The sequence below is a fragment of the Ostrinia nubilalis genome, chromosome 25 (genome assembly GCF_963855985.1).
Source record: "Ostrinia nubilalis chromosome 25, ilOstNubi1.1, whole genome shotgun sequence".
In the NCBI taxonomy this organism is placed as follows: Eukaryota; Metazoa; Arthropoda; class Insecta; order Lepidoptera; family Crambidae; genus Ostrinia; species Ostrinia nubilalis.
This window is the reverse complement of record NC_087112.1, coordinates 10,314,123-10,375,070: the sequence shown is the minus strand read 5'-3', so window position 1 is coordinate 10,375,070 and position 60,948 is coordinate 10,314,123. Positions and strand designations below refer to the sequence as shown.

At 36.6% G+C, this 60,948-nt stretch overlaps 3 protein-coding genes across 4 annotated transcripts; 2 read left to right on the top strand and 1 right to left on the bottom strand.

Moving 5' to 3' along the window:
- Positions 1 to 6,751: 6,751 nt before the first annotated feature.
- LOC135084266 (facilitated trehalose transporter Tret1-like) lies at positions 6,752 to 39,726 on the top strand. 2 transcript variants are annotated; one of them, XM_063979049.1, is made up of 4 exons: positions 6,752 to 7,013; positions 35,101 to 35,145; positions 37,006 to 37,138; positions 37,970 to 39,726. In XM_063979049.1, exons 2-4 carry the CDS (start codon positions 35,125 to 35,127, stop codon positions 39,304 to 39,306), a joined length of 1,491 nt encoding a protein of 496 aa, XP_063835119.1. In that variant the 5' UTR covers positions 6,752 to 7,013; positions 35,101 to 35,124; the 3' UTR covers positions 39,307 to 39,726. The 2 variants fall into 2 exon arrangements, with proteins under 2 accessions (XP_063835119.1, XP_063835118.1); XM_063979048.1 differs by lacking the exon at positions 6,752 to 7,013 and adding an exon at positions 14,747 to 14,851.
- Positions 39,317 to 41,347, bottom strand: LOC135084267 (beta-1,3-galactosyltransferase 5-like). The gene is made up of 2 exons (XM_063979050.1): positions 40,469 to 41,347; positions 39,317 to 40,343 (listed from the first exon to the last, which is right to left on the bottom strand). The coding sequence occupies exons 1-2, from the start codon at positions 41,202 to 41,204 to the stop codon at positions 40,069 to 40,071; spliced, it is 1,011 nt and encodes a 336-aa protein (XP_063835120.1). The 5' UTR covers positions 41,205 to 41,347; the 3' UTR covers positions 39,317 to 40,068.
- A 2,659-nt stretch (positions 41,348 to 44,006) lies between these two features.
- Positions 44,007 to 58,757, top strand: LOC135084139 (glycine receptor subunit alpha-2-like). Its single transcript, XM_063978882.1, has 10 exons — positions 44,007 to 44,408; positions 46,163 to 46,310; positions 46,996 to 47,078; positions 49,799 to 49,916; positions 50,530 to 50,638; positions 55,826 to 55,960; positions 57,153 to 57,253; positions 57,730 to 57,890; positions 58,378 to 58,447; positions 58,625 to 58,757. The coding sequence occupies exons 1-10, from the start codon at positions 44,329 to 44,331 to the stop codon at positions 58,751 to 58,753; spliced, it is 1,134 nt and encodes a 377-aa protein (XP_063834952.1). The 5' UTR covers positions 44,007 to 44,328; the 3' UTR covers positions 58,754 to 58,757.
- Positions 58,758 to 60,948: the final 2,191 nt, after the last annotated feature.

Below are 60,948 nucleotides of genomic sequence, written 5' to 3'. Positions count from 1 at the left end.
AACGGTTTATTATTGTTTTGGTCTTATTACATAATCATTTATGCGTTATCAATGTCTATAACCACTACAACAACATCACCAAATTTCTATTTTTTCCTCTTTTTAAACGTAGGTAAGTACAACAACGTGCCCAGGTGCCCACCTTTTTGCGATGTCATTTTGCGATTTCTTCATTCCTTTATAAACAACATTTTTTGCAACTTACCAACAGGGGCAATAGTTGCCCTTGATCTTGATATTGAACTACGGAGACACAGCAGGCTTTGCAATGTAGTTTTTTGTTTACCTATTTGCTTGTTTCTTGTCAAATCAGATTAAGCGACATGGGATGCCTGCGTGTTACAGTCTACGACGGATCTCGACCGAAGATAATCATGATTAATTGTTCCACTAAGTAATACAACAATCACCTAACGTAGTGGCACCAATGACCGACAAGAACCAATGACCGACACTTTATTTTTTGATTCAATAAAATAAGAGTATAAAATCGATTTCTTAATATGTCAACACTGTACCATAGAAAGCACACTTTTGACTGCCTCCCATTGACATTTAAGCAAAATCCGCCGATTTATTTTGAAAATGGCAGTATAAAACTGATTGCGGCTGGAGTACCGGTGAAAATAACAACATTTCTTAGTAAAATCCTTAGGGAAGTGAGCACATTTTTTGTTAATTACACGACTGTATTGTAACTTATTTGAATTTTATCTTTTTCACGGGTTACTTTAAGAACTATAGAATCCATTTTTGATATAACGAATTTAAAATGTTATTTTGATATTAGTAAAATGTTGGTGTCGATCACTGGTTTTCACAAACTGACTTTTCCAATAATCGACACGTGTCGATAGTAATTTTTTGGAACACTTTTCATTTGACAACCGAATATAGTTCTTATTACTTTGCGCATTTAGTAGATGTTTGAAGTAAACTATTCATAGTCGAGCTACCAGTAATCGACAAGTGTCGATTATTGGGGAATAATATATGTCGATGATTGGTTCGAGAAAAAAATATTCTCCCGAGCAGTTAGAAAAAGCTGTAGAAGCTGTTAAAATTGCGAAAAGATTGCAGTTGCTGCTGAACGTTTCGGAGTACCTAGGTAGGATTACGCTCCATGATAAAATTTCGGGAAAAACAACAATGGGTTACACTTTATTATACAGGGTGGAAACGATAAGTGATCTCACTCCATTATTTCTTAACTATACAAGATATCCAAAAACTGATTACTGATCCTGAAAGTGCTTCACGAGCTCTATCCGACGGTACCAATAATAGGTTACAAATTAAACTTGATCTATCCGAAAATTCAATGTTACCAGCTTCCATACATTTAGTACTGCCACAGTCATGGCACTCATGTCTTGATAATTTTATAGTAAGTAAAGCCTAAAACCAATGTTTTCTAAATAAGAATGCAATTTGGAGTTCAATTTAAGTGTTTATTATTGAATAAAAAAAATTAACACTTCTAATATTGTGTGGCTTGCATACATTTAGGTTGAAGCCTGAAAACATTGAATTTTCGGATAGATCCAGTTAATTCTGTAACCTATTACTGATACCGTTTGAAAGAGCTCGTGAAGCACTTTCAGGATCAATAATCAGTTTTTCGATATCTTGTATAGATAGTTTAGAAATAATCGAGTGAGATCACTTTTCGTTTCCAGTTTTAACTAAAATCGGGACTATTCCCAACTCTCGTTCCCACCACTGCAACTCCTGTGTAGCCAGGATCTACGGCTTGACCGCCACAAAACCCCAACCAATGAAGGTCAAGTTTGTCCCGGGGGAAAGTTAAACTGTCATTGGACCCGCAACGAAATTATTCAGAAGAACATAGGAGGAGTTCGAAATTAAGGTTCGACTTCCCTCCATTGCAAAGCGGATGACAGGTGACAAACAAAGGTTTAAAACCTTTAAGAAAAGACTATGCACCACGGACAATAAATATCAATTAAGGGGGCTTATCTTATGAGCAATTAGCAACTACCTGCCAATAATATTTTTCACAAAATCGCTTAAAAGCACGGAAATTTTTCCTTGTCGCGACAAGATCGGTGTAATAAATTGCGGAAACAGATGTAGGTATGTTGTATTGAATTAAGCATTAAATTACGTTCATGTTTCCAAAGATCACACTCCCACAAGATAATAATTATGATGGGCAGACTGCTCATGACTGAATTCATTAGTGGAACACGCAAAAAGGAGACGGAACTAAGTAGTTTGAATTAGTGAAGTTTATGTTTAAAGTTTCCACAAAGACCGGTCCTGCGCCGCTTGCATCCAGGTACTTCCCGCGACCTTTACCAGATCGTCGGTCCACCTAGTGGGAGTAGGTCTTTGTGGAAATCCTTGGGGGAGGCCTTTGTCCAGCAGTGGACGTCTTTCGGCTGAAACGAACGAACGAACGATGTTTAAAGTTGCCATTCCCCGTGAGGAACTGCGACGAGCAATGGTCGATTTCTAACCATCGCCTAGTTAGACGTTCGCGTACATTCGGGAAGAAATTACATATTATATAAGTGACGCCCTTTGACTGACGTATTCCATCTTTTTTACCATTCATTAAGTAATTCCTCTTCAACGACTTCTCGGGAATCAAATAAGTAATCGGCTTATTTTAGAACGATCGCGGCTATTTAAGAAATCGGAGGTTAGGTATATTTTCCCTTGATGCGAAGTAGGGGAACCTGTTGTACTTAGGCCAGTTTTTCGAATTTTGATTTTTTGAAAAATAATGGTGATAGTTAAACTTGTCTAGTGCTGTTATATTTAAAGATCATTTAATTAGCTACATAATTCATTCATAAAATTGTGTATAATTTTAAAAATTTGGGCATACTAGCTGCTAGAAAAAAAAAGGGAAAACTGTCCTAGGTACAACAAACCAGATGTACCTTGGACCGTGTACGTTGTACCTATTTAAATTTAAATAAATGCTTATATTCGCTTCAATTTGTTAATTTTCTGTTAAATTATTATTTGAAATACCAATTATTACAGTTATTAGCAACAATATCTAGGTAAAAGTATTTTTTAAAAAAGATCCTCATCCATATTTTTGTACTAATTATTTTTCACAATTTTTTGGCAACAAATCACTTAAGTTTAAGCCGGCTCTCCAGTCCATGTTTAGCCTTACACAATCAACAAAAATATGACAATATTCAAAATTTTTTCTAGAAAATTTTGGTGAATGTTGATATGTTATATCGTGTAGGACAAAATACGCGCTAGAGTGGTTTTAACTTGCAATCTAGTTTTTTTTATTTCTTATCATTTAACATAAATTCTAGCAAAATATCCATTAAAACCGCTTTATCAACAAAAATAATGTTAAAAAAGTCATATGAAGATACATTAAACGTTAAAAAACATTAGAAATTAAAAATATGTATATCAAAAACAGACTTTAAATTGCTATTTTGAGGTCTTCGGGGCATTGTTTCTATAACAGTATAATATGTTTTTTTTATTACAATAAAATTCTCATTAAAACAATGAAAATCAGTGACCAAGGTACATCGCTAGTTGGGTGGTCAAGGTACAACATTACGACTACTTCACTTAATAAGCATAATAAACCCACTTCCATTTGAGCTTAGGATCTGAAACTCATATCGTCTAGTAGCTAGATATATAAAGATTATGTTCGAACTATAACCGTTTTGTCAAACATGCAACATTTTTCATAAATTGACATGAAGTAATCCTCCAAAATCTCACTGCGTCAGTGTAAAATATTAAATTACCATTTTTTCTTGTACTTGCACGGCGTCGGCGAATCATAGCTAACTTCACGTTAACGTTGACAAATGACGTATGTAATACCCTAGACAACTTTTCATAAAACCGCATAATTTAAAAAATATATACAATTGTTTTAGGTACAACTCTGTCCAAGGTTCAACAGGTTCCCCTACATAGCCGCACGCTTCTGTACCTCTAAGTCGACCGGCAGTACACCAGCCAGGACTGGCAGAGCTTCCGTCCTAAACCTGGTCGAGTACTTGCCAAAAAAGGAGATCGTCGATAACTGGGTGTCGGTAAGTGGCAGCTGTCGATGACTGGGTGTTGACTACTGGAGATTCGGTGTCGATGATTGGAGATTTATATGCTTTTTCATTTTTTGGGATTTTTTTCTAGTCCGTGTATAGTTAATAAAAATAATACATCCTATTCTTATCTCAAGAATATACCTTATCATGCTCAATCGTTACTTTTGGTTTAAATATGACTAAATGACCTTTAATCTTAATAAGAAGCCCAATATCTCCTTAAAGTGTCGATCATTGGTGCCACTACGCTAGCTAGACCCAAATGGGTCAAAAAGGCGACTCGGTAAAAGAAAACCAGGATTCAGGGTGAAGATCGCATCCATCTTCGTTCTGATCATCATTTTCGATCAGGTGACATGGATGGAGCTTACGTTTTGGATAAAAAACCCTCTCTTACTTTTAAGCAAAATTGTTATGATTCGATTATTTCGGTGGGTCTATAATCGTGAAATACTTACAGAACTTCTTACTGTAGGACTTTGAAAGTTTAACAGTTCCGAGGTCGTGAAAAACATACAAAGTGAGTAGGTAAGTAAGTGGGTAATTCCTTAACAACATGCATTATTTTTCTCACTGCAATATACAGGGTGTCCCAAAAAGTAGTGTCAAGCCGAAGCCCAGAGGTAGAGCAACAGTAGCTACCCGAATCACCCCCATTTTGGTCCGCAATTTTTGATAGTTTTCGAGTTATAATTGTTTTAAATTTCTGTGCTTAGGCACTTTTTTGGTCACTGTGGCGCGAATAGTCAAGTTACATGTCTGATTTTTTTATTATTATTGGATGAATACTAGGCCTAGCTGATGCATAAGTATTTACATCCATATGTGACACGAATGCAAACTAAAAACGTTAAAAGTTCTGTATGTTGTAAAAGAAAATCATAACTCGAAAACTAACAAAAGTCGCGGTGATTCGGATAGCCCTGGTGGTAGTGAATCTGATGCTCTACCTCTGGCTGGGCTTCGGCTTGACACTAGTTTTTGGGACACCCTGTATACAGGTTGGAAGCCAAAAAAAACTATAACTTATCAAGCTTAACCAATTTTACAATTAAATACTGCTTGAGTGCAACGTCTAAAAAAACAGCAAAGTGATCGAGGAAATTACTATTCAAGTTTCCGAAGTATAAATTAATTATTATAGGTACGAGGCACTAAGTAAGCTACTCATTTATTTGTACACAAAAGGAAAAAGAGATAGGTATTAAGGTATGTCTGTTTCCCGTGAGAAATAATTTATGCCAGCTTACGATTCGTCTTATTTATTTATTTTTTCTTATCTAAGTACGCCTTTTTATTTATTATTTGTAAATTTTTTTTCCATTTTGGAAACCATACAATTTTTTTTTGTTTAGGTTCAAAAGTTCTCTGATTAAAACAGCATTAAACGATAAATGAGGTGCACTGATATTTAATACATATCTACAATCTACAAGTATTGCATAGTAGAGTAAAAAAGTAAAAAGTAAAAGTAAAAAAGTATTTATTACTAAAAGATGTCACATTGTACAAATTATTCTGGCGGTCTCTGCACTAAGCAGGAAAGCTTATAATCGCAGAATATTATCGTATTATGGCATCGATGGGTTAACCATGATCTTTTTGCAATGCGGTTCATCATTTTGTCTACCCTTTCCGGTAAACTAGGGCCAAATACCTAGAGTTAGCATAGCAGTTTAAATGGGACAAGTTAAAAACTTTCGTTCGTTTCAGCCGAATGACGCCCACTGTTATTGTACAAAGGCCTCCCCCAGGGATTTCCACAAAGACTGATCCTGCGCCGCCCGCATCCAGGCATCTCCCGCGACCTTCACCAGATCGTCGGTCCACCTAGTGGGAGGCCTGCCGGCTCGTGCATGGTCGACACTCGAGAACTTTTCTGCCCCAGCGGCCATCAGCTCTGTGCGAGCTGTGTGCCTATGTGTAAATAAATGTCATGATTTTTTATGGGACAAAGTCCCATCACCACACCATAGCTTATTGACCATAGTGTGGACAGTCATTATTATGTCAGAGGCTCTTGTGCAAAAATATGACGTACGAGTTGCACAAACGTCTCGATGATTGCGGACAAAAACCAGCGCGTGCGCGCCCTGAGGTAGTGAGGGGACATCGATGCAGTCGACGAAGTTATCGAGATATCGATGATCGGTGACAATGGTTAAAAATAATTTATTCAGTTGGTATGTCGTTTTAGCAAGCACTGATTGCGTATCTATGCCCAAAAGTTCTTACTTACCGAAGCAACGATACCAGCATACTCGTCTGCCAGTAGTACTTCCTATGTTGTTGAACAGATAGATAATCGTGTTTTTATTCTAACTTTGTAAATTATGTACTCGCCTTAGATTATGTGTATTTTATCACCTTGCGCTTATGTGCCTAATTAACCAAGTCGTTAACCTGATCTACTCTACGTATTCTGTACTAACTGCTCTAATCTCCTGCAATAAGCATTGTTTCCGGAATTATCTTCTGAAGTAGATCTTCCTTTCTTTAGATACTTTTTGTCCTAAACCCTTTTTATACGTGCGGTTCTTTAGCCATTCTTATTGATGCCAACAATTTTCCATCTTTCATGTCATGGACAAACTCGTTGAAAAATAACGTAATACCATCACTACAGCAATTTCGCAACCTCACTCGATGCATCACAGCAGTCAAACGGTCGCCCGAGAGAAAACGAACGTTCGACTCGAGGCACTTTCCCCGCACTAGCCGCGTTTAAATTTTAATTTTTCATAAATAGAACTGAACTTTATGGTGCAATTCAAAATAATAGCGCACTTCCGCATCAATTTAGTGTTTTATTGATTTCTGTTTTTGTGTTGTCGATCAGTTATTAAAACCTGTTAGTTTATAAAATGTGATCGATTTTTTTAAACAGTATTGTGTAATCGTTAACACAATGTGAAAGTGAAATCCGTGGTTTTAAGAAAGGTAGGTGCTTAACGTGTTAGCCAGTCAGTACCTACTTAGTACATGGTAGTTAGTACTGAGTACTTCTCCCACATGCCACATTTTAAAAAACGTGCATGTGCATTATCCAGTCGTTTGTCAATAAAGGCTCGGTTTGTTTGACCCAAACTGGAATCGAACTAGTGTCTACACGTAAGGTGGCGCCGCGCCGCGCCGTTTCCGCGAACTTTCTTTATGTGTGCATTTACTAAGAACATACATTACTTCATGTTAACATCATCCTTGAGGGAGGCCTTTGTCCAGCAGTGGACATCATTTGGCTGAAACGAACGAACGAATAGGTGTAAGCTCCTGGAGCCTGGAGCTTTTCGGTCTGGCACGCATAATTCGTTCATATTTCCATGATAAAAAATGATTTTTCAAGTTACTCCTTAACACATATTATAGCCAGGATACAGAAAGTCCCACCAACATCGGTACAGCCGTTTCTGATTACGAACATAAACACGGAGAAAATAGAGATAAATAGTATTTTCTTACAGAACTCCAGTAAACATGTTCCCACTATGCTCTCCACCAGTTTATAGCTTTTTTAGTAAAATTAATGCAATGCAATCCATTTCAATTACTAGTCGTCCAAAAAAGGACATCTTACTTACTTAGAAATCAGCAATCTAGAGTTTCCGTAACACTGCATTCCATAATTAATTAAATTGGATTCAAATACGTAAATATTAAGGAGAAATGGGACATTTATTGCCTTCTTTAGAAACTCTTGCGTGTAAAACTATTCGGACCATCCTGTACCTACTTGCACATAAAGGCACATAATATTATTATATCTTCAATTGATTTTGAGGCTTATACTGCTATGTCAAAAGGTTCAAAAGACATTGGTGAATACCACAATGGAGAATGTTCACTAATTTTGTTTTTTAGCTTTCTGTATTCTCTGTTAAAAATAAAAAATACACGTGAAAGAATTATTTCGATACGTCAATTAGTTTCCAAGATATTGAATTTTAAAAGTGCGGGCGGCGGCCGGCCCGCCATTTTATGCGCGTGACGTCATATTACAACGACTGGCTCATATTTGTATGGGTGGAATCTTGCAAACTGAATTAAGACCCACTTCCAGGCAACCGATTAAGCTGAAATTTCGCAAACACATGTGATTTGGATGACCATGCAATATTATGATGACATGGAGCTGATCTGATGATGGAGCTGGAAGGTGGCCATAGGAACTCTATAATAAAACGACTTAAATGCATCGAGTTTGGGCTCGTTCGTTTTGTATTGATGAGTATTTTAATTCTATATAGTAATCGGGGTCTAATGATGGAGCTGGAAGGTAATTCGCAATAAAACGACACAATCGCATCAAGTTTGGGTTTGGTTCAATTTTAATTTCTGTGATGGGTCTAGGTGTTAATATGTATAATAAGTTTGTATTTACAAAAAAAAAATATTTAAGTATGTTTATATCCGTTTTCTAGTGAGCGGACGCTGTGAATGTACGTCACACGGGGTCACGTGACCGTCGGCGGGACTCAATATTTAAGCGAACTTTGAATGCCTATAAAATCATAACTACTGGGTATTTTTGAATGAAATAAAAACTAATGTATTTGTAAATGTAAAAGCTTAACTGTAACATAGGTTTCAAGTGATTTTGCATACCTAGTAACATTCTCAATTATGTGACAGTTGACCTGCAGCCGACAGTAACATACTTAGGTACTTGTAACTCCATTCCTTATCGCAATCACTAAACTGTTTTTGAGTAAGTTTAAAGTAACTTTTAATAACTTAAAGCTTTGTGATAACGTTATTTGTTTTAATTCAGCTATCGCAGACTGGCCAAATACCTAACCTATGCATTTTTGGTCTGTAAATAATTGAAAATCCAGTTCAACAGTTAATTAAAATTCAATAGTTATTCTGCCTGAAGTAAGTAGTTACCTACTAACACATTAAGTACATAAACTAAGTTTTTTTTTATAATAAAAGGAGACCGGTTTTATAAATAGTATAACTATAATAGAGTGATAATTAGGTTTTTGCTCGAATTATACAGGTTGAATGCATTTTGGAATGTTAAAAATATACATTTTAAATCGTTATTATTTGCATTACACATTTAAGGTGTAGTAATTAACTGGATAATTAACTACCGGAGATTTAATTGTGCATATAAAATGCAGAATTAACAAAATAAATATACCTAATAAGCGACGATAGCCGAACGGTGAAGGTGTCGGACTAGCCGACTCGTGATCCGAGGAACCCGGGTTCGATCACGCCGCTCGACTATTGTGGTAAACCTACTTATTAGAAGCACAAACATATTTGGTCTATTCCGCTTTGACAAGCTAAGTAAGTTGTAGAAGCAATAAAGAACTTCATTTATTTATTTGATCATCTGGATTTGATCACCCGGGTGATCAAAGTGGACTTTGATCGCTTGAGTGATCAAATCCAGGTGATCAAAGTGGAATAGACCGCATATTTACTCGTAGCATACCACGAAGGGTTAACGGGACTATTAGGAATTTGTGCTACAAATTCTTAAAAAAAATTAAGATAACAGATCCCAGTAAAATTTTTAGAAAAGGAAACAAGCAAAAGATGCAGTAAGCAATCTTGTAAAGTAATTTATTTGTCAGCGATTTGTAATTTGCATACAATTTGTTCATCACCTTGCCCCGTGCCTTCGGGCGGATCTATTGTTTTATCATTTTTACTACATTAATAACCGTGTAATTAACTAATTACATGATTGCAAATACCTAGAAATGGCTTGCTTTATTGCAATCATCTTAGTAGGTACTTGTTGTGAACGCCGATTTTCAGTGTCTACTTCTTTCACAAACAAAAAAGCATTTTTTTGCGTTGATATGAAATTAAACAACCATATCAAGGAACAAATTCCATGAAAACTCTTCATTTTAAACCTGAAAATCTTAGATTGGGTATTAATCAGTTGAAAACCCGATTAATATTCAGTTAATAACAGTAGAATTGAATTAGTTTAATTTTTGAAATAAAATACACCGTAAAAGTTCCTATCAGTCATGATAAGTAAGTCATTTGAATATTTTTTGAGTACTCAGTTGTTAACGTAAATTAAATATTGAAATAAAAATTTACCGTTTGTCCAACAATGGAACTCGTTGTTAATGTAGGAGTTACTTAGCGGTTTTTCTACTCTTCAAAGCGTGTTTGCTGTCAAATAAAAAAAGAATTACTACAAAGCCGCCATTGGCCAGTTATAAAATCTATCTACCTATCTATCTTCTATAAATAAAAATGAATTGATGTTCGTTAGTCTGATTAAAACTCGAGAACTGATTTTGGTTTTAAAATGTTTGTCGTAGTCCAGGGTAGGTCTAAACGGTGAGCAAATACGCGCGCGATATTGTTTTTCTGTGACAGACAAAATTCCACGCGGGCGAAGCCGCGGCGCACAGTAGTTTGATTTTAAAAAAAGGTGGACATACGATGGAAAGTCATAATTTCACCAAAACAAAAATTGTTTTGGATAGCATTTTGAATGCTGATCAACATTTGTCATTATGCATTTTTCGATAAAACGAGCCTTTCATGCTTAAAAAAAATATGACAAGAAAATTTGTATGGAGAAAAATCTTTTTTATTTTTTTTCTGGCTACTGTTGCAAACTGTAGCGGTCAAACCTTATGTAGTCGTAAGTACCTATGGTGCCTAACATTACTACATAAATACTTTTTGCGGGCACGCGCGGCCAAGCGAGTAATGGACATGCAAAATTTTAAATATTTTTATTTATTCATTATTGATTTTAATGCACTTAAAGCAATTATTAATAGATAAATATACTTAGTCTAACTTACTACAGCCCCCTATTACCTCATTTCACGCTAAAACCTTTCAAACTAGAACCTAAGTTTGTAGGTACTAGGTAGTCTAAGTTGTTTTTATTGTCATTATAATATTCACTACTGGTCTACTGGTTATCGTGTAAGATAGATTAGGTAGATATCAACCCTTTACCTAGGTATATACCTACTTCTTGGCACTTATAATATGTACCGACATACTGATTAAAAAAAGTCTTCCAGCAAGAACCCTTGACTTCAATGGTTATGAAAGATTTTTTAACTTTCTAGAGTAGTCCTGAATAGATCCTTAAATCATTTTGACTGTCATAATCGATTATAGTAGGTAGTGGGTTCAGTAAGGGTTGCAACCCATATAGTAAACAATACATTTTTATGGCTCTCCATTCAGTTAGTCAAATAATTCCATCATAAATGGAAATATCCGTAACCCTCTTCTACACATTATTCATTATTCATCATCCATCATCATTTCAACTATAGAACGTCCACTGCTGAACATAGGCCTCCCCCAATGATTTCCACAATGGCCGCTTGGTGGTGCCCTGCATCCAGCGCCTTCCTGCTACCTTTATGAGGTCGTCGGTCCACCTTGTGGGTGGACGTCCTACGCTGCGCTTTCCGGTACGTGGCCTCCATTCCAGAACCTTGCTGCCCCATCGGCCATTAGTTCTGCGTACTATGTGCCCTGCCCATTGTCACTTTAGCTTGCTAGTCCGTTGGGCTATGTCAACGACTTTGGTTCGTTTACGGATCTCCTCCTCATTTCTGATTCGATCTTGTAAAGAAACACCGAGCATAGCCCTCTCCATAGCACGTTGTGCAATTTTGAGCTTATACAGTGTGTCCGGGCATGTAGTGATCAAACTTTAAGGGCGTAATCTATAGACAATTTTATCGATGAAAATACTTCAAATTTGGGTCTTGACCCATTTCTCGCAAAATTACAAGGATTTAAGTTTTTAATTTTTAGTTTTCACCTCTTCCTTCAAAAACGATTGAAAACGTGGGTAACTTAACATTAATAATCAAATATTTTATATCATGCGATAGCCAATAAAATTATCTACTAGTAGAAGTAGAAAACAGACACAAGTTTCATACATTTTAAGGGAGTAAGAATGGATTTAATTAGAAAAAAACATGACTTTTTTCACTTCATTTTCAGTTATTTTCCAACACAAGAAAAACCAGGTCGTTAAGGTATGTTTTATTTGCATTGTATTATTAGTATTTGAGCCATTCTACAAAACGAATGTAAATTTATTAGTCTACGTCTATTAGTTTCGACGTAATTGTTGAACAAAGATACCCATTCCCAGCGGTTTCCATAGTAATCGGAATAGGTTGTGTGATTCTTTCAGGCAGTGCATTTTTGCATGTCGCGTGCGCTATGGAAACCGCTGGGAAGGGGTATCTTTGTTCAACAATTACGTCGAAACTAATAGACGTAGACTAATAAATTTACATTCGTTTTGTAGAATAGCTCAAATACTAATAATACAATGCAAATAAAACATACCTTAAGGACCTGGTTTTTCTTGTGTTGGGAAATAAATGAAAAAGATGTGAAAAAAATCATGTTTATTTCTAATTAAATCCATTCTTACACCCTTAAAATGTATGAAACTTGTATCTGTTTTCTACTTCTACTAATAGATAATTTTATTGGCTATCGCATGATATAAAATTTTTGCTTATTAATGTTAAGCTACCCACGCTATCACTTGTTTTTGAAGGAAGAGGTGAAAACTAAAAATTAAAAACTTAAATCCTTGTAAATATCGAGAAATGGGTCAAGCCCCAAATGTAAAGTATTTTCACCGATAAAATTGTCCATTGATCACGCCCTTAAAGTTTGATCACTACATGCCCGGACACACTGTATTTTATAAGGCCTATATTGAGAGGCCACGTTTCTGAGCCGTATTGCACACATTACAATACACACATTATTGCAGATCCATTATGTACGCCTCTACCTATAGTTTTATATGCCAGCTAACGTACACAAAAACTGCTGATACATGGTGCAGATAATGTGATAACATTTTGGTGTACCTACCTACTGCAAACCTGCCTATTGGATTCTTTCGGAAAAAGTAAGTATGTGAGTGACTTTGATTATTTTGGACACTGATCAAGATAAATGAATAGGCTAAAATATCTTTTTTTGATTGTTTTTTGAACGAAGATAATAATTGAAGACATGAATGGAAGAAGGTGATAAATGTCGAATTTCAGATTTTTCTCAGTTCGATGATTGGGTAAAGGTATGCTTTATGTTTGAGGCTACTTATAAAGGTGTTATGTACGTTATCTTTTTAGACGAAGGGTAAGAAACTTACACCTCTTTAAAGGAGCCAAAAAAAAGAATATTTTTGCGAAAGTATAAAACTATTCAACAGAAGAACTGGAAATTACAGTTCTATCAAAATTGAAACTATCCCACTACCTACTGTAATCGATTATGACAGTCAAAATGATTTAAGGATCTATTCAGGACTACTCTAGAAAGTTAAAAAATCTTTCATAACCATTGAAGTCAAGGGTTCTTGCTGGAAGACTTTTTTTAATCAGTATGTCGGTACATATTATAAGTGCCAAGAAGTAGGTATATACCTAGGTAAAGGGTTGATATCTACCTAATCTATCTTACACGATAACCAGTAGACCAGTAGTGAATATTATGATGACAATAAAAACAACTTAGACTACCTAGTACCTACAAACTTAGGTTCTAGTTTGAAAGGTTTTGGCGTGAAATGAGGTAATAGGGGGCTGTAGTAAGTTAGACTAAGTATATTTATATATTAATAATTGCTTTAAGTGCATTAAAATCAATAATTAATAAATAAAAATATTTCAAATTTCGCATGTCTATTACTCGCTTGGCCGCGCGTGCCCGCAAAAAGTATTTATGTAGTAATGTTAGGCACCATAGGTACTTACGACTACATAAGGTTTGACTGCTACAGTTTGCAACAGTAGCCAGAAAAAAAATAAAAAAGATTTTTCTCCATACAAATTTTTTTGTCATATTTTTTTTAAGCATGAAAGGCTCGTTTTATCGAAAAATGCATAATGACAAATGTTGATCAGCATTCAAAATGCTATCCAAAACAATTTTTGTTTCGGTGAAATTATGACTTTCGATCGTATGTCCACCTATTTTTAATATCAAACTACTGTGCGGCGGGCGGAAAGCTAGTAAAAAATAAAAACATGATTTCCGTATCCGAGAAAAATATAATAATTTTTAGAATTTTGCTGTTTTAACCGTTTTAACAATAGCCCTATGAAATATTAATTAGGTATCTACTTTATAGTGAAAAAATAAGCACTTCTAGGTGCCAAAAAGTATCTGACGATATTACATACAAGTAATCGTTTTCTAATTTCCTACTGCGTGAAATTATTTCAGTAAACAATTATAATGATTTCCTTATAAACACAAACTTAGCATTTCCCATAATACTACGTGCCGGAATGTAAGCTAGTTAAAATTGACAAACTTACCAAGACCCCTTGTTGGGAACATCCGCCTTAGAAACCAGAGGTCATCTTAGGCGGAATACCGCCCAAATTAAATTAAAGTATGAATATGTCATTCGTGGGCAGAGACCTTTTGTAATTGGATCCAGTATAAATAGATCTTCATGCTTTAAAAGCTTCATACATTTGACAGGTCTTATAAGTTTGGAAGTGTTCACCAGTATAGTTGGAGCTGTGCTTCAAAACAGTTTCATACAAAATGAAGGCCAATTGGAATTGGTTTGAAACCTATCACCAATGTCAAGGTTACTATGAGGAAAAAAAATTGCAGCTTAAAACCGTGATCGCGGAACGTAAATGGTTTAGTCTACAGTCAGTTCTGTATGAACAAAGTTAAAATAACTAAATAAATAAATATTAATTAAAGTTGAGTAGTGCCAATAAAGTGCCTGTGCTAGTGATCAAAAGGTGTATTTTTATTTGGTGAGATGCGAACTTTTAATTATTTAATTAGTAACATATGAAAGAGTTAATTTTAATTAAGGCTTTTATTTTTAATTACATTCTAAATTAAAGTTTTCATTTAAATTTGAAAGAAATTAAACATTAGGAAATCTACATAAATATTTATCATTTTATGTAGGTACAATAATTTAGTTTATAATAAAACATGTTAATAGGTAGGTACCTAATTTTATTTCTACCAAAAATATTTTAAGCTTCAAGAAAAACTTTCATTCATAAGAATTCTAAATGAATTAGGTAATAATTAATTCAGAGTAGCCGCATTTGAGCAATTACAAGTCGATAGAATTTATCTTAACCCATTACTTCCCAATCATCGAAAACTTTGGATTTTTTAATCAAATTTTGAAACTAAGTTCATAATAAGCTAAGAAAAAATATATAAATACAAACAAAAAAATAAAAAAGTACCTTTAATGCTGAGTCAGCCTGTCCTATAAATATGACAGTGGGGACATGTGATCAGAAGTAATAAAAGATAACAATTAGGTAGATACATAATAAGAAAAAGAGCTGACCTATTCAAAAATTTGTCCGTAAACAAAACAGTCTTAAACATAAAGTTTTAGGAACTTATTTTGTATGGTAAGGTATAAAACAAGAGTATAAGGTATAAAATAATAGCGCAAAAAGTAAGAGTTTTTTTTTACAATCTTGTCCCTGGCAAAGCCTCTATTTGTCCCTCTTTGATTTTAGTTTACATTCGTGTTGTGGATGTAAATACTTCTCAATCAGCTAGGCCTAGTATTCATCTAATAATAATAAAAAATCAGGCATGTAAGTTGACTATTCGCGAATCGCGCCACAGTGACCAAATTAGCACAGAAATTTAAAACAATCATAACTCGAAAACTATAAAAATCGCGGAACATACATGGATGGGGATGATTTAGATAGCCCTAGTGATGCTCTACCTCTGGGCTTGGGCTTGACACTACTTTTTGGGACACCCTGTATAGTGACCAGTATTGTCAAACCTGACAGGTTGTAAAAGGCGTTCTGATGTACTGGGTGTAGGTTTGCCTGCCTTGCCTTCCGATTTTTTCATCAAATAAACACAAACCCTTCGCCTGAAATCTTCTAGATTTATAGGGATGGTCCATCTTTATTTACCTCGTTGTAAATAATCCATGCATTCAGTAGGGACATGGCTAAAACACGAATAACTGAGGCTAATATTCATTTTTGCCTCTGAAGCGGATCGTCATCGTCGATCGTCTTCCTCGTCCTCATCACATAACGTCGTTGACGAGTGAAAACCTCGTAAGTCGAATTTTTACCAAAAACATTTTAATGTTCAAGTAAGAAAACCTCACATAGCTCGTAGAGACGATGGCCGTTGGGGCAGAAAAGTTCTCGAGTGGCGACCACGGGCTGGAAGACAGCGTGGGCAGGCCTTCTACTAGGTGGACAGTGGACAGCGCAGGACCGTGCATTGTGGACAACCTTGGAGGAGGCCTTTGTCCAGCAGTGGACGTCATTTGGCTAAAACGAACGAACGAAGAAAACCTCTCTAACGCACATTTCGAACTCACCTTTAATCGAAAGGAATGATTGATTGATTGCAGTGCCATCTATTGCGTTCAATGAAAACCTCGTAAAAATATTCAGGGGACGGTTTTATATAGATGGCGCTACGTGCCATGTAAACATTGGCTCCGTATAAAATTGTATTTTAAAAATGTAAATTTTCGACGTATTTGAGTGAATTTATTAAAAACATGTGAAGAACTGTCTAAATACCGTGTGAGAGTGTTATCCTTCAAAAACAAACAATGATGTGTGAGAAAATGGACAAAAACTATTCTGTGAAATCTTCAGTGAAAAGTGACTGTTATTTGTTAATCAACACAAAACAAACATAACCGTGGGTTTTCAAAACGTTCAGATAAACTGTATGAAAAACAATAGTGAACTGAGTGCTATGCTATGGACAAATTTCCAAGATAAACATTGGTGACTTTAAATTTTTCGTTATTTTTATTTAAATCTTTGACAGTGCCATTGGGAATATGAACACTACTGCACTAGTTAATGAGACCATATTCGCGTAAAGTGTTACGTCAACGCCATCTATTGACATCGGATCAATTTCATCTACCATATCGACGTTTCATTGATTTCGATTGTGATACAAATAGTACCAGGCTCGGCCGGAAGATGGCACCAAGCGGTTCAAAGTGTATGAAATGCAACAAAGCTATTGTAAATAAACAGCTTTTAGTGTGTTCAGTATGCAATAAATGCTTTCATTTGGACTGTACAAGCGTATCATTTCAACGCTTTAAAATTATGACGCCAGCAAATAAAAAAGGTTACAAATGCGACGCATGCTACACAGTACCAAATACAAGAAGAAAATCTCTGTCTCACCAACCTACGAGCCCTGCTCCTTCCATGAGTAGCTTCAACGACGAACAAAACAATATCACACATCGCAACAAGTATGAAATAAACATATCAACGAAAAACTCATTTGACTCATTATCAGATGAGGAAGCAGAAAACTCTTCTTTGATATTTTCACCAAAAACTGACTTTAACCGAAGTCTTTCAACAATGCGTGCCAATTATAAAGAAGAAATTAACGAATTAAAACAGAAAACTCGGAAATTGGAAGAAAAACTTGAAATTGCGGAAAATGAGTTATCGATTTTAGCATTGGAAAATCACACACTGACAAAAAAGCTTGCGGAATACGACTTGAAAATTGATCAGCTAACACACATTTGCAAAACTCCAAAAAATACGAAGATTAAGAAGAAAGCAGCGACATCGGGCGTAAAACAGTTGAACTACTCACGCGCAGACGATCACATTTGCAAAACTCCATTAAGCACTAGCGTCAAAAAGAAAATAGCGACATCAGGTGTAAAACATCGGTACCATTCTTGCATGGAGGAACTACTGATACATCAAGAAAAAGCGACGACTGATGAACGAACACTAAATCCACAAAATCTCAACAATTTGTCAACAGAGGGTGCTAGTACTGCAAAACACACAAAAAGCCAGATTTATATTATTGGAGATGAAAAATTGAGAGGGCTATCAGCCCTTTTCTTGAAATCTAATGTGGAACGACGGGTAAAACCTTATCAAACCAGTGCTCATATCATCCCTGAAGCCACCAGCACCGAAATATTGAAGCATTGTAAAAGTTTGGGGAGATGTTTGAAGCGTGATGACATTGTAATATTGGGCTTTGGTGGATACGACACCGATATACATAAACTACATTCAAATATTTGTGTTATGTTGAACGAACTAAACAACGCTTCTGTTATTATGTTACCTATTTATTACAACTCTTGCTTTAACGAAATGACACTAAATTATTATATAAAATTATGGTCAAAACATTTTACTTTCTGTTCACATATTGACATGTATAAATTTAATTCTAATTTTAATTTTAATGACATTGAATTTAAAAATTACTTAATTGACAAAATCATTCATTGTATCAACTATATTGAATACAAGAACCAATATTTATCATATGAATTTATACGAAATCACATTAAGTTATCAACTATACTCTCAGAACAAAGTAAAAAAGAGATCTCTCAAAAAAATATCGCCCCTAAAAAGGGTACGATACCCTATTATTTCAAAAAAATTGACAAATTAAAATCAAACTGCAGTCACAAATCACCAAATCCTATCCAGTGCCAAAACGAGACATTTTTTCGAGCCTAAAGCCAGTAATGTAATAACTATCCTGCACCAAAATATTCATGGCCTTTTATCAAAGAAGGAGGTCATTGAGTTATCTTTTTCTAATATTAAACCTGAAACAAGTCCTGATGTGTTATGTTTCACTGAAACTTTTGTTAGGCGTGGTGATGAAGGTAACATTAACATACAAAACTTTAAATTAGGATCAAATTACTCAAGACAAAACAAAAGAGGTGGATCTTGCATTTTAATAAAAACAGGATTAGAATATAAGAAATTAACATGTTTTGATGACTTGTCTGTGGCACATCACTTCGAATGTTGTGCAATCAATCTAACTACAAATAATTTAATTATTGTATGCATCTATAGAATTCCATCAAAATCTAAAGGACATGTTGATTGTTTCTTTGAAAAGATTGATATGTTGCTGCATAGATGCTTAGTAAAGTTTTCAAAAAAGAAAATAATTGTTGCTGGAGATCTAAATATCAACATGCTAGAAAAAAATCAAAATACAACACGGCTAAATGATCTCTTAAAAAAATATAACTTTTTACTGCATATTAATGAACCCACAAGAGGAAATGCATGTCTCGACTTAATACTGAGTAACACAGAGGGTGCAATTGCCTATGTTCTGACTTTGTGGTTATCAGATCATGATACTGCACAAGTATTAAAATTAACCCTAAAACAAAAACATGAAATACCCAGCTCTATATTTACTTTTAAAAAGTGTTATTCATTAGAAAATATTTATAAATTCAAAGAATATTTAGGTAGTCTTTCTTTTTCTAATGTATATAACCAAATTGAATTAAATACTGCTTTTGATGAATTTTATGATATATTACTTCTTATTTATAATCTTTGTTTTCCGGTAATAAGATCGAAAAATAGTACATCAACTAAACCTAAATGGATGTCAAAGGGTCTCAAAAAAAGTAGTATTACAAAAAGATCACTCCGTTTCAAATACTATTCAAATAAAAATAATGTAAATCGATCCAAATACATTCACTATAACAAGTTGTTTAAGAAATGTATTAACTATTCTAAAAGACTAACCAATCAAAAATATGTATCTTCAAGTAAAAACATATGCAAAGCAACATGGACGATTATAAAAAATGAAACAAGGGGGATGTGTAATAAAAACTATATAAATAACATAATAATAAATGGGGAGGAAATTACCGACCCTATGAGTATTGCCTCAACATTTAACAATTATTTTATTAATGAAACCAATAAAGCAAATGCAAATATAGAAAACACACTAAATAGCAACCTACAAAATAGTATTTTTTTGACACCTGTAGATGATGACTACATTAAAAAAGTTATAATGACGTTAAAAAACACTCAGTCCGAAGGGTATGATGGTCTATGCACAAAAGTTCTAAAAATGTGTAAAGATGAACTTAGTCCTGTGTTGGTTTTTTTAGTTAACTTGTCATTACACACAGGACAATTTCCCGAAAAGCTAAAAATTTCCACCGTGAAACCATTATTCAAAAAGGGCGATAAAAAAGACATATCTAATTACAGACCAATAGCGATTCTCTCGGTTGTATCAAAGGTTTTTGAGAAAGTCATGCATAATCAGTTGACATCCTTTTTTAGTAAATTTGACATAATTAAAAAATACCAATACGGCTTTCAAAAAGATAAATCGACAACGCATGCGGCATTTGACTTAATAAATGATGTTTTACATAGTGTTAACATTAAAAACTACACAACAGCAATATTCTTAGATATGTCGAAAGCTTTCGACTGTGTATCTCACGACCAACTATTACTCAAACTTGAACGCAGCGGAATAAGGGGGCCTGCTTTAAATTGGCTAAAATCGTACCTTATTAAAAGAACACAATATGTAGAGATCACGCAACTGGATTCAAATTCAGTTGCTCAGACATATAAATCGGAACAAGAAATATATAAATTTGGTGTTCCACAAGGAAGTGTGCTCGGCCCGCTATTATTTATATTGTACATAAATGATTTGCCAAACGTAACGGAACAAAAGACTGTACTTTTTGCGGATGATGTATCGATTATAGTTACTACCGACAAGAACTGTTCACTAGATCAACATAAACATGACATCCTAAATGCAATGACATCAGTAATTGAATGGCTTGAAAAAAATAACCTTACAATAAATTTATCAAAAACTCATATGATCAATTTTAATAACTTCAAAAATCAAACAGTTGACATATATTTTAATGGACAAATTCTACGGAACGCGGATAATGTGACTTTCTTAGGCTTGATTTTAGATCCAAAATTAAATTGGGAAAACCAAATAGAGAAGGTTTGCAACAAAATAAACGGTTTCGCTTTTGCTTTATACAAATTGACTAAAGTTGCAAACATAAATACGGCCATTACTGCTTATTATGCGTATGTGGAGTCAGTTTTAAGATATGGTTTATTAATTTGGGGAAATGGAACTAACATAAAAAAACTATTCATCGCCCAAAAACGATGCATCAGGGCTATATGTAATATAGCACCTGATATATCTTGTTTGACATATTTCAAATCGCTTCAAATACTGACCCTACCATGCCTTTATATATTAGAAGTGAGTGTGTTTGTTAAAAAAAATAATCACAAGTTCTTACAAGCGAAACAATTATACCCAAGATCAACGCGAAATTGTCAGAGACTGGTGTTAGAAACAGTCCCAAAAACACGAAGATTTCAAAAAAATTGTTATGATATGTGCAAAACCATCTATAATAAATTACCATGCAACATTAGTGAACTACCGTTAAATAGTTTCAAAACAGAGTTGCGTAGATGGCTATTAGATAAAACTTTTTATTCAATTGGCGAATATTTGAAATTCAGGTTGTGATAAATATGGTTGATACACTGCTTGATAATCTTTATTACTATGCGCTTGTAAGTTACTACCTAGTTTGTAAGTGATAGAAGAATACCGGAAGAACTTAAGTACTCCAAAGCCCTATATTTAAAAGCAGATTGACTTGCTGGCTTTTGGACAAATGTTTTTATAGTTATAAGGAATATTTTAATTGGCGACATTGATATGTATTAATTTAATTTTAAATTGACATTTTCTTAATTATTTGACATACTATTGAATCCTGTAATTTTTGCACGTCTGCGAGCAGACTAAACACATGATCCTATTTAATATTGTCACCCTGTATAACTGTGTTTTTGGCAAATAAACGTTTTGAATTTTGAATTTTGAATTTTAGTCACTTCTGAAAAATGTTGTTTTCGGTACTCCCGAGCTTCTTCTCCCGGTTTTCACTCGTCAACGACGATAAAAAGTTCTCGAATATCGATAGAACGAAGATTTTCCGTCCAACTGCGTACTTAATCATCTTTTCCATGTTTTGCGGAATAAAAGTAATTAATAAGGCAATAACCCATGCGCAAAAATGCTGTAATACAATTGCTGTGTGCTAAAGGTATTGTTATGCATATTTGTAGATGTCATAATAAATAAGCGTACACCTGCATGTTTTCGGAGATGCAAACGAAAACACAGCTGCACAGTAATGATGTCATTTTGTTACCAACTTGTTCGCCAACTGCTGGCTAAATTTTCGGGGTAATTTTATATATTTTCTCAAATAAGCAGTTGGACAAAAGTTTAGCTATCTTACATAAAAAATGGAATAAAATGCCAAGCCGTTAACCGTATGATACCTACAAATTTTCCGTTTATAATGCATGCATGTGACTGTGACCGACCTAAAAGCTGTAATTTATTGTTCGTTAAATTTCCAGATCGAGAAGCGTAATTTTTTAAATTGTGCTTCATCAAATTCTAAGTTGAAAAGAATTTGCTTAAATTAACCAGTGCTTCTCAAAGTTTTTCATTAATTTCAGTACCAATACCTACCCATCATTTTAGCTACAAGACGTCTACTGCTGAACATAGGCCTCCCCCAATGATCACATCGCCCGGGGTTGGTATATCTATCCAATCATTTTCAAATCAAATCAAATCAAAATATTTATTCAGTTTAGACCACAAGTGGCACTTATGAACGTCAATAGAAAATAATAAAAAAAGAAAAGGTAGCCCTTATGGGGCACTTTACATGTCTCCTTATCTTTTGGGCCCTACCAGCGCTTCGAGACAAACATATGGCAAGTGCTGAGAAGAAACGCCGGAACAAACTCAGTCACCACTTATTGCCAGGAATTATCTAACGGTAAGAATAGTCAAATTTAAGTACATCAAATATGTGCAGACTGAACTGACCACGCATCCTTGTCATCAATATAGTCTCGAACCTTGTAGTACCCTTTGGACATAAGGGTATTTTTTATATGTATCTTAAATTTGTCTATTGGCAATTCAACAAGGTTGTGTGGTATTTTGTTAAATATGGTAATACATTTCCCCAAGAATGAATTACCTATCTTATGCAACCTAAATGATGGAACAGCAAGTTTATTTTTATGTCTCGTGTTAAATGAGTGGACGTCACTTTTCTTAGTAAATAAATGTATATGTTTACGGACATACATAATGTTATCAAATATGTATTGCGAAGCCACAGTCAATATATTGATTTCTTTAAAAACTTCTCTAAGCGAGTCACGTGGTTTAAGACCGTATATTGCCCGGACAGCTCTTTTCTGTAAAATGAAAATTGATTCTATGTCTGCTGCTGAGCCCCACAGTAAAAGACCATAAGACATAATACTATGAAAATAACTAAAATATACAAGCCTTGCTGTTTCAACATCAGTCAAGTTTCTGATCTTTCTCACCGCAAAGGCAGCTGAACTAAGTCTTCCCGCCAAGGCAGCAATATGGGGGCCCCATTGTAATTTACAGTCTAGGGTAATACCTAGAAAGACAGTAGAGTTTATCAGTTCAATGCGTTCATTATTTACTGTAATATTAGTATTAACTTGTTTGACATTAGGCATAGTGAATTTTAAACATTTAGTTTTTTTTGCGTTTAATAGCAAATTATTAGTTGTAAACCAGTCTAATACTTTGGAAAGAGCATTATTCACGTCGTCAAATATGAAATAAATATTAAAAATTCAATCATTGGAAAGCTAATTTCATTGACATGGATTTATTGGAAGACTAGCTGTGCCCGCGACTTCGTATGCGTGGAAATCAAATCGTAATTTTACCATTTTTTCTCACCGCTTAAACCTTCCCTGGACTACAACAATTATTTAAAAACCAAAATCAGCGATATCGATCCAGCCATTCTCGAGTTTTAGCGAGACTAACGAACTGCAATTCATTTTTATTATACAGAAGATTTACAGAAATTCGGAGATCTTTGAATGCAGTTTTCTTTCTGTTAAAAAATGAAGGGATGTTTTCTTTAAGTATTCTATCTACAGTATTAAGAGTACTTACTTTCCCTAATGGTAGCATTACAAAATTCCACCCTGTATAGCTTAGTACGAAGGGTTAATAGGATTGTTAGTAATTAGTGCAATACAAGGTTGTTAGTTATTATTGTAAAGAAAACGTAATAACTTTTAAACTAAGCGGTATATCCTGATAAAATAAAAACAGTAATAATGCAAAATAACAGGCGATACTAAAAAAATACATAAAATATACAAAAAATGCCAACAAATAATAAAAAATTATACTTTTTGAAAAAAATCTGCTTTTAAATTCGTGTTTTTTTGGTTATTTGATAAATTTCTCCAAAAAATGCCCCTATAACAGGTGGTTTTTATTACTTTGTATTATTCTCTATCGTATTATCTTTGTAAAACCAAAAATCGCATGTCTCTATCCCTATCACAACATTTGCTATGATCGTTTGAACAAAGGCCTGCCACAACATTATTCTCCGCTACAGGTAGAGACAATTTTAATTTTAACTAAAATGCTTATTTTACTTCGAAATCTTTTGTTTTTATTTGAAATCTAACTTGTATTTATCAAAATCACAAATCTAGAGCCATTTTCAGTTTCGTTGTTAACGAAGCTTTGAATGGCGCGCCCGGAAAGGCTTAGTTCAAACGATCATTGCAAACGTTGTGATAGGGATAGAGACATGCGATTTTTGGTTTTACGAAGGTAATACGATAGAGAATAATACAAAGTAATAAAAACCACCGGTTATAGGGGCATTATAGGGGCAGACCAGACATAACCAAAAAAACACGAATTTAAAAGCAGATTTTTTTCAAAAAGTATCATTTTTTATTATTTGTTGGCCTTTTTTGTTGTGTATTTTATGTATTTTTTTTGTATCGCCTGTTATTTAGCATTATTACTGTTTTTATTTTATCAGGATATACCGCTTAGTTTAACAGTTATTACGTTTTATTTACAATAAGTAATTGGAAGAAAAAAAATTATATAAAAAATTTAAAAAAATCTCAAATTTTTTTTTACCTCTTTTTTGTCTATAAAAATAGGTCTAGTTTCATCTATTTTGATATGTACACTTTAACGTGACTCACACTGTATGTAAATGTGATGTCGCTCTGTTTGTCAAATAAAACATTGTTTACTTTTACTTTTACAATACAAATCACTAATAAATATTTTAAATTAATAAAGTATTTTCCTATAAATCAACACCAGCGTGTAGTGGTGAAGTGGCCCTATACGTCACTACATTGTGCTAGAACAATTAATATTAATTATCGAGTAGCAAAAGGTCCGGTTTCTGAATTGAGATTTTTGACTGAAACGTGCTCTTCTTTATGTGGATTATTATCACTCAGATAAAGAAAGTGGATTTTTTAGTGTTCTCATTTCACCTCGGAACCATTTCACCCAGCTTCATTGTAACTACAGATGATAGAGTCAACTAAACGGTCACCTTTGTTCACCTTGAACAGATGCGAAGACCTGGATGAATTAATTACTAGGTGAACAAAGGTAATCTATAGTCGAGTCAATTTACCTGGGTGATATCACCTGGGAGAAATGGTTCAGAGGTTAAATGGGGACACTAAAAATTCCACTTCTTTCACCCAGGTGAACAAAGCATATTTGAGTATTAAACTCAAATTATTGATTTATTTGCATGGTAAGTGACAGTAAGTATTTGAACTTTTCTAAATTCAACTTTCAGTAGACGCCATTCTCATACCCTCCGTTTATTTAACTTAACTTTTTGCACTAATTTTTTGCCAATGCCAATAAAGAATGCATTATCTACCAGTCAACTACAGTTTACCGAGATTTGCAAGGACCTAGCAAATGTCCAACCGCTTCTAGAACAAAAGCAAATGCAATTCTACGCAAAGCTGCAAGCTATAATATAATTATTATTTATGGAAGCCATTGTTGCAGCCGTGACTTGAGACAATTGAGAATGTTACTAGGTATGCAAAATCACTTGAAACCTATGTTACAGTTAAGCTTTTACATTCACAAATACATTAGTTTTTATTTCATTCAAAAATACCCAGTAGTTATGATTTTATAGGCATTCAAAGTTCGCTTATATATTGAGTCCCGCCGACGGTCACGTGACCCCGTGTGACGTACATTCACAGCGTCCGCTCACTAGAAAACGGATATAAACATACTTAAATAATTTTTTTTTGTAAATACAAACTTATTATACATATTAACACCCAGACCCATCACAGAAATTAAAATTGAACCAAACCCAAACTTGATGCGATTGTGTCGTTTTATTGCGAATTACCTTCCAGCTCCATCATTAGACCCCGATTACTATATAGAATTAAAATACTCATCATTACAAAACGAACGAGCCCAAACTCGATGCATTTAAGTCGTTTTATTATAGAGTTCCTATGGCCACCTTCCAGCTCCATCATCAGATCAGCTCCATGTCATCATAATATTGCATGGTCATCCAAATCACATGTGTTTGCGAAATTTCAGCTTAATCGGTTGCCTGGAAGTGGGTCTTAATTCAGTTTGCAAGATTCCACCCATACAAATATGAGCCAGTCGTTGTAATATGACGTCACGCGCATAAAATGGCGGGCCGGCCGCCGCCCGCACTTTTAAAATTCAATATCTTGGAAACTAATTAACGTATCGAAATAATTCTTTCACGTGTATTTTTTATTTTTAACAGAGAATACAGAAAGCTAAAAAACAAAATTAGTGAACATTCTTCATTATTGAGTGATTTTTCAAGGATACTGAAGTTATAACGCGAATAAACCAACAGCTAATTAACTAGGTAAATAAAGTTATTTTAAAATTTGAGTTCCTTGTCAGGACTACGGAACCCTAAAAAGCACATCGTCAAACTTGAAAGTTTTTAAACGAAATCAATGATCCCTTAAATAAACAACTTGAAATAATCGAACTAAGTACCTAAGGCGGGACTCGAACCCACGATTTTTCCTGGAATATCCTGGAAATATTTTTCAGGATGAAAACTATTCGATAATTATTATCCCCCGAGGGGGTGAAGAGGGGGTGTGACATGTGACATGTTCATATGGAGAAACAATATTTGCTTAGGTGAGGTATAAAATATCAAAATTGCTCTAATTTTGTAATTAAATTCATTTTATGCTAAACGTCAAGGAAGGTTCGAGGAAGGATTATGCTATAACGTAAATATGTAGCGAAGACAAACGATTTAGCATGCAGAAAAATTTAAATACTTACATAATATGTATTAGGTACATTTGATTCTAGATAAATGCATAATAAGTATATGAATAGCGTTAAAAATTTGTTTAGTCAGACTTAAAATGATATCAATACAGAAAATATAAAAGAAACAAAAATAATATTTTATCTGTTTAAAATTATAATCTGTAGCGCGCAAAAACGTGAATAATTTATGTCAATAGGTACTTTATTTAATGAGCTAGTGTTACTTAAATTTCATAAAATCATTATATTTTAGCACCACGTAAGTACCTACCTAATTTACACAGAGTTTATCTGAACAATCGAGTTTATAAAACATGCAATTTTTCGTATTTCTGAATCAACGCAGCACTGGAAATGCGCACGCTACATTTACATTATTATTTCTTATCTTATGCGTTACTTAAGATTATACTTGTGTTAGTTATATTTTATCTTTTTAGAGTTCCATTATCTTCCAAAAACATGTTTATATAGTTATGAAAATTTCTAGCGTTAAGAGTTGCATCTCTTTAGTTCGATTTTTTTTAGTTTTTAACTTCATTTTAATATGATACTGAAAATACTTATCATACGGAACCGTATTTATGCGAGTTACAGTTACCACTTGGTCGGTTTTTGGTTTATAATTACCACAGTAACACCCAGTTGCAGAAACAGACTTTAAATTTTAATGATTTCATTAAACTCTAATGAATCATTAACTTGTTGCACAAACCAACATTAACAAAGATTTTAATGCCTCATTAAATTTTAGTAATGAAGTGTCAATCTTGCACATTAGCTTTGCGTTGCACAAAACGTCATTAGCGCTAAATGAGCGTCTATTTTGACAGTTTGTTCAATTTATTATTCTAACAATAGAAAAGAAACAAAAATATCCACAAAGATTTAACCCTTATTCAACCGCCTCTGTGGTCTAGTGGTAAGACCACCTGCTTCAGATGCAGAGGTCCCTGGTTCGATTCCCAGTGGGGGCAGATTTTTCTGTTCGGTTTGGTTGGTGGTAGGGCTTGTTCTAAGTTCGCCTGGCTAGCTACTACCATTTTACCTAAGTCTGTCGCCATAACAACAATGTTAACAGCATTGTTGTGTTCCGGCAGTTAGAGGTAAGATAGCCAGTTCCTCCGTGGTTGAGGATTCCGGGTGAAGCTCGCTTCCTGTCCACCTTCGGCCTGATCGTCACTTACCATCAGGTGAAATACAGGTCAGCTTCCTCGTTGTGGGTAAAAAAAAATGCGAGCTGGTGCTGGTATGCATTTTTTTTACAAAGTTGAAGTGGATTTTGGGTAATTGTGGGTCACTTATTTCATATTTTTGATCAAAATTAATAAAAAATAGGGGACGGGGTAGTTTTTTGGGTGGTAAATAATTTACCATTATCCATTCATGACTACCAATTATTAAATGTTGGTGGTAAAATAGTTACCAGTGTCGATCTTGGTTTGTTTTTGGTTCTTGACTAGTGACTTTCTCTTGGTTCTACCTATATTTTACTAAATATTTTGGGAATTAAAAAATATTAATATTAGTTATTATGCTTACAATTATTATGCTTACCTTGATTCTGAAGCTAACAATTCACTAATTACGTAACGTCAAAACGTTATGTAAATAGTTATAAAAAAAAAACTCCAAATATTTATTTACTTTTATTTGTGCACATACAAAAAACAACAGGTTTTTATATCATGAAACTTTTGTCATGACGGGATTTGGACAGTGGTAAACTATTTACCACTTCTTTAAAATGTCTAAATTATATGAATAAATCAATTGCAGACGCTGTCTATGAGTGAGATTATGCAATAAATGTTATAGTTTAGGAATTTGAATCGAAAAAACACTTATCAGAATTTTCGTTGAACAAAGTTTCAAAAATACCAAAAACGCGCGGTAAGAACTTGTTCACACCAAAACCGTTTGGTTGACTTTGACATTACCTGACAGTGACAAATGACGTTGAAAAGTTGTAAAATGGCATAGATAAGTAAAAAAATATATTTAAAATTTTAAATAAGTGACCACAAATCTTTTAAGTATTACAATGGGATCCTTTTTTAAAAGTAAACGAAGTGGTAATATATCTACATTTATTTGATTAAGGGTTAAAGGCAGACGCACGCAGAACAGATGACAGGCAGCAGACGCGCCAAAATCACCACGGAATTTGACATTGACTATAGAACCTTGACGTTTGCGTACTGTTTCCATTGATTTTACAATAACAAAGTCAACATATAAGTGAACGAAACGCATATCATTCATTCATATCGTTCAATTTTAATTTTAGTGTTGGCAATACTTTTTAATGGCACCTTTAAATATTCCTTAACTAAAGGACCTTTATAAGGGACTGTTAATGTTTTGTGCAACGTCTTTATTTTAATGAACTAATTAGTAATGACTCATTAACTAATGATATTTTTAGGGACCGCTTTCTGCAACTAACTGGCTGTGAGATAGGTTGGGTTGGGACTGGTTTTTTAAAGGGCACCTGCCTTCAGTAATAGAATGTAGAGCAAACTTAAATAAAAGAGCACATTTATCCTGTTCTTGCTCTTTAAAACAGATAAGTACCTACATAGCACTTATCATTAATTTAAAAATAGTCAGCCCAAATAAAAAAAGAGGTTGAGAACGTCCTTTTTTGTGATCGGTAAAAAGTGGCTTAAAAATATACTACCTCAACACTATCCAATTAGAATTTGTTACTAGCTCCCTTGAATTTAAAGTTGTGCTCTACGAAGTACTTTAGGAAGGGAAGCGAGAAGTGCCTGGATGCGGGCAGCGCAATGGAGATCTTTGGGGGAGACCTTTGTCCAGCAGTGGACGTCATTTGGCTGAAACGAACGAATAAATAAATAAAGTTGTACTCGTAGATGTCTGGCACCTCGTACCATGTCGTGGTAGATACGCAATGACTCTAAAGTCAATAAAAAATCCAAAAGGGAATAAGTACTTGGTTGTTGATTTACGACGTTCGTCGTTCGTAAAGTTGCGCAGGCGCTTGCGACAACCCCATTGCCCATTGTGTCTGCGTCAATGATATAATATCATTGGTCTGCGTGCTGAGAATGTCTGGACTGATATTTGTATCAACTTTTTTAGGTACTTGAGCATAGGAACTACCTACGTACAAACAATACAGTTCAACATGCCTATAGCTGTTCTATAGGCCTAAGATGCGCGCCGTGATTACTTTTAGCGACGTCAAAATGTATGGGCAAAATCGATAAAATGGCGTGATAATCGCTTATTCGCGGAGCGCATCTTAGGCCTACTGTAGGTCTGATTTATTACAAATGCGAAAGAACTCTGTCTGTACGTTACGTTTCACGTCTAAACCGTTGAATTAAACCACCTCTGTAAAATTTTGCAGGGTAAATTGGACTTTTGAGAAGGATATGACCTGCTAGGTATTTCATTTTGTCGTAGAATAGACCCAAGGGGATGAAACGATTTCATAAGAAATACTTAATATTGTAAAGTAAAGAGAGGTGCGATACCTAAAGCTTTTAAGCTAAAAGCTTTCTGAAATTGAATCCTAGCGGACAAAGCCGCTTGCAGAAGCTGAGCTTTATGAAATCACATCAGTTTATGATCATTATGATTATCCTAACGAACCTGAAAAATGTCTGAAAACACGAGAAGAAATCATAGATCATTATTTTCAGCAAAAAGGCTTTTAAAAAGCTCTTTTACACGTCCCAGTATTAGTTAACCCTACCACTGCTTCGGGACATAAATAGGCCAGTGATGAAAAGATGAAAATTGGTGCCTGAAATGCTGTCTGAAAAATCACGACAAGAAATCGTAGATTTTTTTTCACCAAAAAGGCTTTTAAAAAGCTCTTTTACATGTCCCAGTATTAGTTAACCCTACCACTGCTTCGGGACATAAATAGGCCAGTGATGAAAATATGAAAATTGGTTGTTGGTAGGGCTTGTTCTAAGTCCGCCTGGCTAGCTACTACCATCTTACCTAAGTTTGTCGCCATAACCACAATGTTAACAGCATTGTTGTGTTCCGGCAGTTAGAGGTAAGATAGCCAGTTCCTCTGTGGTTGAGGATTCCGGGTGAAGCTCGCTTTCACCTTCGGCCTGATCATCACTTACCATCAGGTGAGACACAGGCCAAGAGCTTCCTCGTTGTGTATAAAAAAAGCAGAGCACTTGGGAAGTAAGAAAATTGAAGAAAAAGTGCTCTTCATTGTCAGAACTTTCGAGAACCAATAACAGCACGTGTTCTGGATTTCTCGTTTTAGAATTCAACGCTCAATCAATCGATATTTGATTTACTGTTGCGTGTTGCGCACGCGCTTGCGACAGCCACCATCGGCCATTGTATGCGTGCTGCGAATCAATAACATGGGAAATGCATCGGCAGTTGCACTTGTCAGCTGTTTTATAATTGCATTTCGTGATGGTGTCGTAACGCCATCGGGCGTTACGACTTGATGAATCGTCAGTTCCTTATCGGGTCATCGCCTTGCCTCTAAAAATGATTAGAGGGTGGGAGTGACTCTCTCGACTGGGAGGGCTCGACCGCTGTTTAACGGCCTACTTGTACGATGTTATAGAGCTAGCATTTTAATAGAACACACGTGGTCATTTATAAAGCCAAAGGCTGTTATGTTTACTTGTTTTAGACTGTTATACAGCTAGTAGCTGTAGTAGGACTTGTTTGTGATAATTAAAATAACCTTTTTTTACTATCTGTACAAAAGTGTTTCAATGGTTCACATGTGCACTGTAGGCTGTTAAAAGGACTATATGTGTTGTCCATTAACATCAATAGCAGTTTATTTGTCCACAAGTACTACTCTTATTTGCTTTAAGCTGAACATGAATGTGAATGTGATATTCTATTACACATTTCCCCAAGCCTGTTTTTAGTTGTTCATGGTGGTTCTGTACATGATGCAGAGGAAAACATTATGCCTGAACCTGAAATTTCCCTTCAAAATATATAGATATCAGAGTGTGATGATTGCAGTTCTAGTGATAGTGAATACCATTTTGATTTGGACAATTATTTAACCTTTCGCAAAAAAATAAGAACATGGGCTATTGAAAATCGTATTCCTCATTCCGCTTTGAATAAATTGTCAGGCATAATAAACGAATTTAAACCGGGAACACTACCGTCTGATGCTTTAGGTATTCATACTTGACTATTAGAACCTGGGCTAGGCGATTTAACGGACATTAATAAACTAGTCAACAAAAAAACAACTTTTGCATGTAACATGAAAACTTTTGTCTGGTTATGATTAGGACAAGGATAAGGATACTAGAAATACAAATTAAATGTTTTAAATACGAATAGTTTTTTTGTAATACCATTTTATAGCATTTTAGAAATTTTGAATTTTTATCAACAAAAAGAAGTTATTTCGATTTATTGCAACATTAATATGAATTTCCTTTTATGATTTTCGTCTGTATTTTGCTTCAGGAATGTCTCGTTTTAATGTCCAACAGTAATCCGCTAACATTCGTGGGCTCCACTTGCTTTGATATCGTTTTTCTATGGTAGAAGTCTTGATAGAATCTTTCACCGTGTTCATCGCTGATGGCGCCCAAATTTTCAGGGAAGAAGTCTAAATGTGAATGAAGAAAATGTATTTTCAATGTCATATTACAGGCCAAAGCCTTATAAGTAGATAAAAGCTCCGCAATAATACATTTATGGTCACTTGATCAGTGATTTCCTAGAAAATTGGAAGTTACTTTCATGAAAGATTCCCAAGCTGATTTTTCTAAATTACTAAGCTTTTCCCTAATTAATATATCATCTTTCATCAATTGCCTGATTTGAGGGCCAACAAATATGCCCTCAAAGTCAGGATCCAATGTGTCTTTTCGATTTTTGGCGTAACGGCCAGATCGCTAGTTTGAGGTGGTTCTGGTAGCGGACTACCGGTAGATCTTCACTATGAGGGATCGGTCTTTTAGCTGAAGGCAGGTCAGGATACTTAATTTTACTTTTTGGTTTAATTATAATACCTTTTTTGTATCAGTAAGACAAAAATAACAATCAGATGATTGGTTCGTTGGTTCCAACCTAATCATAGGGATTGCAAAAGGCATAGATCGAGATCTTTTCGTCCACCCAGTGAAAAGACCCACACATGTAACATAACAGATGTATGGAACCCTCACTTTGTCTTGTTGTCCGATGGAAAAGCCAAAATACTATTCATATAACTTAGTTACTAATGGTGTCAAATTCCTTCGCTGAGTTTTGAAAGTAATGTCACCACAAATTTAAAAAAAACTTTTAAGGATCATTTTTGCACTTTCTTGACATTATTTAAGAATCACTTAACTCTAAAAACAGAACAAAACACTACGCTCTTCAAATAAACAATTTCTCTGAATGCGAAAGTGAAAAAAAAGGTTAATTTTTAATTTTGTGGGTAGTAGCTGTAACACGAAAACTAGACCTGATGGAATCAAAATAAATATGGAAATAAATTGAGGGTAGGTAGGTAATTTAAAATTAGCAAGCACCTTTCTTGTTACAAAATTTTGTTGACCAGTGAATTTTTATTGCGGATCTCTAAAATTTCGGTATTTGAAAGAATTAAAGATACACAATTGACCTGAACTAGGTACATCTTAAAGCTGTATATAAGTTCACATTAGAATAAATTTATAGACATTAGCGCTGTAGTGGTACAAATGTGGAACTTCATATAGATAAAAGCATTCTAACAGAACACATGTGAACTTAATATACGCTCACCGCATTAAATTGGAGTTATAACAGTTCACATAGCCGTATTTCATTTCCACCATTTTGTTCTACATAACCTAAAATATTTACCAAATAAATCTCCAAAATTAATGCAGATTTATCACAAAATTCGCAGATAGAGCGATTGAGTTTTGGTTTCAGGTTATAATTAATTACCGTAATATGATTATAATGCCAATACAATATCAAAAACTGAAAATTGTAGATTTCCTCTCAGCCAGTTTTAAATATTTTAAAATGAATATCGCGTTTTTACAGAGGCGCGTAAATATTTTAGCTGTAAATATGTATACATTTCACGATAAAGTTGCATTCCCAATGGCATTAACATTATTAAGTATTTAAAACCCGTGTTATTATTTGCATAAATGATTATCCGCCCGAGTTGTTTCCCTCTTGGCACTCACGTACAAATACCAAACTAATATTAAAATGTGGAAATAATTTAGGACACACGTGAACTTTATGTAGCATTGGAGTACTTTTGTCGGACTTTATAACTTTGAAAGCTGTGCATTTAGCCACTTGTTACTCTTTATTACACTCACGTACGTTGTATGGTTCACACTGCGTCACATATAGTGCCGTAAGTCAACCTTAAGTCCGATGTTACTACTTAAACTGCTATTATAATGCTGTTATACTGCTAATGTACAGCCATAGTGAACTTAAGGCTGTCTAATTTGTGCCCAAACTGGTTCTATAAAAGCATTATAGCAAGCTATACAGCTCGTATACAGCTGACATACACAGCTTGTGGAGTACATGTGAACGACTAGACATACTATATAGAACCCCGAATGTTACTTGGGATGCGCTAAAAATAGATTATTCTCAAAGTAAGCAGTACACAAAATAAGTTTGGGAACCCCTGCTTTAGAGGGAAAGCTTTGTCTAGCAATGGACGTCATTTGGCTGAAACGAACGAACGATGCAATGGTTAGGGTATTTCAGGTTTTTTTTTTATGTGACAGGAGGCAAACGAGCAGAGGGATCACCTGATGGTGATTACCGTCGCCCATAGACACCCGCAAGGTTTGAAAGTAATTTCGAGCTTCGGAGGTCACGTTAAAAATTAGGTGCCATGTTAGATGACTATGGAGTTAATTAATTAACTGATACATTTTAATGCTTCTGTATTTATAATTACTTTTTGTTTCAGATTGCACCTGCATGAAGCGCTACCATGAACCCGTTTGTAAAACAGGTAATGTGTGCATGTTTCATAGTTTAATAACTAACCTAGCCATACAACGGTTATAAAAAAAACAAAATAATTTAATTGCAATTTGAATGTAAATAAAACTAATTATTCAGGTTCGTGATCACTGTTGTAATAATCAAGCATAAACTTTGGTAGACTGGCTTTTTATAATTCCAAGTATTATTATATTCAGCTTCAACAAGTATTTTTTGTTGGTCTACATTTATATCAAAAGAAATATCAGTCAGTTAGGTACTTATCAGGTTGATTCGCTATGGTCAAGGCGTTATGAAAAAGTTATAAATAAATTAATAATTATTGTTCTGTCTCAAAACAGTCACCACAACTCAGTGAGTCATACATAAACAAGTGTATGTGTGAATGGGACCCAGTACTTCTAGTATAAAAGAATTTATCCATAACTCCATAAAAATATGCCTATTTACTTATTTAAATTATTTGAGTTCTAACTCGCGGGGCAACCCCGTAAGCCATGGAGTTACAATTGTTTACTTACTATGTTTGGACATCTTAAAATAATGGACTATTGACATCAAACATTCATTTCACTGTTAAATAACTTCAAAACCCAGCCGCATTTTACTGAATTTAACTACAGAAAACATGAGCCGGAAGACGTAGTGTGGCCTGGCCTCCCACTAGGTGGACCGACGATCTGGTGAGGGTAGCGGGAGGTGCCTGGATGCGGGCGGCGCAGGACCGGTCTTTGTGGAAAACATTGGGGGAGGCCTTTGTCCAGCAGTGGACGTCTTTCGGCTGAAACGAACGAACGAACGAGAAAAACTTATTAATCAAAAAGCACAAGCTATACCTAAAAGACTTGCCGAATCAAAACGTTAGGTAGCGTAACATAAAAACCGTACATTGACTTAAAAAAATACCAACTGGTAGAGTCCGTTTAATGTTTTTAATTATTGACATTTAACTTAAACATAGTAACAATTGACTGGCGCAGTTACCGGTCGTGATAAAATAAACGTGCAAGATTCGTATCGCAAATAAATAAATTCAATTTTTGCTATGTAATCGTTGGTATTTGCATAGATCATGACCGCGCACTGTTGCCAGCCAGGATGGCAAGTCTAGGAATCGGAAAGGCGGAACTAATGGCAAATGGTCAATTTGAACTGGACATTTTTGGGTGTCATACAATAAAAAGAGTGTCAAAATTAAGCGACGATAGCGGAGACGGTGAAGGTGGACTGGCCGACTCGTGATCCGAGGAACACGGGTTCGATCCCCGCCGCAGCTCGACTATTGTCTATCGTGGTGAACCCACTCGTAACACCAGCATATTTAGCTTACTACTAAGGGTTGACGGGATTATTAATTTGTACCTTATTTACAAATGTAACGTGCCTTCAGCTGCGTAGCCAGAAACTGACAACTGACATGAGCGACGAGCGTATATGACCCAGGATATTGGGCTACCGATTTGAAGATAATAGTTGCAAGCAAATAATACTTCCGACACACTACCTAAATATCACAGGTTTAACGGGACTATTCCCACCTCTCGTTCCCACCGCTGCAACTCCTGTGTAGCCAGGATCTATAGCTTGACCGCCATAAAAACCCAACGAATGAAGGTCAAGATTATCACATATTTCTCGTTCGTTCGTTCATTTCAGCCGAAAGACGTCCACTGCTGAACAAAGGCCTCCCCCAAGGATTTCCACAAAGACCGGTCCTGCGCCGCTCGCATCCAGGCACCTCCCGCGACCTTCACCAGATCGTCGGTCAACCTAGTGGGAGGCCTGCCCACGCTACGTCTTCCGGCTCGTGGTCGCCACTCAAGAACTTTCCTGAACAGGTTTCTCATGAATACTTTAATATTCCCAGCTGTTCGTGGTGAGCGGGGCAGCGCTGAACATAGCGGGGCACGGCTGCGCACACGGCTTCCCAGCTGTGCTGTTCGCGCAGCTCGCTGTGAGCAAGGAGGTGGTGCTAACTGACCATGATACATCTTGGATAGGTAAAGAACACACACAGTTTTTACGGTAATTCATAAGACTCATGAGACTTACTTGACCTGAAAACGACGCTAGATATAAGGATAAAATTACTCGAGATTTCCGCTTAGTGTAAATCTTAAGCTAAGTAATTTTATATTTTCAACCGACTTCAAAAAAGGAGGAGGTTCTCAATTCGACCCGTATGTTTTTTTTCTATGTTTGTTACGCGATAACTCCGCCAATTATGAACCGATTTGAACAAATCTTTTTTCGGCGTATAGATAATACCTCAAGGGTGGTCCCATTTAAATTTAATAATAGAAAAAACAACCCCCAAGGGTGGAAAATTGGGGATGAACTTTTTATACGCAATATCTCCGCCGATTGATAAATCAATTTGAACGATTATTTTTTTGTTGAATAGGTATTATCATAAGGGTGGTTTCATGCGAATTTGAAGAAAATATTTCACCCCCAAGGGTGGAAAATTGGGGATGAACTTTTTTATACGCAATATTTTTAATTTTTTAGATTTTTTTTGTGTTCACGCATTTGAAGTCGGTTTTATTTTTTTTTAAAGTTATTATTATTAATATCTAATTGTGGATTTCCGCTAAGTAACGCCTGATACTATTTATATGAAAACGACGTGTCGCATAAGTTAGCTTAGAAATATTACTTCCGTAGTGTGAAATTAAATAATGCCTAGATTTATCTTGTTAGATCATCGCTGTACTACAGTCGACATCAGACTATACATAGTTTCCGTTCCGTACATGATTTTGATAGGATTCACATAATTATATATAATCAAAAATACACTGTGGAAACTTACCCTCTGTTGTTTCCAGCATCCGTCCTCGGCGCCATGGGGATCGTCGGCAACTTCATCTCTCCAGTCCTGATGACCCGCTTCGGCCGCCAAAGAGCACACCTCATCTCCACCGTCCCAGCTCTCTTGGGATGGATCTTCTTTTTCCTGGGAAACTCTGTCCCGCTCTTCATTATAGCCAGGCTATTACACGGCATGGCCCTCGGACTCAGAACTCCTCTAGCCGCCATATTAGTCGCTGAATACACCGATCCCAAATACCGAGGAGCATTTCTTGGGACCTTCGCCATTTCTTTAGGATTAGGAATATTTTTGTCACATGTTTGGGGAGCACATTTAACATGGCGAGCGACCGCTGGAGTCTGCGCTTTGTTCCCACTAATATCCATGGTAATTATAAGCCTATCACCGGAATCTGCCAGTTGGTTAGTGTCCAAGGGAAAATTTGAAGAAGCTAAGAAGGCCTTCAGATGGGTAAGAGGCGAAGGCGAGGTACAAAACGCGGAATTGGAAGCCATGATCACGGCCCAAAAGGAAGAAATGAAAGCAGAAATCCAGAGGAAGGACGCAAAGAAGTTCACATGCAACGGCATGTTCAAAGCAGTCGTTGATGGCATCAAAGATGCCTTGAGGATATTCAAAAGGAAGGAGTTTTATAAGCCGGCTTTTATTGCTATTAGTATGCTGGTGGTCTTCGAGTTCGGTGGAGCACACATGTTTGCTGCCTACGGGAACATAATACTCTGTGCTGTTCTCGACAAGAAGAACGTCGAAGACGTGGCTTGGCAGTTCCAACTGATGGACCTTCTGAGGACAGTTTGCGCATTGGCTGCCATATTTCTGCTCAAATTCTTCAAACGAAGGACCATTCTGTTCACAAGCGGTGCTCTGACTGTGCTGTCACTATCGTCTATTTCTGTTTTTATTTACATGAGAAAGGCGGGTCTTATCTTATCGCCATGGGTTTTAGACACAGTTCCATTAATATTAATGATAGTGTATGTTGTAGTTTTTTGTTTAGGTTTAGTCCCGTTGAACTGGGTGATATGTGGCGAAGTGTTTCCTTTAGCGTACAGAAGTTTAGGATCAACGTTGTCCACGTTGTTTTTAACGCCATCGTTCATGATATCTATGAAGACTGCTCCTCATTTGTTTTCTTCTGTGGGTGTAGAAGGAGCCTTTCTAGTGTACTCAGCTACCTTAATTGTATTCCTATTAGTAATTTACGCGTTATTACCAGAAACTAAAGATAGAACGTTACAAGAAATAGAAGACAGTTTCAAAGGCAAAAAGAAAGTTGATCAAGAAGTACAAATGACGTTAATTAATAAAGAGGATATTGTAGTTATGAAATGATAATAAAGTGTAGATACTCATAACAATTTTATATTTAGTACAACATTTAACATTATTCTGTGATAGATAGGTACAATAATAATTATACATAATATAGGTGGGTAATTAGACACATATTATTTTCAAGTAATAGACAATAACACTAATACTTTGTAAGACTAGTCTTCAATGACTTTTACCTATAAAACATACTTTAAGTAAATCTTAGAATATAATAAGGCATACATATAAGTATTATCAGGCACTTAATGACGACCTAAAGATATAAAATTGTATGATTTGAATTATCAAACATAAATGAGAATAAACTTTCCTTTGATTTTATTCTATTTTGAGTAACACAGTTCCAATGAAGGCATTACATACATAATTACATACATAAATAAGTACCAAAAGACAATTAAAATACAATTATAAAAATATTTTTGGTTTTATTTTATCATTTTTCCTCATTAGAAGCTCCTACTTATCTCTTACTTAGCAATAAAATTTCTTTGGTAGCATTCAATAATTCTAGGTTTTATAATAACCCTCATGGTTTCACAGTTATGGCAGAATAAAATGCATATAAAATGTCACTATAACACGATACATATTACTTATTATTTTTATCTAAAACTATAACACAAAAAGCTTTAAATTAACATTCATAACTTTGAACTTATACTAGTTAATGAGATTCTGGAATTCTGTAGTTATGTTAGTAGTAATAAATCAATATGATTTTGTAAAACCTAAATTATAGGTAAAAAGTATTATAATTTACTCTGGTATGGCTTTCCAAATGGTATTTATCTTATCGAGGTTCAGATCTGGTGGCCCAAACAGAAACTGACCAACAGAGTCAGGGCCAAACATGGTCAACAGATTAGTACGATGTTTATTGAGAATGAGTGAAGAAAGAGGCGTCCGGGCCACTCCAATCATCTGAGCGCAGATTCCGGTGATGTGAACGTCATCGATCCAGAAGTACGGTAAGCTTTGGGCAGTGGCCAGCAAGCGTGGCACTACATCTTGAGAATACAGGATCGCCCAACCTGGAATAAATGACAATCATACAGTTAATAATTATACTTGTAATGCAAATAAAGTAGTAGACTACAAGGCAAATAAAGTAGTTGTTTAAGGCAAAAATGTTTATGTAATTTCAATACTCATTTACCTGCACAATATGTTGGATAATACTGAGCAGAAAACTCAGTTAGTGACACCCTCCATTTGGACTTGTTTGAACGCTGTGCCTGAGCATGTTCTAGCACTTGGCATGTTATCAATCCCTTCGTGCCCCACGGAGACAGCTCCTTAGCCAGAAACCTTCTCAGCTCATGCGAATTGACCACCATATCATCGTCAGTCTTCAAAATATACTTAGCAGTCGGGCAGTGATGCACCACCCACTTCAAGGCCATAACGTGCTTGTATGTCATATTCCGATATGCGTCGGCAAAGTTCCCCTGCACAATATCTCCGTACATTTGACTCTCGTTCCTAATTTGCTGCTCTATCTTCGGTTTGTTCGTCTCTCCCATCAAAAACACAACTTTAGTGGAATCCACTGATCTTCCCCACGTGCTGCGTATAACCATCCTGTTCTTAAAGTTCGTAGGCCTCGAAGCTACCAGCACTACCAACAGTAACCCTGCTGGATAGTCTCTACATGTCTGAGGATTGATTTTAAACGAAAAGTTTCTGATATCTATCAACTGATCGTAAGTGTCGTTTACGACGATTTCGTTAACACTATCAGGCCCAAGAATAGAAAATTTAGGATCACGAATACGTACAACAACCGGCGTTGTGGTGTGATAGTAATCGTAAAGAAACATACACCCGAAAATGCAAATCAATACCTTGTGAAGAGTCAACATGTCGAATTTTTCTCGTTGAAACTCGGTCATATTTCAATACCACAGACAGTTATGTGTTTCACACTACGACGTGAAGTGCACTGAACATTGTAGCCATCTATTTGGGATTATACAACAGGAAATTCAGATAAAAACACGATAACAAACTCCACCAACCAAGCCAATGTTTTGGTTTTTTGACATTTCTCTGACTGACATTATTGACAAGACGTTTTCGTTCGAAAATCTTAAAAAAAATTTTTTTTTATTCGTTTTAATAATGTTCGAAATAATAGTTTTCGTAAAAAAATATTCTCTTATGAAGATTCCAACTCGAGTTTATTTGTTTGTTTTACCCTTAGTTTTACTTAGTAATGGTAAGTTTCTCGTTTCAGAATAAATTGTTTCAGAACGCAGGTAGTAAAATAAGTAAAGGGAGGGGTTTTCCCTTGACGTAGATGGCCACTGGCCAGCAAACTATACCAACAAATCAGCAAAAGCCCGTGGCAAAATTTAAAGGGCAGTGTATCGTTTCTAAATGTTGACGATGATTAATCCGGCCGAATACGGCTATGGCGAATACGACTCCTAACTGTCTTGGCGGCGCTGGTGCGCCCAAAGATGATTAAGCCTCAGATCATAGAAGATTTAAGTAAGCCGATCTTCGTGGAGTAATATTGTACGCTAGTACTCCTCGAACTTTTTTTTTATCCACAACGAGGAAGCAAGAGCTTGTATCTCACCTTATGGTAAATGATGATCAGGCCGAAGGTGGAAGCGAGCTTCACCCGGAATCCTCAACCACGGAGGAACTGGCTATCTTACCTCTCTCTAACTGCCGGAACACAACAATGCTGTTAACATTGTTGTTATGGCGACAGACTTAGGTAAGATGGTGGTAGCTAGCCTTAGAACCAGCCCTACCTACTACCTATTGCAACTCTAGAACTTGCCTCTTCGCAATCTCTCCAGGCACTGTGCTGTGCTGTCTAACTTTCTCGTTGAGAGGGCTCAATATTGCATCTTTGCATGGTGCTTATGGACATGTTTGTACATCAAAAATATACCCATTATAATGCACGATGCAGGAGCCAAGTTACCTAAAGATAGTGCTGAACTTTTGAACTTTAGCGTGTCGAGCAGCCCGATGTTGATTCGCCGACGCGGCGCTTCGAGCCCTATTATTGGCGATCGGCCACGCGGCTTGCGGCCACTTGAGCACGCCCGCTTTGTAGCCACAGCAGCATAGATATAAAGATGATAAAACCTTTTTTATCTTTATAAATCTATAAAACGATCTATGTATGGCGAAGTAATGGCCTCCCAAGTCCCAACGCCTTCTTTTGCAATAATACCTGCGGCATCATAATGAGCCACCTAAAATCCTCACTGTTAAAAATAATTCTTAGCTTGTATAGCGCTAGCACCCAGAGTTATGTGCACGATCGAGGAGTTTAAACCCTGAAACCACTTTATGACCGTAGCCTATGCCAAAGCGAAGCGTCCTGAGACCAAAAACCGGTACAAAACGGTTCTACTTGCGGACATTAGGGTTCCCCTTTAGTCCTCCACCTCCTCGATCAACAAACTTCCTACTCCACTAAGTTCCTCCTGCCGAAAACTTATCGTCGGATGAACAACCATGATCTTTCTTTTATAATCCTTTTAGAAGGCCTCTACTTCAAGCTCCTCTGCCAGTACAAGGGAAGATCTTGCTAGGGATACGGGAAAACTGTTAATAAATGCACAGTTTTTTGTGGTGGTCTAGTGTCGTTGTCAGGAAAAAAGAAGAAGTGAGTGAGTAATACACAAGATCCAGTGGATCTAGACAAAGTGAACATTATAATCGTAAACCAGTCGAAAAGTGGCCGAAAGGCCTTTTTTGTATGGAATTTTGACGAATTCGATTTTCGATTCGATCAAAAAGTGCGACTTGTCTAGGGGGCAGAAGTATGGACATACTGTCGTAGTCTTACAAAGTCGGTGTCTATGATCTGAGGACGGTGTAAACAGCTCTGTACAGATGCTGAGCGACCGTGCTCAAGGGCCGACCTCAAACACGGCCGAAGCCGATGCTGCGACTCCGCACTACTTATTAACCTCATTGCTGGAAATTAGGACATCTATACTTAGCCCAGGTTTTAAATCTCATTTGCACGTTAGGTCATAAAATAGATAGCGTACAAATTTCCTACATGAATTTTAAATGTGACTACTGCAGGCAGTTTTGGTTGGTTGTTGAAGTCATCTCTAAAGTGTTTTTACCCACTCGTCAAATTTCATGAAACATGGCCATACAGCCAAGTTTGATTGGATCGTCCATTAACTGTGGGAACTGGGAACGACCATCGGCGAAGCGTACAAATACCTACCATCTATCTACATCTTTTGTCCTCGGAAAATATAATTTTAAACCTGCAATGTCCTCTACAGACCGAAAACTATTCATCCGTTATTCAGTCTGCATTATAGGAGCACGACCCCAAGTGGAAAATGGAAGATTTGGTTTACTCCGAAAGACTCCAAAATTAACGGACGCGTAAAATTTAGCTTGAGGAAATGATTCATAACGTAAAAAAAGTTTTTAGTGATAATTTATCTTTGGGCCTAATTAAAAGTATGTACTCGTACATAGTAGGCTTTACCATCTTTTGACCACAAGTTTTCCAACAGAATTTTAAACATTTTTTAACTACGGAACCCTAAAAATGCAGAGTGCCCGATGTCTGCAGTATGGCCGTTTCATCTTGTCATAATTTTTATTGCGCATGTCAGAGGAACGGAACGCATCAGTCAAGTTTGAACTTTGGCTGTCCGTCATTACGTTTCCCGCGTTTGGCCGGCCGTTTGTCAAAGTTGGCGCGCTTTTGTGGGGCGCGAATTTATTTTTAATTTTTTACATTTTAAAAACTTTACAAAAAAGTCTCTATTTAGACAAAGTAAAGTTTCGACAAAATTATAATAAAATGTAATGCACATTATTTTAATTTTCATTCAAAGCTATCAAAATGGCAATGGATGCTTGCTATATTTTTTTCGTAAATTTTAAATAAGTAAATTAAGGGATTATTCACACACTTACTTAAGGCATGATTTATACACTTCATACACATAAAAGTTAATCAGCGTCTATGATGAGTGTTACCTGTTAATTATGTAAAATATCAAAATCAAAATGGCGGCTCAAAAACTATTGTGGCTGACTACGGTGCTCCTGCGGCTGTGGCTGGGTGCAACGGACCTGTGTTATGCACAGTAAGTATTTTGAACATTTATGTAGTAAATTAACTACCTCTTTTACAACTAATTTAAGGTTAACTCATTCTTAGCATCTGCTAAAGAAGTTTAATCCTGTAGCTTTTCTTCTGCGTGTAACTTTGCTAGTATTTTCTGCTAGGAGATTTAAAATGCCTTAAAAACATTACCTACCTAATGCCTACCTACTAGTATGTAACTAGTTACTCTGTGGTAATTAAAATAGCTTGAAATTTTTTAAATTTCTCAACGCGGCATCGAACCCACGACCCTTCTTTTTTCCTTGTCGGGCGACTACTCTGATTCTCTGGGGTTCGATTCCCATCTTGGGAAATTTTGTGTTTTGTGAAGTTGGTTATTAAAAATTTAGTTTGAGATGCAACTACACGCTAAAAAAATTAACTCTACGTAGGTAAATAAATAATAAACTAAAATGTTCGAAAATAAAAAATGCAATGAGATTGTTTAATATAATTACTTTGTAACATTTTATTTGATGCAGCAGTAGTAAATAATCAGTTTCTAAAGTAAGAAGCTCACTTTAAAACATTGTGTAGGCATTTTTATTCCAAAAATAAGACATTTCCAAAACGAAACAACAGCATAATGTTATTTTGAAAACAACTAATTATTGTTATGGTCGTAATGGTGAACTGATGATGAAAAATTAATAACCCACAAATCTACATGGAGACATACGGCGACCGAGGCGCTTTTGTTCCTGCTCAAATGTTGACATACTGTGCAAGGGCCCTCGTCTGAATGGCCCTTGGCTTCTAATGTGCGCTTTGAGGGATCGAGTATTTGTAGGTCGAGACCCAAACGTGTACCTATACAATTGTACACAAATACGCGTTTTATTTATTTACCCAGTGACCGTGGCTCTAGGATAAATAAAATGCCTTAGTCTGTGCTATCAAATAGTATCTTTTTAGATTTTTGTAAGTTCTGGAAATCGAAGATTATAATGCAAAAGACCCTGCATTATACCAAAATTGAGATCTGGCGGCTAAAAGTTTTGAGCTCAGGAAACTGGAGATTGGAAAAAGATTAGATTAGAAGACCTAGAGGGGTTTGTTTGACATTTGGTCAAAAATTTGCTGGCCAATGAAGGCCAGTTTATCTCGGGCGGGGGAAAAGTTGGTTCGTTTTAGCTGAAAGACGTCCACAGCTGGACAAAGGCCTCCCCCAAGGATTTCCACAAAGACCGGTCCTGCGCCGCTCACATCCAGGCACCTAGCGCGACCTTCACCAGATCGTCGGTCTACCTAGTGGGAGGCCTGCCCACGCTGTCTTCCAGCTCGTGGTCGCCACTCAAGAACTTTCCTGCCTCAGCGGCCATCAGCTCTACGAGCTATGTGCCCCGCCCACTGCCACTTGATTTTAGCGATTCTGCGGGCTACGTATGTCAGTCACTTTGGTTCTCCTACGGATCTCCTCATTTCTGATTCGATCACGAAGGGAAACGAGCATAGCACGCTCCATCGCCCTTTGGGTGACCTTGGCCTTCTTATGAGGCCCATGGTAAACGACCACGTCTCAGACCATCACTGGCAACACACACTGGTCAAAGACTTTTGTCTTGAGACATTGCGGTATTTCAGACGTGAGTAAAAGTAAAAGGTACCTTTCCATCATTAGACATAGGAACTAGTTTAAACTTTAAAACATGATAGCAATAATTAACAAACGCCGATAACTTATATCTAGGTATGCCACTGGCCAGCCCCTCAAACACCCCCATCTGCCACCAGATCCACCCTGCTGACCTTCCAAGACCTGCTGCCTGACAACCCGCGGCACTACGACAAGATGCGCCCGCCCAAGATCAACGACCAGCCCACCATCGTCAACTTCCACGTCACCGTCATGGGCCTGGACTCTATCGATGAGAACTCCATGGTAATGTTGTAGAAAGGTGTAAAACGTTATCTTGAATGTTGCCATCCCTCTTACGCAAAGTGAGATGCTAGCATGAGCGACGGTAACAGATAGATCCGAAACTACGTAATTAAACAGCGTTTCGGAGTAGTCCTCCAGGTTCAGTGAATGCCAGCTGCCGTGTAGGTTCAGATTTTTTGACTTTAATAGTTTAGTATTTAGTAGCCCACCATAGTAAACGTTCACGTCACCGTCCATGGGCCTGGACTCTATTGATGAGATGAGAACTGTATGGTAATATTAATGTTATAGAAAAGGCTTGGCAGTGATTACAGATAAAGTACTGTGCAGGATTTTTTCAAAATTGTGGATTTTGAGGAAGAAACACTGAAATATTTTATTAATTTTTTTTCTGTGACAGGAGGCAAACGAGCAAATTTTGCAAGAGCTTAGTTTTAAATTCGTTTTTAAATAATGAAATTAATTCATCGCGTTCGTGTGTGTCTAAATACATAGCCCAATGTGTGTGTATAATTGGATATTCAAATCGAAGGTCGGTAATTTATTTTGATCCTCGTTGAAATCACTTATTCATAAGAAGTACGTATCTAAGAAATTGATGACAAGCAAGAGGCAGGTCAAGAATTGCGAATTTACGATACTTAGGATTGGATCATGTTAACCATTAATTTCTTCTTGTACCCAGACCTATGCTGCGGACATATTCTTCGCGCAGACATGGAAGGACTTCCGGTTGCGGCTGCCTGAAAACATGACGTCAGAATACAGGTAAGAAGGCCGTTTCAGGCTATTGGTATTTAAAGTAGGTAGCTTAACTAGGTAGGTATATTTTTACACAAGTTATAAGTACCTACTTGATAAAAAATGGTTTTCAGAATAACAAATTGCGCTTACTTGAAATCTCAGTGTTTCTAGATTGCCTATCAAGTTGGCCGTAATATTCGCGACAGACTTATAAATCACGTATTTGACCAAATCCTTGATAGATGACAGTGATTAATCGGCAACCTGTAACACATTTTGTTTTGATAGTTTTAAATGGAAAATACCTTTGCTTTGTTGTCTGTCTCGTTGGTTTAACGATTCTTTAATGAATCAAGATTCGAAGACCAGGGATTAAAATTAGACAGTCATCAAAAAACGTGGACATTCTTTTCCCGAAAACTTACTTGTTTTCGGGAAAAGAATGTCCACGTTTTTTGGTCATCATCTATCATCCTATCCAACATTGAGTTGGAAACTAACGACTGGTTACTAGCTACTAATTTACATTTAGGCACAGAGCAACTCAATGTGTCTAGCAATGGACCTCGAAAGAATAAAGATTGATAATTAACGTAAATGCGCCTATTACCGCCAGTTTAAGCTGACTTCGGATAAACGTTAGAAAATTAGATATAAGACGTGGTGATAGAAAAGACACTTTAATTTATTTATAACAATGATGAAGTAATCTTTGAATTCAAGGAGTAACAATGAGTATTCAATCACACAATAATTAATAAATAGCAATTTAATCTGAAAAAGCAGTTGTTTCTATTACCGACCTATAGACGAGGTGTGTTTCTATTAACGTTTTTTCTGTTTCTATTACCGACCGCTAAGAATATTGCTCTTCAATTGGGTATATTCCAAGAGGAACGGGTTTGATTCCCGCTCAGAGGCTCGGGAACCACTTGGTTTTTTCAAGTTAAATTTGTTTTGCTTTTTAGTTTTAGTTAAATTTGTTTTTTTTTTCAAGTTATTTTTTTATTATTAAAAGAGAAAAGGCACGCTTCTCTAAAATAAATAAATAATCAAGCAGAAATAGTAGAATAATAAATTCCTCAATTATACTTGATTACGCGATACCCGGTCTTCTACTGAGTAGTGGGGGTCATTATTTAAACTATATTTGAGTTTTAATAAAAAATAATTTTCATTTAATATTTTATTTTTAATTTGACTATAATTTTTAATTCGTTTTTGACTGATGTTTTTGATTTTAATTGTGTGTAATTGTGTATTTTAATTTAAACTATGGACAATTGGACACTGTCTGTATAATTATTTTTTTATTAATCCAAATATCTTAAAAAGTTACATAGTAGTTGTGATAACGCATGATTGGTTTGGTGTCATGTCATAAATGTTAGTTATATACAAAATACAGGCTTATAAGTCTTCGCAGGTGGCGTTATAGTTATGAGGCGGTAATAGAATTAAGTATGAATATTACTTTATTCTATTACCGACCGTAAAAAAAAACAGTAACCAGCTAAAATACCTACTTTAATGAAGACGTGATCAGTGAAGTATCATTTCTATTAGGTTTTATTTTATATCAAACAGGTACTAATTAGAATTTAACAGGTTTTTATAAAATCTATTGTCATACATTATTAGAGATATTCTTTAGTGTTCATTGCACTTTTATGCCAAACCTATGACTCATAAGAATATTTCACATGATTAAATCAATTAACGCCATACGTTAATTGATTTAATCATGTGAAATATTCTTATGAATCGATCAAGACAACAAAATGGAGGTTAAATGCGTAATTAAAGATATAAATACTAAAATAAAAAAAACTTTATCAAAATTCTAACAACGCCATGGGTCGTTATTAGGAACCAAATTATGAAAACTGTTTCTATTACCGCCCTTATTTAAAATTGTATTTAAGCCACAAAAATACATCGAGAGGGCTATATTGAGGGTTTATTAAGGAAACTAAAGTACGAATTAATATTGTCATGCAAAAACATGTTGGTATACTCATTTTAAATGTGTTAAAATCGCTAATTAATAACAAGGTGCACCTTAAGTAGCTGGGAGCGCGTCAATATGAAAAGTGCGTCCGTTGCGGGCGCGTCCCATTTAATGTCAAATAACTCCGTTTACTGGTTATTTACGAACACAAACTTTAATCGTTTTGATAGTCAATAAACATATCTAGATATTTTTTAGGTAACGTGTTTTCTGGAACCTGTTATTATGTCTTTTATGAAAGAAAGAAAAATAGGGCGGTAATAGGATACAAATTTTGGGGGGTCGTTAATAGGCGCACTTACGTTATTATGATGATGACGAATAATCGAGTTCGGGACAATTTGGCATTTCAGTTCGGCTGAAGTTCTTGCAAACCTGTCATTTACAGCCTGTAATCATGTTTGGTTAATAACTCTCCCACAGTCTATCTATCCTTCTATCTATCCAATACTTTAAGTACCTAAGTAAGTACCTAGCTGCTTCTTATGCTCTTCTACAGACGAGAGCACATCAAGATTAACGCTGTTGTGCTTGTTGCAATTTAAGGTCTGATTCTAATGTGCGGTCGACTGTAGCTGTACATCCCGATACCAACTGATCGCCTAGATATGTAACTTAAACATTCGTGGCAGTTTAATTTCGAAATCACTTCGAATCATAATATTTTGAAGCGATTTCGGAATTAAAAATGCTAACTTTGTCTAGAGAGGCTGAATGTTTGTACTCCTCGCAGGCTGATCGACCTGGACTGGCTGAAGCACATGTGGCGGCCGGACTCCTTCTTCAAGAATGCCAAGTCCGTTACCTTCCAGACCATGACCATCCCCAACCATTACGTGTGGCTGTACAAGGTATCTACCTACCATAGTATACAGTTTTAGATGTTATACATTGGCTGTCTTTCTTTTGTTTATCTAAGATGAAGAAATGATTTAGTCCGGGCATTTTCAAGGCGAGAGTGAATAGGCACTTACAGGGCAGATATGTACCATCGTAGACTGCATCTCACTTAACACCAGATCAAATATCTGCCTTGTCTTGCATAAAAAAGTAAGAATAAGTTAAGTGTCCTTATTATAACCTGTATAACTAAGCCAGTTCCTTTGCTTGAATTGATGTCTAGATTAATATTAGGTCTTCATTATTATAAAATACCTACGCAGCGCAAGACCGGTTCGTAGAAATCCTTAGAGGGAGGCCTATGTCCAGCACTGGGTGTCATTTGACTTTGGGAAAATTGTTTTCAAGATGATTAAATCACTATTAATGTGTGCGACTTCAGAAAAGGAAAAAAAAATACCATTGAAAAGATTTATGTATGATTTATATGCATGCATTAGCTTACCAACAACTTCCAAATGAATTCTTCAGTAACAGTCTAATTATTTATCAATTTCCTCAAAGTCACTTTCCCATGTCTCTTCCGTGAACCCCCCAAATTACATAGGGTGTGTTCTTGAGCAGGACAAGACAATCCTGTACATGGTGAAACTGACGCTGAAGCTGTCGTGCGCCATGAACTTCCTCATCTACCCGCACGACACGCAGGAGTGCAAGCTGCAGATGGAAAGCTGTGAGTACACCTTCATCATCATTAGTTGGTCATTAATGCCCGTTTTCACCATCAGTTCCTAATTTTTCAGTGACCTCTTTGAAAACAAAATTCCTGTTATGTGTTACCATTGCGGTCACTTAAAAATTAGGGATTGATGGTGGAAACGGGCATCACTCTCCACTACAGGAACACGACCCTCTCTAATTTATCAGATATACTTCACAACACTGACCAGACTGATTGGGGAGGCATAGAGCTTTAAACGCACTGCATACTTGATGTTTAGCAGCGAAACAATCACGCGATCGTAAAACGCACGTTGACGGCCTGAAAAAACGTAGTGTATAGGCCCTAACTGAAAAACCTTAGTGTCCTTGTTTGAAAATGTAGTCATCGAGATTCTAGATCATCGGTGTGGTACTAGAATACTACTTCCATTTTTGTAAACCATTTAAAGGATGCTTTACTATTAACTATTTTTATTCTGTCGTTGATGCTGCAAACGCGAATGTTTATGAACTCTTTATCCAGTGCAAAACTTTTCTAAATACAATAAATTCAAGTTTCTTTTCACAATATTATAGCGAACAGGTAGGTCGCCAAAACCCATTTCTAATGGAAAATAATTATGTTTTGATTTGGAATTTAATCAAGATTCTTTACAAAAAAAATGTTTTAAATACTCCCCTTACTAATGAAACCCTTGCTAGTTGAACAATGTTTTAAAGTGACGTTTAGTACGGAAATGTCATTTTAAAACAGTGTTCAACAACTGTGTAACTTTTTATTTAGTAAGGGGGTTTTGTCCTTCTTAAGCTTTTTTTTAAGTTCAATCAAATCTTTGTCGCAGAATTCTTGAGTAGCCTATAGATAGGTAGGCTTCGACGTCCTTTGATGCAAGTTCGCGGCACTTAGGCACTTAAGACTCCACTTAAGTCCTCAAGTGGTGGAAAAGTTAGGATTCTTCTAGTTCCATTGTTAAAGTAGAAAAGTGCTTTAGTTTTTAGGATTCTTTGTCAATATTAATGAATGCCTAAGTTCACCAGACCAGGTTTACTTAGTATTACATATTTTTCTATAAGTGCTAAAACAAGGGATGGAATAATATACGAGTAAGAGACCAAAAAAATTTAGTTTTACAGAGTGTACGTACAGACATGGAAATCTCAAACAGTGAGACTACAGGCCATTCTTTTGAGTTTTTCTTTTGAATTTGGTGCTCTGAGGAGTAATAAAAAAAACAAATTAACAAAAAGTCAGCTCTCATAACTTGGAAAAGTTTGTTGACTTTGAATTTAAAGTTTTTCGCAACCTGGACACAAAGCTATTGGACAGATCTAATATTACGATTTTTGTTATGTCCAAAGCGACTCTACTATGCTTTGTTGTCTTAAAACTCCGTATCCATTTTTCGTCGTTTTTATGAACTTGTGTAATTAAAAATTAAACCCCCATCAAAAAAGTAGGTTAATGAGGATAACTACAGCTGTAAGTTTTATTGCGCAGATGATCACCCATAAAAGCATAAAGTTCAAATTGCCGATTACAGTTTTAATCTCAAGTAAAGTATGACGCTATAGATAGTGTTGATCATCATATTGAACTTTAATCGGTTTAAAACTATTACTGAACAAAAACCTTCAAGAATTAAGTAATATTAGGTACTTATTACTTATGATTATTCGAGTATAGAAAGTGTCGAAAAACTGTAGGGTTTGGTATTTGTGAAAGTACCTGTACTCTTACAGGTATTTGTACATCAAAATAAAACCAATTCCCATCTCTACAATCACAAAGGGATCGTGCCTCCATCGCTGCACTCACCTTAAAATCAGTGTCTTAGAACTGATTCCCCTGAATCTGTGACGAGTGACGACATCGTCTCACGCCACATCTTTGATCTCCGATATAGGGCAAACAGGGTGTCCCTCGGCGGCTCGAGTAGGGTTTATAATTAGAACGCTTTGGTCAGGGCTGCCACGGTTTTACTATTTGAAACAAGTATTTTCTGACGACATAAAATACTTGAATCTTAGTCTGGTCAGGAGACAAGACAGTCTTTTGAGAGAGCCTTGCGGCAATTGGAATACAAAAAGTTCGTCCTGCTGCTTGACATCCTTTTAAGGCGAAGAAGGACATGTTGCACATTTATCACCATGCATGGTAGTCCACTACGTGTGCCCCTTACTCAATGGACTAATGTGTTCTAAATCTCTAGAAGATAGTTGCTTAGCTGGTTAGTTTAATAAATAGAGCGGAAAAAAGAGCTCTATCCGCTCCTGGAACCTTACGTGCATTTCCATTAGCTGAAATTATGAAAAAAACTTCAATCTAGAATCGAGTATCGACCTTCTAGGAAGCTTAGGAGGCTTGTTGACTCCTAGAGTCTTACGTGCTTCAAGCATTTCTATCTTTGAGCGCGTCATCCCCCTACTTTTTCATGTCAGTTAGTAATGACGAGCCTAAAGGGCTTGCTGACTTCTAGAACCTGACGTGTATCACGCACCGCATTCACGCATTTCTATATTTGAGCGCTCAATCTAGAGCGCTAAATAATTTAGTTATGAGGTTAGTGGGCTTGCTGTCTCCTAGAGCCTGACGTGTTCACACATTTCTTTCTTTGAACGCGCCATCTCCATTTTGTTATCAGTTAAGTAGTTGTACAAGTTCGCCGATGCCATCTCACATCATTCGTCGGTTAACTATCGCCGAACTCAGTCAGCCCTGGCTGTCGAGCGGCGTCGGCGCTACTCGAGAGCGGCACTCGCACAATGAATGGTAACGAGCCCTCGAGGGCGCTCCACAGGATATTTTTGTGGCCACACCACTCCGCTCGAGTGATAGCGGATTTTGTAGGTATCGCTAGGTAGATTTGCCTATGTATTTTTGTACTGACCAAATATCTTGTATCTTAGTTAAGTTCTTCAAAATATGCTCATGTATCCATGATAGAGCTTAACGGTTACAACTTGGTAGCCGATAGTTTAATAAACAGTTGAAAATACTGAGGTAAATAGGTACTTAGTGGGAGCCCGTGCTCGCCACTCCTCTGAACTTTGTTCATGAAACGAAATAGGTAAAGATACTTAAAAAACTTAAGTGCTGATCTACTTGGCCCCAAGTCCTCAACCTTAAAGTTTACACTCATTAAATCTGACGATGACCACATCAAGCGCCAGTGGAACACTTTCAGCCCAATTTTTTTTTAATCCACAACGAGGAAGCTCTTGGCCTGTATCTCACCTGATGGTAAGTGACGATCAGGCTGAAGGTGGAAGCGAGCTTCACCCGGAATCCTCAACCACGGAGGAACTGGCTATCTTACCTCTAACTGCCGGAACACAACAATGCTGTTAACATTGTTGTTATGGCGACAGACTTTGGTAAGATGGTGGTAGCTAGCCAGGCGGACTTAGAACAAGCCCTACCACCAACCAAACCGAACAGAAAAATCTGCCCCCACTGGGAATCGAACCCGGGACCTCTGCGTCTGAAGCAGGTGGTCTTACCACTAGACCACAGAGGCGGTTATTTTCAGGACTTAAGTCGATAAAAATAGTGTTAAAAAACCCAGATTTTTTGAACCAGAAGGTTTAAAAGCCGCGTAAGTCGTCGATAATGTCTAACTAAAGGCTGTTTAAGGGTGTAGAAAGGTAACAGCCTACCCTCAAAGCCTTTGTGTCACTCGTCACAGCCAAGCACATGATTGGCCCGGCCCCAACTCTCGATACCGATGTAGGCCAAGTGGCCAAGTGGGCCAAGTGGCCGGTGTCAGCGCAATTTTATCGGAACTTGTGATAAAAATAGAGCGAGTTGATGAGGCACTCGTCCTGGAGGTCTAAGTTTGATTCTCGCATGGTGCATATAAAATTACTAACTATTATTGTGAGTGTACCAAAAATATGTTTGGATAGTATACAGGGCAGGTGTATGGACCACATTTAGCATCTCACCTCAATGCATCATTTATGTTTTAGATGAACTAAGGGACTTTTACCCTTAGTTATTGCAAGTTTTTGTGGGTTAATTGCTTTATTTTTTAGTAGAGACATGAATTTTTAAATTTATTAAATAAACAAAATACGCGTACCTAATTCTGCCATTCAGCATCGGATCCCAATGCATCACTTATTGCGGTTTTAGATGAACTAAGGGACTTTTACCCTTAGTTATTGCAAGTTTTTGTGGGTTAATTGCTTTATTTTTTAGTAGGAACATGAATTTTTAATTTGTTTAAAATCTACAAAAATGCGTATCCATTAAAAACTTTAATTATGGCGTCGCCATCAACTACCCACTTGAGACTCGCTATTCGCTAACGAGTTCATCTTTTAGTAAACTACCCGTCAACACGACAGAGTTTGAAACTTATGGTGATAAAAGTAAAGTTTAAAATAAAATTGAAATACAGCTTGTAAGGATGTCGTAAACTCATAATAATGTTGAACGTCAAAGGGCATGCTACCTATATCCTCCTCTCTTATTAAAAATAATGTAAAATATTTTTCCCAAAAAGATCTGTTATTTTGGTCCATTTGAACCTTAGCGGCATCACAGCAGCCGAGCGGTAGGAAGAGAATTTATTTCCTAAAGTTTTTCTGAAGCCCAAAAGCTTAGGTTCTGGCGCCTATCTATGAGGACAAGGTCGTAGACAAGGATATACATTGCAGCCTGAGTAGCTAGGTATTTCTTAACTGTAAGCCTAGGCGCAGACCACAAACTTTTAGTTGGCCGATAGTTGGTTGGGCTGTTAATCAGTATGGACTATGGAGATGTATGAAAATGCGCATACTATCGGCCAACTAAAAATCGGTGGTCCAGCGCCTAGTTTTAGTTACTTACTTATTCAGTGATGATACCTTCGTAAAATTTATTTTCTGTTAATAGGCTTTTAAAAAGCGCTTTTACACGTCCCAGTATAACTTTGACTCTACCTCTTTTTCGGGACAAAAATGGGCCAGTGGAGAAGAAACTGCGCATAGAACTCTCAACACACCATTTGACTCGAGGTGACAAGACGACTAACAAAGTGACTGAGTTTCTTTCGCTGCTTCTTCTCAGCACTGGCCCATTTATTGTTCTGTAGCAGTGGTAGGGTTAATACTGGGACGTGTTAAAGTATTTTTTAAAAGCCTACTTGCATAAATAAATGAGTTAAGAGTTTTCTGCAACTTTAAGCCTAAGAAGGTATTCGTTTGGTTCCAGTGTCCCACACGACCGACGACCTGATCTTCCAGTGGGACCCTGACGTGCCTCTGGTGGTGGACGAGAACATTGAGCTGCCTCAGCTGGAGCTGGTCCAGAACAGGACTGCTGACTGCACGCAGGTGTACTCCACTGGTACGTAGCTTTGGCCAAAGATGTGGTGGATATTTTGAAATTAATGGTGTGGATATGATAGTTAAATGTATTTTTGTGGATGTTTAGAAGAACAATACCTACGAGTACCTACTGTTTTGTACCTTGAGTGAGGCACAACTTGATGTATGTCGCGCAGCTGAGCAATCACAAACTCGAATCGTACTAAAATCAAATCAAACACAGATTTTCAGATTTCTATTAAAAAATGATAATGATGATGACATCTCTCTTCATGATGATGACTCGTCGCTGATGGCATTAGTTTTCTCCTTGAGGCTATTCAATCTTTCTTAGTTGGGCTAAATCCCTGTAATCATCATTATCAATTATTATAAGTGGTACGTAAAAGTATGAAGGTACTGTAGAGAAAACTTCAGATTGTGCCAGAACCACTTTCATCTCGAAGGGAAGATGAGCAAATCCCAATATTTACATACGAGCACCTAGACAATGAGTTCATTGCTTCAGAGATTAAAGGACTGAATACTTACCTACCCACCATAAAGTTAACAGCGTAGCATCAAACTCCAGCACTCATTGTAAGATCCTTTGTAATCCTAAGCTTCAGATTAGTTAATCTTGCGATAAAGAAACGATTATCACAATTTCTCAATGATGACGTCAAATGAAAGGTAAACACTGTCTGAAGAAACTAGGTAGTTAATGACTCAACTTGTTTTCGTGTGAAGGTTAAAAGCATTTGGCTTCACTCCCAATAATATTCATAACAATGTTAAGGAACAGATAGTTTTTAACAAAGTAGTTTGTTTCATCTCACATCATCAACATTTCAGCCACAGGACGACGACTGCTGGTGGTCCCCCAATGACTGCCAATTTCTCAATGATTTTATCTTCTATTCTATCTGATATTCATTTTAAGACTGGTCCAGCAGTGGACGTCATTTGGCTGAAACCCGCACAGGTTGGGTTTGATCGGAGACCACACTGTAGATCCTGACTATACAATCTTACAGGAGAGTTGCAGTGGTGGTAAAGAAAGGTGGAAATTAATTCCCGTTTGTAGTTAGTTTCCGTAGTCAGTTTTGGATCCCCGTTTTGGAACCCATCTTACCTCTAAGAATACTTCTAAGAAGAAGGTTAAAGAAGGGCAAAGAAGACAAAGCCAAGATGTTGCTATTTACAAAGTACTCAGGTACAGCTTGTTCCAGGAAACTTCACCTGTCTTGAGGTGATCTTCAAGCTGAAGCGGCGGCTGGGGTACCACCTCTTCAACACCTACATCCCGACCTGCCTCATCGTCATCATGTCTGTAAGTTGCAGGAGACAATGATTTGTGCCCACATAATGAAAGTACCTTCCTACTTGTATTTAAGATCAATTTTATAGAAGCTCGAATGGCAATGTGAAAATGATACCTAATGATAGAAGGAATCCAGGAGATTTATTGTCTTGCTATGGAAATCTCTATGGACGCCCTCTGCCCCATCTAGGGGACATAGGACCATAACTGCTATGGACATCTCTAAACACTGGTAGTTAATATCTCTCTTAGTGATCTCTCTCATCAAGTTAAACGAGAGAGACCTTACCAGCGGTGTTTCATAGGCAAATGCGAGTTTCATCTAGAATTTTCAACCACAGAGGAACTGGCCATCTACCACCAACTGCCGGAACTCAACAATGTTGTTAACATTGTTGTTATGGTGACAGACCTTAGTAAGATAGTGGTAGCTTGCCAGGCGCTTATCTTTTCCTTGTTAAAAGCAAACCATTCTCCTTTTTCAGTGGGTGTCGTTCTGGATCAAGCCTGACGCAGCACCAGCGCGAGTGACGCTGGGCGTGACGTCACTGCTGACGCTGAGCACGCAGCACGCCAAGTCGCAGGCGCAGCTGCCGCCAGTATCCTACCTTAAAGCGGTGGACGCGTTCATGTCTGTCTGTACAGTGTACGTATCAGTTGAAGTCCATTTATACAGTGCGCGTATCATTTGCCACGTGACGCTAGGCGTGACATCACTGCTGACGCTGAGCACGCAGCACGCCAAGTCGCAGGCGCAGCTGCCGCCAGTATCCTACCTCAAGGCGGTGGACGCGTTCATGTCTGTCTGTACAGTGTACGTATCATTTGAAGTCAGTTTATAACGTTCATGTATCAATTGAAGTCTCTTCGTACAGTTTATGTATCATTTGAAGTCCTTTTTACCCGACTGCGCCAGAAGGAGGGTTATTGATACTGACGTATCATTTGAAGTCTGTTTGTACAGTGTACGTATCAGTTGAAGTCTATTCGTATAGTATACGTATCATTTGGGTTCTAGATGTCTACTGCTGGGTGCCGGTTATTGCTTGTGTCCTCCATCTAATGAGTGACCTTTCTTTCGCATGAGATATCACTCAGACTCATTTGACTATGACAATTACTTATTGTTGCAGATTCGTGTTTATGGCGCTTATGGAGTATTGTCTAGTCAACATCGTCCTCGGTGATGGTGGCAAACCGAAGGTAACTAACTATACACTCCTTGTAAGAAAATCATCAAACAATAATACTTTGGTCTTCTGTGGACTAACCTCTGTACAGTCGACAGCACATTAGACTATTGCAAACTCGCCCTAATAACAACCATACATAGATGCCACACCTTGCTGTCGTCGGTACATGAAGCGTTTATTTCTGCAGGACGCAGCAGAAGCGGAGAAGGCGAAGCAGCGCGCCATCAACATCGACCGCTTCTCGCGCGTGTTCTTCCCGCTCCTGTTCTCGGTGCTCAACGCCACCTACTGGATCCAGTTCGCGCAGTACATCTGACTGGGTTAACGCGGTGGTAGTGTTTTCAACTAGTCCTTATTACAACTGCATAAGATCGTGATTCGCTTAGCTTACTGTCTAAAAGAAGCGGAGAATGTGAAGCGCGCCATAAACATCGACCGCTACATGAAGCGTTTGTTGCCGCAGCTAGCCTAGGATGCGCGTTATAAGGCTACGATACTACGGTCTCCTATTAAACGCTATACGTCAGCGTCAAACCTTCCTATCGACGTCTATATCTATAGTGTCCATAAGCCGACGTCAACGTCTGAAAGAGACCACAACAGTGCAATTCTGTAGTAAGTATTGCGGCGTGGGTTAACGCGGCGGTAGTGTTGCGAACTAGTCCTTATTTCAACTGCATAAGATCGTGTTTAGCTTAGCTCGCTGAAGGCGAAGCAGCGCGCCATCAACATCGACCGCTTCTCGCGCGTGTTCTTCCCGCTCCTGTTCTCGGTGCTCAACGCCACCTACTGGATCCAGTTCGCGCAGTACATCTGACTGGGTTAACGCGGCGGTAGTGTTGCGAACTAGTCCTTAATATCACAACTAGATAAGATCTCAAGTGTTTAGCTTACCTTAGCTCGCTGTCTAAAAGAAGCGGAAAAATCGAAGCAGCGCTGCAGCGCGCCATTAACATCGACCGCTACATAAAGCGTTTTTTGCCGATGCTAGCCTTAGATGCGCGCCATTAGGCTACGATCTCTTAATATTATACGCTATAGCGGCGTACGATGTCAGCGTCAAACCTTCCTATCGACGTCTATATCTAGTGTCCATAAGCCGACGTCTACGTTTGAAAGAGACTACAACAGTACATTAATTTCTATACGGATGTCTACATGAAGCGTTTATCTAGTTTGCACAGTACCTACATATATCTGACGCGGTTAACGCGGTGGTAGTGTTGCCAACTAGACCTTTCCCTATCACAACTGTTAGGCTCGCTGTCTAAAAGAAGCGGAGAAAACGCTTCTCGCGGTCTCTTTGTTCTTCAATTTACTCCATCAATAGTTACAATCTCATTTTGAGCAGTCGATAGCATCAACTATCCATCCATACACTATAAAATTATCGATACGAGACCATCGACAACACTAGATGTAACGTCCGGAACTTACAGAAAGTAGGAACTCAGCTTTAGGTACAGTCACTCACAACATGAGGTTATAATAGTTATAATAAACATAATAATAATTAGGTACTTAGGTATAATAAAAACCAAAACAATAGTCGAATCCAAGACCGCTGAAATTCTAAAGACGAGATTACAGTACAGCAGCGTTACAATAACTGTAGTCATTTTACTAGTAATAAATTAAAGAATTTGAATTTACTCGTATTCAATCTATTTAATACTTATCAAGTTCCTAAGGGGTTGAGCTATGTTTTAATAGCAAAAACGATAGTAATAACACCAATAGATGGCGCTGTATGCGAGTTGATTCGCGGTAGAAACGTTCGTAAACATTATCGTTGATATAAATTCTCTCGAATCCGAATGCACATAGCTCAGCCCCATCTCTAAAAATCATCTTTTTATGGAGTTAAAGTTAAGAATAAAATAATTTAACACTCATGGTGCATTCAGAGACAAGACCTTACATTTAGGTAACAGTAACCTATAGGCATAGGTAGAAGCTACGTGAAGGAGGAAATACTTACTCGTAGACCATGATAGAAGGCTTTTAGCAAGATGGTAGTTAATTCGAAATGTCTCTGATTGCACCATTAATATAATATTTTGCTTAATTAAGGTAGCTTTCTTTTTCTACCTTTATCATTCAGTAAGGCCCAGAACAGACGGTGAAACGCAACTGCAACGAAACTGCAACTGCTAGTTAATTTTGAGTTGCATCTAAGTTTCTGCCATAGCGTTCGTTGAGAGACCACACATGACGCGACCAGTTTGAAACTTTCAGTTTCAGTTTCATTCATCAGAATCATCAGAAAGTTTCAGTTTCGTTGCAGTTGCGTTTCACCGTCTGTTCTGGGCCTAAGAGTTTGATTAAATCGATCAATTTAATAAATTACATTTCTCTGCATTTCTACAAGGAAATTCTAAACTTAATAATTTAAACATTCAATAATACTAATTTAGATTGATACAAGTTGTCTGTCTAATAATTAAGTAGGTAGTTTCTAGTCGTCTAGTTCTATTTGAAGTTATTATTATGTAAAAATGTACAAACTGT

Excerpts from the sequence above, each read along its gene's own strand:
- LOC135084266 (XM_063979049.1), top strand. The coding sequence starts at position 35,125 with ATGAACCCGTTTGTAAAACAG. Across the intron at positions 35,146-37,005 it reads TGAACCCGTTTGTAAAACAG|CTGTTCGTGGTGAGCGGGGC; the intron begins GTAATGTGTGCA and ends TAATATTCCCAG. Across the intron at positions 37,139-37,969 it reads CCATGATACATCTTGGATAG|CATCCGTCCTCGGCGCCATG; the intron begins GTAAAGAACACA and ends TGTTGTTTCCAG.
- LOC135084267 (XM_063979050.1), bottom strand. The coding sequence starts at position 41,204 with ATGACCGAGTTTCAACGAGAAAAATTCGACATGTTGACTCTTCACAAG. Across the intron at positions 40,344-40,468 it reads TTATCCAACATATTGTGCAG|GTTGGGCGATCCTGTATTCT; the intron begins GTAAATGAGTAT and ends CATTTATTCCAG.
- LOC135084139 (XM_063978882.1), top strand. The coding sequence starts at position 44,329 with ATGGCGGCTCAAAAACTATTGTGGCTGACTACGGTGCTCCTGCGGCTG. Across the intron at positions 44,409-46,162 it reads ACGGACCTGTGTTATGCACA|ATCCACCCTGCTGACCTTCC; the intron begins GTAAGTATTTTG and ends ATCTGCCACCAG. Across the intron at positions 50,639-55,825 it reads CAAGCTGCAGATGGAAAGCT|TGTCCCACACGACCGACGAC; the intron begins GTGAGTACACCT and ends GTTTGGTTCCAG.